Genomic DNA, 72,089 nt, shown 5'->3' on the forward strand with positions numbered 1-72,089 from the left:
TCTCTAAGGAGTTACACTTAGAATCAGGTAGGGAGAGTTAGAAGGAGCCCTAACACTTCAAGTTGTTGATTGTACTTTTCTTCATTACACATGCTAGTCAATAAGCATTTATTTAGTGCATACTATGTGCCATACACTATAATAATCCCTGGGAATACAAGGAAAGGCAAAAAGAGTGCCTGTCCTCAAAGAGCTCACATTCTAATTGGGAAGATAATATGTATATCCTAGGTACATGCAAGATATGAACAAAGTAGATGGAAGTTAATCTTCATGGGGAAGGTGGGTACCTGGGGGTACAGTGTGGGTTAGAAGTGTCACATGGAAAGGCAACCTCTTTATCAGAGACTGGGGGAGAGGAGAGCTGATGTTAGAGATGATATGAAGTGAGGTTGAGATGTGAAGAAACTGGGAGAAGAGGCAGCATGTGATAAATAGTCTCAGTTTCTTCAGCAAAGAGTCAAGGTTTCATTTAGCCTCTGGTACCTGATGAGCACTGGGTTCCAGACATTGTGGGCATCTTTCCAACTGCTCTATTATACTTTCTACTCACCAGCAGGATCAGATACTCTTCAAAGATTCTTCCCCCAACCCCTATCCCAGATAAGTTAATTCAGCCTTGGAGATGGCCATGGGAACACAGCTGTTCTAGCTACTGATTAGAACATGAATAAACCAATTATACTTTAACCCTCTATAATCAGCCAGGTCCCAGACAGGAGCCTTAACCCATCCAATCTCCAGCCCTTGACCAGGACCAGACTCTACCCAGGCCAGGTATCTTATTATTTGTCCTTATTATTTATCCTGCCCTCTCTTTCTGCCACTACCTTCTACCACATTCCAGCTCTAACTCAGGGGATAATAATTAAATCAAGCCAACCTAACCATCGTGGGATGGGAATCATTTGCCAATGATTTCTCTCAGAATCCCAGTAATTCACAGTAGTAGAGTCCCTGGACAAAAGCTTCCTTCCTTGCTAACATCACTCCCTACTTCTCACACCTATCTATATCAATCCTACTTCTCCCTTATTCCAATTCTAATCTACCTTCTGAAACCTCCACTAACTTTCCATAAACATGTGACCCTTCATAAGCATAGCCAAGAAAATGATATAAAGACTAGAAATTTGAATGAAAAGGTCAACAAGTATAAAACAAAGCCAAAAAGAATGTTGAAATCCCAAAGAAGAGGTATGAGAAGTCACCTCCCCACTCCCACCCCATTCCTTTTGCATAGGTGGATTATCCATGGATGTGGAATGCTATATATATATTGTAAGATTTTTTTTCATCTCTCGCTCTCTCTCTCTCTCTCTCTCTCTCTCTCTCTCTCTCTTTCCCCTTTTCTCTCTTTAAATTTATGGGAAAAGGATGGCTGTCAGGAAAAGGGATGGGAAAGGATATATAGGGAAACAAATTTAACAAAAGAAAAGATATCAATAAAAATGTATCAAAACAAACTTTACTATCAGAATTCTTCTCTCAAGCTTCTTTCATTTTCTTGCAATCATAGAAATGTAGTTACCACCAGGTGTCACATTACCCCTAGCTAACACCCTCCAATGCTGCTTTCATGCTTCCTGGTACACACTGAGCCATGAGGAATAAATATACTCATTGTTGTTTCCTGCCACTCCCTGGCCTTCTTTGTCACTCAGTAGCCTTTCCTACAGTGAGGCTAACTCCATTCAGACACAGTCTCATCCTTTTCAGATCCTAGTGTTTTCTATTTACTGGCCCTCAGGTCATTCTCTCTCCTTTCTCATGGAGTTCAGTATCTGACTCATAGTCTTCCTCTCTATCCCAATTCCTCTCCTTATACAAGGTGACTTCGATTTACAAGTTGATAACTCAAAATCTTTGCTTCCAAGTTCATCAATCTCCCAAATTCCCACTATGTGTAATTTCACTGAATTACATTCAGAGAGGGTCATGCCTTTCTGTGTTGGATGCAACATCCTAAGAGTACAAGGTACTGTCCCCCTTGGGACCTCAGTCCCACACACATACAAGCTAGTGGGGGTTCCCCCCTTAAAAAAGCAATGAAACTGTCCTCAATATATAATTGGTTCAGGGGAGTAAGGCTCCAGCCATTGAGGTAGCTGCCGTAAATGTCCTTCTTCCACTGTGACCCAGAGAAATTAAGTAACTTGCCCATGATCACAGCTAATAAATGGCATAGGTGGGATCTAAAGCTATGATTTCTTGACTCCAAGTGCAGTGATGCTCTATCCTTTGCATAATACTGTAATTCAGAGATGGTGTTTAGCAAGGCATGAACAGTGACAGGACAAGAGAGAAAGGGATCAAAGTGTAGATGATAGTGGAGAGTTTATCCCTTCTGCTTGCCAAGGCCAACCCTTCTACATGTGATCCCACCTCATACTTCTATAACAGCTTGCCTCCACTTTCCTCCTCTTTCTATCTCTGTGTCTCTTTGTCTCTGTCACAATCTAGAAGCTGACACAGAGAAAGTGAATGTAGACTGTGTTTGTTGACCTAAATAAGATGAACATTGACCAGAGTGAGGGTCAGTACTGATTATTAGAAAGCGCAAATCTTTATATCTGCACAAGCATGGAAGCACTCAGTTGATGTTTTCATGAGATATATTTCCCTATGTCAATGTAAATTTTAAATGAAAACAGGCAATACAACAAAATGGAGGTCTTTAATAAGAGGCAAGGAAGTTGCAACTCAGGATGTTACACAGAAAGTGCTGGGGTACCCCAGGAGGGGCTGGAAATGGGGTTATTATAGGGCACTAAGGCAGTGGGAATGGCTAGGCTACAGGTTGGAGGGGTTAGGCATCTCTCAGTTTCACCAGGTAAGTTGTTTCGCATAACAAGCAAAAGTCCATAAAGAAAGCTTGAGAATCATCAGCATATAGACAGTGATTAAATCTATGGATCACCAAGTGAAGTAGTATAGAGGGAGAAGAGAAGAGGGCCCAGGATAGAACCCTGAGGGACACCTGTGGTTAGAGGGCATGATCTGGAAGATCTGCAGAGGAAACAGAGAAGGAGCAGTGAGAGAGGAAGGAGGAGAACCAGGAGAGAGTGGTGTCCTGAAAACCAAAAGAGAAAAGAGTATCAAGGAGGAAAGCATGATCAGCAATGTCAAAGGCTGCAGAGAGGTCAAGGAGAATGAGGATTGAGAAAAAGCCATTAGATCTGGCAATTAAGAGATCAAAAATAACTTTGGAGAGAGCAGTTTTGGTGGAATGATAAAATCAGAAACCAGATTGTAAAAGGTTTAAGGAGAGAATAAAAGGAGAGAAAGTGGAGGCAGCTACTTTCGATGGCTTTTCTGATGGATTTAGTGACAAAGGGCAGAAGAGATAAAGGATGATAGTTAGCAGGGGTGGAAGGATCAAATGAGGTTTTTTTCAGGATGGGAGAAACATGGGTATGTTTGTATATAGTAAGGAATGAGCCAGTAGACAGATATATTGAGAATAAGTGAAAAGGTGTTGATGAGATAGAAGGCAATCTGTTGGAAGAGACAAGATGGAATAGGATCTCTTAAATAAGTGGAGAGATTAGCTTTGGTAAGGAGTAAGGCCACGTAAGACAGGGATGAAGGAGGAGATAGTTGTAGAAGGCATGTGAGTGTTAGGAGAAGAGAAAGAGGTAAGAAGAGGGAGCTCGTGGTGAATGACCTCAATTTTTTTCTATAAAACAGGAGGCAAGGTTCTGTGAGGATTAAAACTGTCCAACTTACAATAAAAGAGACTGAGGCAGAGCTCTGAGCCAATGGTACTTTATTAAAGGGTCCATGGTCCACTCTAATGAAGAGGACCTCAGATCTTCCTCACCATCTGAGATGCCCCCTTCTTTCAGGGCATTATTTTTATAATGCTTGATACCAGATTTGATACATGAACACTCTAAACAGCCTACACAAAATACGAAATCTCATTAGTTGATAGACTTTGCTTCATGGGCCAAAAATGATGCATCAGCTAGAAATGGTATGTCAGCAGTGCAGTCTCAGGTTAGGCAAAGCATGGGGCACCTCCACTGACTAAGCGGTCACAAGATGGTCACTTGATCATGTTGAACAAGAGTGGTCCAGAGGTACACAAATAAGTTGGGGGACATTCCATGGTAATTGAATCACCTCAGCCATGCTGGACTTGGTCACCATAACAAGTTAAAACAAGGGTATAGGGCTTCTAATTAGCTTCTTATGATTAAGCAAGTGAACTTACAACCTGCAGTTCACAGCTCTGGGGCCTAATATATAGAACATATAATCACTATCCCTATGGAATCATATCAAACTGATTAACACTAATTAGAATAGAGTAGGGGTCCAAATGAATCATTTCTCACAGTTCTCACCTGAGAGGGTGGGGGAAAGGGGAGCCATGGAAAGTGTAAGGAGGGATGAAAAGGTTTGGAAGAGCTGTTGGGGAGAGTGGGATAGTGAGTTGATAAGGGAATATAGTAGGATTGCCTAGCAGCAGTGAGGGCCTAATTGAAGTGGTATAGCATAAATTTGTAGTCAACTCACTCAGAACAGTTGCATGATTTCTTTGTCTTTATTCAGTAGCACGTGTGTAGGAGTAAAGATGGCAAATGATATAAGTGATCCAAGACTGAGTCTTGGCTGGACAGAATCAGAGAAATGATAAGGGGGCTAGGGATAGATGAAAGGAAGATAGTGTAGATTTGACTTGGTTCACCAAAGGGTCAAGATGGGGAACAGAGGAAAGAGTGGTTAGTGCAGTTGAGATAACAGGCCAAAAGAGAGGAGAGAATTGAGGGGTCAAAGGATTGGAGGTCATGGTGTGGAGTGTGAAGGGAATTATGATTTTCATATTAATTGATATGATATGTGTAATGAATATAGTAATAGATGTAGTTCTCAGAATTGTCTCTTCCAGTTTGAGTCAGACTTACAATATAGCTTGAAATGATCAATCAAACCTTGACAATGTTCACAATCACTGCATTCTTGTGCCTGTGTAGCTTAAGCGAAGTAAATCAAAATATAAGATTCAAGAGAAGTATAAAAAGGTAAACAGGAAAGGGAAATCATAAGGCACTTAATAAATTTAAACTGTTTTTATTCCTACATGGGAAGATAATGTTTTGTAACTCATAAGACCTTTCTCATTATTAGGATAGTTAGAAGGCATATATATATATATATATATATAGACAGAGGGTACAGGTATGAGTTGAATATGAAGGAATGATATCTAAAAAAATAAAATTTAGGGGTGAGAGAGGAATATACTGGGAGAAAGAGAAAGGGAAAGGTAGAATGGGGTAAATTATCTCACATAAGAGAGGCAAGAAAAAGCTTAGGTGAGGGGGAGTGAGTAAACCTTACTCTCATCAGAATTGGTCTCAAAGATGGAATAACATACACACTCAATTGGGTATAGAAATCTATCTTACCCTACAGGAAAGTAGGAGGGGAAGGGGATAAGAGAAGGAAAGGGGTGTGTGATAGAAGGGAGGTGAGATTGGGGGAGGGGTAGTCAGAGGCAAAATACTTTTGAGGAGGGGCAGGGTGAAAGGAGAGTGAGAATAGAATAAATAGGGCTAGGAATAGGAGGGAGGGAAATAGTTAGCAATAGTAGCTGTAGAAAAAATTTTGAAGAAAGTTTCTCTGATAAAGGCCTCATTTCTCAAACATATGGAGAACTGAGTCAAATTTATAAAAATGGGAGCCATTCCCCAATTGATAAATGGTTAAACGATATCAGTTTTCAGATGAAGTAATCAAAGCTATCTATAGCCATATTAAAATACTCTAACTCATTATTGATTGGAGAAGTGCAAATTAAAACAATTCTGAAGTACTACCTCACACCTATTAGACTGATTAATAGGACAGAAAAAGTAAATGACAAATGTTGGAGGAGATGTGGTAAATATAAAACTTTAATTTACTGTTGGTAGAGTTGTGAACTGATTCAGCTATTCTGTAGAGCAATTTGGAACTCTGCCCAAAGGGCTATAAAACCATGCATAACTTTTGACCTAGCAATACCACTACTAGGTCTTATCCCAAAAGAGATTAAAAAAAACCAGAAAAGAAAAGGACGTATATGAACAAAAATATTTTTAGCAGCTCTTTTCTGGGGGTAAAGGATTGGAAACTGAGGGGATGCCCATCAATTGGGGAATGGCTGAACATGTTGTGGTGTATGATTGTGATGGAATATTATTTTACTATAAGAAAGATGAGCAGGATGCTCTCAGAAAAAACCTGGAAAGACTTGCATGGACTGATGCAAAGTGAAATGTGCTGTGTACAAAGTAACAGCAGTATTGCAAGATTGTAATATTGTAACTATAAATGACTTAGCTCTTCTCAGCAACATAATGATCCAAGACAACTCTGAAGGACTTACGATGAAAACTGCTCTTGATCCCTACAGAAAGAACTGATTGTATCTAAATACAGATTGAGGCATACTTTTTTTAACTTTCTTTATTTTTCTTAAGGTTTCATTTATTTATTTATCTATCTATTTATTTGTTGGTCTATGTTTTCTTTCACAACATGACTATTACGCATATGTTTTACATGACTACACATGTATAACCTATATTGAATTGCTTGCCTTCGAGGCGGGGGAAGGGAGAGAATTTGGAATTCAAAGTTTTAAAAATGAATGCTAAAATTATTTTTACATGTAACTGGGGAAAAATAAAATACTAAATTAAAAAAGGGAAATCTCTCTCTCTCTCTCTCTCTCTCTCTCTCTCACACACACACACACACACACACACACACACACACACACACACAGAGTAAAGTGAATCAAAGACTGGAGAACCTGTTCCCATCACAGAATTCTGGTCCTGTGACCCACCAAATAAAGACCCCCAAAGACCTGAGCCATATTGCTCCCACAGGACTCCAGAATTGTTGCATTGTCTTCTACTTGTGGGCTTGTCATGGGAAACCACTCTGGCCCTAGGGAAAAATCATTTGCAATCCACCTCTACCCCCTTCCCATTTGTGATTTATGTATAAAATCTCTGCCTTTACTTCAGCAAGGTGGAATTCTGATCAGGAGAATTCTCGATTTGCAAATCTATTCCTCATAATGAAACTAATTAACTTTGTCTCTGGCCTGCTGTTTTGTCATTCTCAGGTGGTTAGAGATTGGCTTAGTAAAATCCTGTTTATAGGAGAAAATTAGAGAAAACCTAAGGGAGAGGTGAAAAACCAATAGATAATGGTCAGATATGGGGATTTTTGAATTCTTGAATGTGGAGGTGGCACATTTCTGGTAAGATCAAGGATATGACCATCTTTGGTTGTGGCAGAGAAACTTTTGTCAAATGCCTACCTACACGGCAGCAAAGCATTTTAATATTTACAATATTTCCTATGCTCTAGTACAGGGAGAGTTATAGATCAAAAAGAGAGGCAGCCTTGGAGGCAGTAAGACGTGGGCTCAAGTTCTGCCTCTGACACATACTAACCTCCAAAGGTTCCAAGCAACTTTAAGACTAAAGGCAAATTACTAGCATGCATCTGATCTGATCAGGGAGTTCCTTTGTATTACCTACACCAACAAAATCATAGGTCTATACAAATAATTTCAGTGGCTGTAATAGCAGTAGTAGTAGCAGCAGCAGCAGAAGTAGTAGTAGTAGTAGCAGAAGAAGCAGAAGAAGAAGAAGAAGAAGAAGAAGAAGAAGAAGAAGAAGAAGAAGAAGAAGGAGAAGAAGAAGGAGGAAGAGAAGGAGGAGGAGGAGGAGGAGGAGGAGGAGAAGAAGAAGAAGAAGAAGAAGAAGAAGAAGAAGAAGAAGAAGAAGAAGAAGAAGAAGAAGAAGAAGAAGAAGAAGAAGAAGGAGAAGAAGAAATGTTTATGGTAGCAATAGGAACTCTATGATCTGTCTCAGGGGTGGGGAACCTGTGGCCTTGAGGCCACATGTGGCCTTCTAGGTCCTTGGATGCAGCCTTTTGACTAGGTCCAAGTTTTACAGAACAAATCCTTTTATTATGGGAATTTGTTCTCTGCAGTTTGGGTTCAGTCAAAGGGCTGCACTTGAAGCCCTAGAGGGCCACGTGTGGCCTTGAGGCCACAGATTCCCCACCCCTGATCTGGCTTTTAGGAATTCTCTCCAAAAGGAAATGAGTTAGTCTGGAAGAATTTGGTCTGTATCAACCCCTGCTGGAATCAGGGACAGTCTAAACTCCTGGTGATTATTGATTCCCCCTTCTAAGTGAGTATAGTGCCAACAATAGTGGAATAGGAATCAGGACACCTAGTTTCTACTCCCAACCCTCACCAGCTACAGGTTTGGCTTTGGCCAAAGAAACAGTTTGCTTTCTCAGTGTCAATGTCCTTATCTGTAAAATCAGAGCCTAGAACTCTATGGCTTCTTAGGCCCCTTCCACTGCTAATCTAAGATCTTTAGACTGAAGGAAACCAGGGAAGGCAGTAGGTAAATATAAGGAGGGGGAATGTTCCAGGCATGGAGAATAGTCAGAGAAAATGCCAAACTAAAGTGTTTTTTCATGTCTAAAACTAATACTGATGCCAATCCTGCCTTTGAGTTTCAATGCCATTCTCCAGGGCTTACTTTAATTTTCAGAAATTTCCTGTGTGAAACTGATAAAGCGGAAACCTTGTGGCCAATGCTCTTCTCACAGAATGTTAATAAAAGAGTCTTAATCTTTCTGGACGCCTGAGCTTTCACTTCCTCACAGGACCTTGTCTCCTCCACCCATAGCAAAGACTTCCCCACAGGTCTCAGGACCTTCCTTCCCAGAGCAGGTATGTAGCATTGATGTTGATTCCTTTCCAGTGTAACTCAGGAAACCAAATATGATACTTCCAACTAGCCGCATTTTATGTAAATATTACCAGAAAAGTAATTTCCCACCTTTCTGAAGTTTCTGAACTAGCTTGCCATTGTCTGATTAGATTTCTAATGTCAGAGAATTATTTTGCATCTTTCTGGGTCTTGAAACATGTAGTGTGCATTCAATAATAATGATATTTATGATAATAGCAATGATGATGATGATAATGACTGGCGTTTATGAGGGCCTTCAGGCTTACAAAGTACTTTCCGTATGTGAGGCACCTGCTATACATATATGACCTCATCTGCTCCTTCACAAGAGTTCTGTGGGGAAAAAGACTTATTTATCTGACCTTAAGCAAGTCATTCAAACTTCCCTGGGCTTCAGTTTACTAGTAAATTAAGTGAACGGGTTGGATCATATGGCCTCTAGAGTCCTGCTCTAAATCTATGCTCCTAGAAAATAATTTAATACTATATGAACACACACACACACACATTTCTGTTGAGAGATACAACACAGGCCCTGCTCTCATTTAGCTTACAACCCTAATGAGGATTGTGATGGGGGGAGGGTAGGTTCCCTTTTTTCCTTTTCTTGACAGGAATACTGTGACTTTAGAATAAGCTTCCATTTAAGTAACAATCTAATGGAAAGTAGTCTCTAACTCTTATATTTTACTTTCCTTTACTCCAGATTTTGGTCAAGGACACCCAAAAGACAAGATCCTCCCTATCTTGGACCCCTGAAGCCAGTGACAGAGTAACACATTGGGAAGTCTCTCTCCCTACTGACCACAGAACATAAGAAACCGCACCCTGGGGTAACGACTGACCATTGTCTAACTATGATCTTATGAGTCTATGGGATTCCTGTATACTAGAAATAGCTGTGGGAAAATGGCTTATATTCGAAAGCCTATTTGCCACACCACACAAGATCTCTTTTTATGAACCAACTGATGCTTCTTCCTATCTGGGCTTATAAATAATAATAATAACATTAATATGGTATTAAGTTTGTAAAACTCTTTAAATGTCTTAATTTATTTGATCCTCACAACAACTCTAGGGAAGTAGGTGCTATTATTATCTCCTAGATGAAGAAACTGAGCCTAAGGTATCAAGTGACAAGTTAATACAGCTATTCAGTGCACGGGGCAGGATTGGCATTCGGGTCTTCTTGACTACGAGTCCCATGCTCTATCCACTGTACCACCTGGCTGCCTAATCGATGGAAAAAATAAAGACTTCTTACTGTTTTGCTCCCTAAGTTGAAAACTATGCTTTTCTTTCTGTGATAGTTGAAGGGCGAGAACATAAATGGCTTTGATAAGGGGGAAAATGAGATGAGTGCATAGGAGATGTAAGGGGAAAGTGTTATCAGAAACTGGAGTTGGGAAAGCTCACATTCACCAGGGGAAAAGAATCAAAGAAAGAGCTTCATAGAAGAGGTGACATCTGAACAGGGCCTGGAAAAAAGGGGGGTGGGGAAGAGACTTCAATAGAGAGTTGGAGGGATGTCAAGGGAAATTATACTCAAGGCATGGGGGAGTATGAAGCAAAAAAAAAACCATATACAAGCATGGGGTTATGAATATTAACCCAGTTTGCCTGGAAAATAAAATACGTGAAGATAAATTTCGAGAGATTGGAACCAAGTTGTGGAAGGTCTGGCATGCCAGGATCAGGAGTTTATATTTTTTTGGTAGTCAGTATGGAGCCCCTTGAAGTTTTCTGAGAAAAAAGAAAAAAGAGTCACAGGAGCACAATGACACATTAAGAAGATTGATAGTCAGCTAGGTGGTGCAGTAGATAGAGCTCTGGGCCTAGGGTCAGGAAGACCTGAGTTCAAATCCAGCCTCAGACACTTATTAACTGTGTGACTCTGGGCAAGTCACTTCATCCTGTTTGCCTCAGTTCCTCATCTGTAAAATAAGCTGGAGAAGGAAATGGCAAACTACTCCAGTATCTTCTCCAAGAAAACCCCAAATGGGGCCACAAAGAATTGGACATGACTGAAATGACTAAACAACAACAAAAAATTGATATGACAAAGTTTAACTAAAAAGATAGGTTGGTCTTGGTCTTGTCTACCAATATTTTCGTTACAAACAAACCCTATTGAATTCAATAGGATAATTGCATTTGTTTTCAAGATCCTCCATGAGGTATAAGAGACATTTTGTGGTGTTGCTAAATCAGGCTTGGGAGTTCATTAGATTTTGTACATTATGACATGAATTTTGCCTCATCTTCTGTGTCATCTGCTCTTTCCTTCCCTTACACAGAGTTCCCTTGTGGCAAGATCTTAAGTGTCTCATTGTTTTGGATTCAAAGCAATCAAAGAAATGAAGTGTATCTTCATTTGATTTTCTCGGTGGTTCCCTTTGGAGTGAGGATGTTTTCTTCTTGAATTTGTGATCTGTGATATAAATGGATGATGGGGGTCAGCCGTGATCAACGCTGTCATTTCAACTTTGGTAAATATTTTCAATATAAAGGCATGATTCTGGCTTATTGAAATGTGGGTGACATGTGGATGAGTCGAGGGTAGGGGATGACATGGACAGAATTGAATGTAAGGAAGACCCTTTACCAACTGAGTAGAAGGTGGGTTGGAGAGCGGAAAGACACGAGGCACAGAAGCCAGTTGAAAGGCTACCGCAATGATTCAGGTGAGAGATGATAAGTGTCTGTGGTATGGTGTGACTGTGTGAATGGAGGGAAGGATGCAAGAGATACTGTGAAGGTAGAATTGGCCAGATTTGACAATAGATTGGGTACGTAGTGTGAGTGATAGTGAGGAGTCAAAGATGGCACCAGAGTTGCAAACTTGGGTGCCTGGGAGGATGGTAATGTCCTGGATACTAATGAGGTAGTTCAGAAGAGGGGTTGATTTTATTCAGTGAGTGTGCGTGTGTGTGTGTGTGTGTGTGTGTGTGTGTGTGTGTGTGGTGGGGTGTTGTGGATAATGATAACTGTTTTTGACTTGTTGAGTTTGAGGTTGCCTACATCAAATCTGAGATGTCTAATAGGTAGTTAGTGATATGGGACTAGAGCTCAGGAGAAAGAACAGGCCTGTTATAGATGTGAGTATCACCTGCACCAAGATGATACGAGAATAGAGAGTAGTAGCTCCCAAGAGAAAAGAGAAGAGGACCCAGGACAGGGCCTCTACAAGAATGGCGACAATCTGAGTGGAGAAATGGGGATGTGTATAAGAGGTGTTACAAAGGGGGCACACACAAGAGATATTATCAAGGTAAAAGTGACAATATTTGGCTTGTTGGAATATGTTGGGGGAAGTGCAGGTGGCACTGAGGTTGTGAGCCTAGAAGAGGGGTTGTACTGAACAATAATGGGAAAATTGGGAAGAAGGTATAGTTTGGGGGAAAATCTAAAGATTTTTGAGGGGGGACATGTTGTTTGAGATAGCAATTTGGAAACTGAGCTCAGATGAGAGACTAGGGCTGAATATATAGATCTGGGAATCATCTGTGTAGATAATTGAATTCATGGGATCTGATGAAATAACTAAGTGGGGAACTATAGAGGGGGAAGAGAAAAGGGCCTAGGACAGCCTTTTAGGTGACACCTAAATTTGGTATGCTTGAATTTTTACTTAGGAATGGTCAGATAGGAGGAGAATCAGGAAAGAACAGAGTTATTAAAACCTAGAGAGAGGGGATTATTTAGGAGGAGAATAATCAATACTATCAAATGCTATAGAGATTTCAAGAAGTAAGTGGATTGAGAAAAGGCCAGAGATTGCTGGTAACTTTGAAGACACCTGTTTTAGCTGAATGATGAGGTCAGAAGCCACATTTCAGAGCAAATGAGAGGAGAGTAAGCGGAGGCTCCAAGTGTGAAGAGTATTAATAGTCTACAAAAAGGCATGCTTACTTATTATATTGAGTTATTTAATGAGATGGATCCTCATTAATAACTTGGCAGATATCTATGGTCCACTTGAAAGAATTAGTTAGTACTTAAATATAAGGTGTTCTAAGAACATTAGATGTAATAGAATAAAATATTAGGTAGTGAAAGTTAGTAGAACAGATTAGCAGTTGTGAGTTATTGTTACTACAACTGCTTTTCTCATTAATGATATGTTTTACTCTATGAAAACATCCAAATGTTGAGGATAATGATGCCGTTATTATACATAGATACCTAATGAACCAACCAAATTATTCTTACTACCTTGTAATTCCTATAAAATAAATGAGATGGCTTACCAGCAATCAAACAGTTAAGTTTATCCCAAATAGACATTTCTGTTGTTATACTAACCTTTTATTCATGAGTGTGTGTTCCAAGTTGGTTGGTTGGTTTGATGTTGTGAGAAACGATTCATTTGGACCTCTACTCCATTCCAATCAGTATTCATCAGTTCAGTATGATTCCATAAGAAGTAATGATTATTAGCAATTATTAGTGATATGCTCATCTAGTCATCCAGTAATTGTACAAGAACAAACATGTATTTAATACATATTTTACATAAATCATATAGGAATAATTAGATAAGATAGGTTCTCATAGTAGGCCTTTATAATACTCCACTGATCATCACTTGTTTACCAGTTATGAAGCTCACTTGCACAACCACAAGAATGCTGACAAAGGTGTATCCGTCCTTATTTGCTCAAATACCATGTCCAAGCCCAGCATGGATGGGAAACTTTGGCATGATATGGAAGTCCCCCAATTTGTGATTATTATATCTCCTTCCCATCTGTACTATCTCTTCTTGACCAACATGAGGAGGAACCCATCCATAACTTAGTCAGCAGAGACATTTCATGCTTTGCCCAACCCATGGCACCGCCCCCCACCCCGGCTGATACATCATTTTTGGCCCTCAAGAGGAAGGTCTAACAGCCAGTGAGAGTTAATATTTTACTTTGCCTCTTCTGAGTATCTAGGTATCAGACCCTATAAAAATAAGACCTTGGAGACCAGGGGACATGTAAGATCATGAGGAAAGTCTGAGGTCCACTTCATGAGAGGGACCTAGGTCCCTTTAGTAAAGTGTTATTGGCTCAGAGCTCTGCCTTAATTTCTCTTATTGTAATTTGGGTATTTGGGGCCCCATATTTGTCCTACATTCTCAAAGAGGACCAAAATGACATCACTATGTTGGGATCAAGGTATAGGGTATGTCCAACTGTGGCTGCTCAGACAAGTACAAGCTCAGAAGGCTCTACCACACATCAGGGTTAATGAATCACCTTTCCAATTGGCTATATGAGTACTAGCCCTGTCACTTCACCAGGTGAATATCATATTGAAATAGCCAAAGTTATAAGGTAGTATAGTGGAAATTTGTGGTGAACTTTTCATTGGTTTCATGACATGAAATATGAATTTTTGTATTTAAAAGACTTCCTGAAAAAAGTTCTGAGAGGGATTGTATATTAGAGACTAATATCAAAGGAAACCTAAGGATGTTGGCAAGTTGAATTAAATAATAAACTCATGTTAGGACAGAAGAGACTAATTCTTACAATGTCCTCAAATTATTTCCAGAAACAAGTGAGCAGCAGGATTCCAAATCTACAGTAGCTTCCCATTATCCTTTTACAAAAAGACAAAAAGGAAGCCTCACACAAATGAGGAGCAAATATACAGCAAGTGATAAGTTCTGGACCTTACATGTTCTCTCAAATAGGCCTACATACTGAGACAAATGCTTCTTTCCAACCAACCATATTATTTTAACACTAGATTCATAAGTAAGTCTTTGTTAATTGCCTGCCTGTTGTCCTTAAGCATGAAATAAGCTCTGAAAAAATGGTGGGAAACAGAATGTTATTAGGACAAACAACTGGGCAGATTAGAGAGGCTTTCTTTGATATTAGAATGAAATGGAATTTTTAATTGAAGCAGGTGGCACAGAAATAGCTGATAACTCATCAAAACTCATAAAGAAAAAGTGAGTCAATTTCTTCTCATGTTCAGTGGGTTCTGATGTATAGGTCCTAAATTAATGCCCTTAATCCCAAGGCTTCCTACTCCCTTTAGCCTTTCTTTTGCTCAGTGTCTCATTTTTCTTTTGGCAGAATCTTCACTTTTTCTCCGTCGATTCATTGCAGTGGCCATGGGAATAAGGTTTTTTGTGATGCTGGCCATGTTAGTCACCATATTCTTTCACTGTAAGTAATGGCAGAGAAAGCTGAATCATGCTAATGTTATGCACTAAGCATTCACTTTCCTTTATATCACTCGATGACAAATAAATGAATAAGTGAGGTTGAAATATGTTGCTAATAATTATGAATTTTTATCATTGAATGAACAACACTTAAAATAAACTTTAATACACACATACATACATACATACATGCACATGCATAGAGGCAAGGAGTATAGTGACATATTTAGACAATAGACCATTAGATAGGATTGAGGTGAAAGAAAATGAAGGAGAATTTTTTTTAAATTGTGTCTATCATTTTAATATAGATAGGATGGTTTGTCCATCAGCACAGATTTTTAACACTAAAAGGCTTTGAGATGGATTCAAGTAATCTTGATAAGAGGTAGGTTGATGCTATACCATTATGTTCACTTAAAACACTTAGCTAATGTTACTAAATATGCCAAAAACATAAACTAAGAATGTGGCTAAAAGTTAAAGCAAATGTAGCTATTAAGATATAGTAAATGATCATTTCAGCCAGCTGAACACTGAAAAGTCAGTTCGGCATAGTAAAAAGGGCATTGGACTGGAGTTTAGGAAGATCTGGGTTCAAAAACCATCTCTGAAATGTACTAGCAAGTCATTTAAGTCATCAAAACCTCAGTATTCTCATTAGCTATAAAATGGGGTAATAATACCCAAGGTGCCACCTGTTGCCAAGTTGAATCAATTCTACCTTTACAACATCTCTTGTATATTCCCCCTTCTCTCCTCTGATGCTATCACCATTCTGATATGGGCCCTCATCACCTCATACCTGGGCTACTGCTAAAGCCTGCTGCTTGGTCTCCCTGTCTTAAGTCATTCTGCATTCCAGTTCATCTTCTGCTCAACTATCAAAGGGATTTCTCTGGTCTGACCAATTCACCCTCCTGTTAAAAAAAATCCAGTGATTCCCTGTTACTTCAAGGATCAAATATAAAATCTTATGCTTGGCTTATAAACCCCTACATAATCTGCCCCCTCTACATTTCCAGTTTTCTTATAATTTACTTTCCTCTCCCCCACAATCCTCACATCCTCGGAGATCGAGTGACATTGGCTTCTTTGCCATTGTTCCTCACAGGAGGCACTCCATCCCCTCTCTGTGCATATTCGCTGATTATCTGTTCCCTATACCAGGTAGAGGGTATGCCTCCCTCCTCATCTCTGCTTCTTGGTTTCCTGGCTCAAAGCGAATGTAAATAGTAACTGTTTTTCTTTTGGCCAGCCACCTTAAGGGTCTTCCCCTCCCAGTTTGATTTTTTTTTATTAAAAGGGCCATCCTTTGATTCACTTCTTAAAGAGCCTATTCACTGAATGGGTGTTGTCTCACTCAAAGTGAGCACTTCAAAAGACCTTAGCTTAAAAAGGCCACCATCCTGGGCCATCTCCAGTTGCTCTGATCAATATGTGGCCACTAGACCCAGACAGCTCTGGAGGAGAAAGTGAGGCTGGTGACTCTGCACAGCCCTTCCTCACTCACATCAAAGTCAATCACAAGTAATGTCATCACCTCCCTGGTATCATGGTCCTCTTTGAGAACGAAAGACAAACCACATACACACAAGCTTCTTTCAAGTCTCAGCTAAAATCCCGCCTTCTGCAAAAAAAACCTTTCCTGATGATCCCCCTTAATGCTAGTGCCTTCTCTTTGAGATCATCTTTAACTTATCTTGTATACAACTCGTTTGCACATAGTTGTTTACACGCTATCTTTCCCGTTAGAAAGTAAGCTAATTGAGGGCAGAGACTATTTTGTTTGACACATGGGAAGTGCTTTAAAAATACTTGTTGACTTTTCCCCTCCCCCTCTCTCGCTGGCTCCGCCCTCGACGGGAGCGGAGCGAGCCTACTCTCCTGGCTTGGGGGTCAGCGGGGGACGGGGCCGCTGCTGCTACCTCCACCGCGAGCAGCAGCCGGAAACATGGTGGGCCGGAGTGGCGCGATCGCTGCCGGCGTGTGTGGGGCCCTCTTCATCGGCTACTGTATTTACTTCGACCGCAAGAGACGGAGCGACCCCAACTTCAAGAACAGGCTCCGAGAGCGAAGAAAGAAACAGAAGCTTGCTAAAGAGAGAGCTGGGCTTTCCAAGTTACCTGACCTTAAAGATGCAGAAGCTGTTCAGAAGTTCTTTCTTGAAGAAATACAGCTTGGTGAGGAATTACTAGCCCAAGGTGAATATGAAAAGGGCGTTGACCACTTGACAAATGCCATTGCTGTGTGTGGACAGCCACAGCAGTTGTTGCAAGTTTTACAGCAAACTCTTCCATCACCAGTGTTCCAGATGCTTCTGACTAAGCTGCCAACAATTAGCCAGAGAATTGTGAGTGTACAGAGCTTGGCCGAAGATGATGTGGAATGAGAAACATGTCAACATAATAAAATCTTAATAAAAAATTTTTAAATAAAAAAAAAATACTTGTTTACTTGACTTGAAGCAGGGTTTGGGTGAGGTTTACAGTTTTACATTTTTTTCTTTACATCTTTAAGGTTTTAGGTTTATGTCTTTACTGGATCTAAAGCCCTTTGAAGTACTATACAGAAGCCACATATTATTATTACCCTAAAGAATGCTGTATTCTATTTAAGATGTGGCATTTAAAAAATAACAATGGGCACGATGCTCCAAGCTTGGCTCTTTTTTACTCACTAATTTTTTGTGATGGTTGGAGGGGGGCGGGCAGAGGGAGAGAGAAGGAATTATCTTTTGCTGTATAATCAACTTATTTTGATATACTTTATTTGAGCAGGTCATTGGCATCTTATAATAATATATATCTTAGAAATAATGCAAATAAAGTGAAACCCATTCGTAGGCAAAGCAACCTAGTAATGTTTTGTGTCATTCTGGTTTATAAATTACAAGCACAGTTTTTGGCACCGGTAGCTCAATATGAGCATTTTTGTTTTTGTTATCAAAGCATCATATATTGTTTACGCTCTGGAATAAATATATATAGATAGATGAACAATAATCATAAAAAGTATAGCTTAACAGTAACTTGAAATATGCTAAAAACAAAATAAGAAGATGGGTGGTGTGAGTTTGGTATTATTCATATGAGTAAGATAATTAAAAAATGGTGATGGTGACGGTTGATGACATAGCAGGATTCCTAATAATCATGGTTCTTTCTATAACAGTTTCCCACCCAAAGGCTCCAAGCAACACAACTGGTAAGTGGAAACTGTGTATAGTTTCATGAGCCAATAATTTAGAATAATTGAGAATGTAGACATGCTATGTAAGATAATTAAAAAATGATGATGGTGACGGTTGACGACATAGCAGGATTCCTAATAATCATGGTTCTTTCTATAACAGTTTCCAACCCAAAGGCTCCAAGCAACACAATTGGTAAGTGGAAACTATGTATAGTTTCATGAGCCAATAATTTAGAATATTTGAGAATGTAGACATGCTATGTAAGATAATTAAAAAATGATGATGGTGATGGTTGATGACATAGAACGATTCCTAATAATCATGGTTCTTTCTATAACAGCTTCCCACCCAAAGGCTCCAAGCAACACAAATGGTAAGTGGAAACTATGTATAGTTTCATGAGCCAATAATTTAGAATAACTGAGAATGTAAACATGCTATGGGGCTAAGTGAAGAAGCAGAAGGTCATATTTTCAGCTTTCTCCTAGCTATTGGTTACATCTTTTACCTGTTATGAGATCAAAAAGGGGAAAATATCAGGTCAATCTGGATCATTTCTAGCAGGTCCAGTTAAGGGCACTTGTGTAGATGTATGAACATGCTGGGATAGATGTAGTGATTTTTGTGTGTAATTTTAAAATTCTACATAAAGAAAGATATTCAATTGAAAATGTCATGTAAATGCTGTGGGATTTTCTAGGATTGATAAAATACACTCTCTTTCTAGGATTTTACTGTGGCCCATGTCCTAAGAATTGGGTTTGTCACAAAAATATCTGCTATCTGTTTTCTAATGAAAGCAAAAGTTGGAATCAGAGTCGAGCTTCCTGCCTATCTCACAATTCCAGTCTCCTTAAGATATATAGCAAGGAGGACCAGGTTAGATGTTTGCTTAAATTTCCCCTCCTGAAAGTATACATATGTACTCCACACATATAGTACCCCAATCCTACCAAGAAGGTGGGGGGGGTGTTTTCTCTTCTCTTCTTTGGGTCCAGCTTGCTCATTATAATTATATCATATATATAATTATGTTTCTATTTTATTCCACATTTTAGTTGTAATATATAATTATAATTCTATATTGCATGTTATAATTTTATATATAAGCATTTTTTCATTGTTGTTCTTTCCAATTACATTGTTGAAGTCATGTACATTGTTTTTCTGTTTCTGCTTATTTTACTCTGTAACACCAAAAATCTTTCCATTTTTCTCTGAATTCTTGCTATTTATTTCTATGGCTTAGCAATTTTCCATTACCTTCATATACCACAGTTGGTTTGCCAGCTCTTCAAATGATGGGCATCTACTTCTTTCCAGTTCTTTGCTACTAGAAAAAAGTGCTGCTATAAATATTTTAGTGTATATGGGTCATTTCTTTTTACCTATGTCCTCCTTGAAGTCAAAAAGTATGGACATTAAAGTCACTTTATAAGCACAAATCTAAATTGTTTTCCATAATAGGTGGACCAATTTACTGCTCCATTATTAGTGTTTATTAGTATGCCTGTCATTCTATGACTTTCAGTATTGACTATATCAATCTTTTGTCAACTTTGCCAATTTTCTAGGTATGAGGGTTTCTTTGCTTTGCATTTATCTTGGTAATAACTTGGAGCAATCTTTCTCATTTAATAATTATAAAATTTTCTTTTGAGAACTGTGTGTTCCTATCCTTTGATCACTTTTACATTGTCAAGTGTCTCTTGTTCTTATACATTTGTATTATTTCTCTACATGTGTGTATATCAGGCTTTTATAAGAAACATTTGATGCAAGAATTTCCCCTCAATTTTCAGCTTCTTTTGTTTATCCTAGTTGCATTAATTTTGTTCATATACATGCTTTTCAATTACGTGTAATAAACTTACATATTTCAGTTTTATGATCAAATTGTTCTTCTTATGGCTTGTTTCAAATTTTCTTCCATCTAGTGGATAGCATAATAGTTTAAAAATATTAACTCCCAAATGATAATTCTGACTCTGAGTAAATGTAATCTAGGTATGCTGATACTGCTTCTATGAAAATTCAATTAAACTATGTCAAACTATTAAGTTAAATCATTTGGAGGTGCCACAGAATATTTATGTAGCTATTTTATTTTGTTGCAATTGCATAGAATTTTCCCCAGGAAATATAACTGATGGAAGTATATGTTTTTATTTTTATCTACCCATATGGTATTTTTTATGGCCACAATTGTCCTATGATTTAGTTTTACTCAGTACAGAGAAGCAATTTGGTCTTGTTATTTCTATTTGAAAAGAAAGAGACCAGGGGCCTGTGGTATTTTTGTTGGACATTTTATTCCCTTTACCATATAATACAATGATCACACACACACACACACACACACACACACACACACGCACAGGGCTAGGGGGGAGAGAGAGAGAGAGAGAGAGAGAGAGAGAGAGAGAGAGAGAGAGAGAGAGAGAGAAATAAGAAGACATTTTTAATATAATTGACTGAGTAGGGATTTAGACAAAATGGGCATCAGATTGCATAACCACTAGTACTGGCAGAAAAGAATTAACAATGGGTTTATCTGTGATAATCATGTTGTAAGAAAATGCAGTTCATGGATTTTGGTTTTTCTGGCTTGTTTTAAACAGGATTTCCTCACACTCATAAAAGCATACCATTGGATGGGACTAGTACAATCTACACCCAGTGGTTTCTGGATGTGGGAAGATGGTTCACCTCTCTTTCATGACCTGTAAGTCCCTAACATATTGAAACATACTGAAGCATATTAAAGAGTCACCTAGGTAGCAGATAGGGCACTGGACTTGGAGTCAGGAAGTGTGACCCATGGCAAGTCACTTCTCCTCTCTCATCTGTAAATATAATCAAATCATCTGCAAAATGGAGATTATAAATAGTAGCCCCTATCCCTGCGGTTGCTTTGAGGATCAAATGAGAATATAGCTGAAGAATTTTGCTAACCTTAAAGCTCTACTCAGGAATTCTTATCTTGGGGTCTGTGAACTTGTTTTAAAAAATATTTTGGTTACTGGTTTTTAATATAATTGGCTTCATTTGTAATCTTTTGCACCTTATTTTATATACTTAGAAACATGATTCTGAGAAGTCCATAGGCTTCACCAGATTGCCAAAGGGGTCCATGATGCAAAAAGTCCTAGAACCCATGTTGTATATAAAATTAGATATTATTATTATTGTCTCTTTTCAACTCTGCGGGTTTGTGGGTTTTTTTTTTAGTTAGTATTATCAGCATCTTTGTCATTATTATCTTTTCCTCCTCACACTGGAATGCTGATAGAGCCAGAGAAAAAAAGAGGAGTCTTGAAGCCAAAGACGAAAGAGGGAAGGCAAAAACTTCACCCCAATTATCGTTAACCTCATAACAGCATTTATATAGAACTTTAAGATTTGCAAAGTATTGTACAAGTTACCTCATTTAACCCTCAATAGCCTTGTGAGGTGTTATTATAACTCATTTTGTTACTAGTCTTATTTTAACAGATGAAGAAATTAAGATTAAAGGAAGATAAGTGTCTTGCCCAGGACCAAATAACTAAGTGGCTGTGGTGGGATTTGAACTCAGGTCTACTGTAACCCCAAGTATTACTTGCTTACTTATCCACTGTGCCACCTAGCTTCCACCATGACTCTTGGAGTTTAAAGAACATCCTCATCTCCTTAAAATTTATGTAAATTGTTTAAGTCTTTTCTATTTCTTGGTCACTCAACAGGTCATTCTTAAGACAGCAGGGACCCTTGCTTACAAACTGCTGACAACCAAAGATCATATACTAGTCATATCAGTGTTAGGAAAACATGACTGGAGAAACAGACCTAATCAGTTCATTGTTCTTTAAGCTCAAGGAGCAATAACAAATTCACCATGATTTACAATCTCCGTCTATTCTCTGTTCCTTTCTTCTAGTATAAATAACATGGACTTACTTTCTAGCCAGGGAATGCTTTCAAAGTTTCCTCTTCTGGTTTATTTAAAGTTGGTTTATATTTCCCATTTCAGCAGTAAAATCATCCTACACTGGTTTTCTGGCCTTTACACTTATTACCATCTCATCCAAATAAATAAATTAATAATACTTTCCCAAGACCTATGTCTAATTGGTACAACTATTGTTTACTCTCTTCAACTGTATCCTTTATCTTTTTTCAATGGGTACTACCACCCCATCTCACTCAGTGCCTCAGGAGTTTGGACTTACCAATGTTTCCACAGTTGGCCCTGGAATGACTTCCTTCCCCATGGTGTGAACATGAGTAGCAGAGAGCTCTTCTGTATACCTCCATAAAGTTCTCCACTCTGGAGTCTCACTACCTCCTATACAACGAGAAATATGGACATGGAGGGAGGGAAATAGATATATGTGCCTGTATGTGTATATATGTATGTGTATGTGTGTGTATGTATACGTGTGTGTATGTGTATGTATATACAGATATCCATCCAAATGCACCTAAAGCAGGTACCTGGCACATAGTAAGCACTTAATGCTTGTTGACCTAAAATTATGTTTCTTTCTACTTGGTTTTGATTGTATTTTAATAGCAGGTTACTAGCTTAGTTTTTAAATTTATCTTCCCACCTTCTTAGGGGGAACAACTAGCCAGAATGTAGACCTCTCATCTTGTTTAATTTTAGAGCAACAGCATCACTATTGAGTATCTTGAGTATTTCATTCCTTACTTTCTGGACCAATAGTTAACACCATTTACAATACATAGAAAGTACTCCAAAATTTCTAGCAAGATCATATAAAACCATTTGCAATGAGATAATCAGAATGGGGGTTAGGAGAGTAAGATTCTATTTTCTATTAAGTCAAGTCCAAAAGTATTTATTGAAAAGACTATTTTGTCCCTAGGATTATGCTCTTAGCATTATGTGGAATCATAAGATCATAAATGGAGACAACCTTAGAGGTCATCTAATCCTGCTTCCTATAAGCAAATAAGGACCCAGAGAAGTAATAGTAATGCCCAAGTTCATTCCTTTGAAGTTCCCTGGCCTCCAGTTCATGTATTTGCAAACAAATATTTGTATGCAAATGCACATTTATTGCTGTGTTTTCTTGAGATAACTCTTGGGTTTCTTTTGTTTGCTTTGCCAAGGAGAAGGTCTTTTCCCTGGTCACTGAGGCAAACATTGCCAGGATTTACAGGCGATTTGATTTTCCTCTTTAATCAGCAGGCATAAATATAATGAATACTATCTCTCTCTCCCCCGCCCCTCTCCCTCTCTCCCTCTCCCTCTCCTTCTCCCTCTCCTTCTCCCTCTCTCTCTCTCTCTCTAGACTTTCTTTGATTCCAGTGCAAAAAGGAAACTGTGCTGTGTATGGCTCCAGCTTCAAAGGCTATGTAGAGAACTGTTCAAGCCCAAATACTTACATATGTATGCAGAAGGTAATTCAGTCTAATTTTTATTACTAGAACACATGGAATTAAGACAATGGAAAGACAACACTATTCTCCGTGAAGATATTTTTTTAACAGCGATCATCAGGATCTCTCAACCCCTAACTTCAAAACTTCTCAAAGTCCTCTTCTCCAGGTGCAGGAAAAAACTTATTCCTCAATTTGTGATGCAGAATGCCAAGAGGTGATGGCTAAAGATATGAACAGATGCAAATAAAGGTCATCATAAGACCCAAAGGGAAAATTCTGGCTACTGCACAATGTGAGGTCGTTGCTCCTCACCCTAATCCCATTCTCTTAGAAAATAGCCTGTGTCAACTTATAGCAGGGGTTTTTAATCTTGTGTGTGTTCTGGACCCTTTTGGCAGTCTAGTGAAACATTTGGAGTTCTCAAAATGATGTTTTTAAATGTGTGAAATAAAACACATAAGAATGCAAAGGAAACCAATTATATTATTATAATATGTATTATATATAATGAATGTATTATATATTACTATAAACCAATATGTATTATATTGAAATAGTTATAAAAATATTGAATACTTCTTCATAATTTTTTATATCCATTCCTTCTAGGGTAACAGATCATTCTTTTCCACCTTATAATTCTACTTGGGGTACATATAGATATTATCTGTCTGCCTAAAAGAGAGGAATGGGGATACAGAGTGAACTGACCAAGAAACTTCAATATATACAGAAGGTGATAGCAATGACGATTCATGAAAGATGAACATGAAAGCCTGATAAGGTCCTATAAAGTGGTGTCAAGAACACTAAAGATTAGAATGAACTCAGACTGGTGAGAAGAGCTAAAAATCATAAAAAGAGGTCTATTTAGCTGTCTTGGGGAGAAAAAGAGGATCAAAGAAAGAATTGGAGCGCTGCTTGGAATGAATGAGACAATGGCTGAGAACAGAAAGAAGAGCTGCTTTACTTCATATTTAGCTACTGTTTTCTTTGCCAAGGAGTGTTGCCAGCACTTATGGGGTTTCCCGGTACCTACCTCTCTGTGCTCTGTACCCAGCCATGCAGTTGTGTGTCTGCCTTTTATTTTTACGATTGCCCAAGTTTTCAGTAAAGGAAGGAAGCTCTTCAATATTTACATTCACTGGCTCCCACTCCAGCTACTCTAGGGAAAGTGGCTAGTTGGAGTTGCTAATTATGCAAATGATGATTGGTTTGAAGTCTAGGGTTTTATTCAGCAAGGAAGAAAGTAAAAAAAAAATTATCCAAAGAAAAACATTAATCAGGCATGAAATAGGGTATTTTTTTTTCAAACAGAAAGAAGAGGAGTGAAGAATATACAAACTATAGGCTAGTGAGTTTTGCTTTGATCATTGGGAAATTTCTAGAATGGATTATCAAAGAAATTGTTATTGAGAATCTAGGAGTATCTATTAGGTATTATAAGAGGCCAGTATAGTTTAATTTGGAATAGTTGATATCCTAATACATTGTTAGTAGAGCTGTGTATTGGCATAACTATTTTAGAAAACAATTTAGAATTTTCAAATAAAGTGACTACCATGTCTGTACCTTTTGAACCAGAGACTCCATTAGTGAACTTATACCCTAAGGAAGCCATTAATAAGATGGTCCTCATATACACATAAACTTTTGTAGCAGTGTCTTTGTGATGTCAAAGAATTAGAAACAAAGTAAATATTCATTGATTGGGAAATGACTAAACAAATCCTGGCACATGAATATGATGGCATATTACTGTGTTATAAGAAATGGTGAATGTGATGAATACAGAGAAATATGGAAAGATCTTCCTGAGGTGATGCAGAGTGAAGTAAGCAGAACCAAGAAAATAGTATATATAGTAATTACAATATAAATGGAAAAATAAACACACAAAAGATAAAAAATAAATTATAAAAGCAAAATTATAAGGATTAAGCATGACTTATATGAAGATACATGAGAGGACAACTCTATTCATCCCTTCATGGAAGTGGGAGGTCCACAGGTATTGGACATTTGCAACGCATATGTTTTCTGACTTTCTCAATGTATTGTTCAGCTGTGCTGATTTTTTCTTTTTAAAAAAAATGCTATTTATTATATAGGATGGCTCTGAAAAGGACAGGGTGAGGGATAATGGAGAAAACCATGATAATGTAAAAAGTAAATGACATCAATAAGAATGTATTTTAAATAAAGAGTAGGTGATGACAAATTAGGTTTAAACCAACATCTCATACTATATACGTCATTATATTCAAAATGGATTTGACCTGATAAAAATATTAGGAGTGAACCAGATCAGGATCTCTTAACCAAAGAAAGGATGGAAGAGTCCTGAAAGACAGAAATAGATCCTTTAGATGACATAAAAGTGAAGGAATTTTAAACAAATAAAACCAATTCCACTAGGGTAAGTAGGAAAGCTGTTGACTGGGGAAATATCATTGCATAACATATCTTTGATAAGGGTCAGAAAGCATTTATTGAACACCTACTGTGTGCTACACACTGGGCTAAGTGCTAATGTTAAAGATATATAGGGAAATAGTCAATAGTCAATTCTCCAAAGGATAAATGATCAAAAGGTATAAACAAATAGTTCCCCCCAAAAAATCAGAAACTATTAAGAACTACACAAAAGATTACTCCAAATAGCAAATAGTGAGAAAATTCAAATCAAAACTATTCTGGGTTTTCATTTCACACTCAGAAAATTAACAAAAATGACAAAACAAAGAAATAATCAACATTGAAGGGATCACGGAAAGACAAGCCACTAGAACACTGTTGGTGGAGCTATGAATTAGTCTAACAATTTTGTAAAGTAATGAGTCACACTAAGCCAATAAGTAATTTGCCCACACCTTTTGACCTAGAGATTCTATTGGTAGCAGAATGTATGGTAGCAGCATTTTGTAGAGTAGCAAAGAACTAAAAATAAGTAGATCCTCAAAGATTGTGGAATGGCTAAACATATTGGGGAACAAGAATGAATGGATGAATAAAAGTAAAAGCATTTATTAAGCACTTACTATGTGCAAAAGTACTAAGGATACAAACATTAACAAGGATGATAGCACTTGTTCTTAAGAAGTTTACATTCTAATGAAAGAGATAACACATACAAAGAAGTTAGAAAGGAGGTAGGGAATGTGAAGGGAAATCCATGCCCAGTGACATGGTTTGGGAATGGCTAGGAAGTAACATGGAGGCTTAGTTCGGAGGGCAGGGAACCAAGAACCTAGAGTCCTGTACACAGAGTTTGGGATCTTTTGGGATGAGGAGGAAGAGAATAACCTAAATATATGAATGTAATGTAATATTATGGCATTATAATGATGAATACAGAGAATCATGGGAATGATTATGATTGGATGCAAAGTGAAGTAAATATAACCAAGAAAACAATAGTCATGATGACCTTAAAAAGAAATTCAAAATCAGAAACTTAATGATGTAATTATAATGAGTAAGCTTGTCCCTGAAAAAATGAAAAAAAAACCTACTTGCCTCCCTTTTTGGCAAAGGTGGGGGATTGTAGATGTGAAACATTGTTCTATCAGACTCCATTTACACACTTAGTTTTGTTGCACTGCTTAACCTCCATCCTTTTTGTTTTTTACTTTTTTATTCTTTGCTAAAAAGAATTGCTCTAGTATTGAGTAAGAAATATAGAGGTTGATCAATGGAACACATTAAGTAGAAAATATACAGAAGCAAATAAGCACAGTAATCTAGTGTGTGATAAACCCAAAGATTCTAGTTATTAGGGCAAGAACTCACTATTTGATAAAAACTGCCGGGAAAACTAGAAAGTAGTCTGGCACAAATTAGGCATAGACCAATAGCTCACATCATATACCAAGATAAGCTCAAATGGGAACATGATTTAGTTACAATGGGTAATATCATAAGCAAATTAATGGAGCATGGAAGAAATTACCTGTCAGATCTATTGATAGAAGAATTCATGACCAAACAAGAGATAAAAAAGTTCATAGGAAATAAAATAGGTAATTTTGTTTACATAAAATTTAAAAGTTTTTGTACAAGCAAAACCAATGCAACTAAAGGAAAAATAATCTTTGCATCATGTTTCTCTGCTAAAGGTGTACAAATAAGACACATTCCCCAATTAATAAATAGTCAAGGGGCATGGATAGGGAGTTTTCAGAGGAGAAGATCAAAGTTATCTATAGTCATGTGAAAAAACGCTCTAAATCACTAACAATTAAAAAAAAATCTAAATTAAAGCAACCCTGAGGTACCATCTCACATCCCTCAGGTTAGCTAAAATGATGAAAAACTAAAAGGATAAATTCTGGAGGGGATGCGGAAAAAATAGGTATGCTAACATACTGTTGCTGAGGTTGTAAACTAATCTAGCCACTGCGGAGAGCAATATAGAATCCCCAAACTATTAAACTATGCATATTTTGATAATGCAATAATACTATTAGGTTTATACCCCAAATAGATCAAACAAAAAGGAAAACTATCCACATGTACACAAATATTTGTTGAAGCTCTGCGGTGGCAAAGAATTGGAAGCTGATGGGATGCCCATCAATTAGGAAATGTCTGAACAAGTTATGATACATTATTGTGATGGAACACTATTGTGCTGTAAGAAATGATGAAAGCGATAGTTTCAGAAAAACCTGGAAAACTTATATGAACTGATGCAAAGTGAAGTGAGCAGAATTAGGAAGACAATTTAATAAGGGAAATATAAAGATAAGCAACTGTGAAAGACTTAGTAACTCTGATCAACAGAATGACCTACCATAGTTCTAAAATACTCATGAAGAAAAAATGCTGTCCACCTCCAGATGGAGAGCTGATGGACTCAGAGTGCAGATTGAAGCATATTTTTTCCTTTCATCTTCTTTCCCCCTAGAACATGGCTAATGCAGAAATTTGTTTGTATGACTATACACATGTGTAAAAGGTTCTGTATTTCTTGCCTTCTCAATGGGTGGGGGAGGGAGAGAATCTGAACTTAAAGGAAAGTTGAAGGGAAAAAAAGAGAAGAGTTCTCTGTCAAGGAATATATTTGTAATGTAAAATTTGGCTATGTAAAGACAAGAGATTAACAAATATAAAAGGTAGCCCATCCCAAACTAAACTTATTTACTCTTTAGAAATAGACAAACACATGTAAGTGTGTGTTTATAGAAGTTTATTCCTATACTTTCTAATTTCTAATATAGAGTGATAAATACTATATAAGTGTATACATATATGCATATGTATATACACACATATATATGTATACATAGACATGCATATATGCTGCTTTTTATTTAATGTATTGCTAAAATCTATGTAAAACTATATATAGTTTTATATATATTCTTGTGGAAAAGATGGAAAGTTATAGACTAATGACATACAATTAAATGGATTCAGAACTGATTGAATGGCTGAGCTCAAAGACCAATTATGAATCATTCACTGTGAATTTGGAAGGAGGTCTCCAGAAGCATGGCCTGGGGATCTATTGGGTCTATGCTACTTAACATTAAAAAAAAAAATCAATGACTTGGCTAAAGGCATAGCTAACATGCTCTTCTAACTGTGAAAGGACCTAAAAATATAAGGGAAAAACTAACAAATTGGAGGACAGTCAGAATCCAAAATGATCTTCAGAAGCTCTCAGAGCTTTGGGCTGAATCTAATAAGGAGAAATAAAATAAAGATAAATGTAAAGGCTCACACTTGGTAGAAAAAAATATCAATTTCCCAAGTACAAAATATGGGAAGCATGGTTAGATAGCAGCTTATTTGAAAAGGATTTGGGAGAGGGGAGGATTCTGGGAAGATGGTGGAAAATTCCAAGCTCTCAAGATTTTCCTCCACAAAAGAGTTAAAATAGCACCTTAGGGCAAACAAAGTGGGTGGAGACAAAGAAGAATAGGGGCACAACTGGGGTCTTCCTGGGACAATTTGAGAAGATCGACAGAAAAATCCCAGGACTAGGTTTGGTCCTTGCCAGGAGTAAACACTTCCAGGCTAGGTTCCATTTCAACAACAAGCAGCAAGCCCTGGGGTTAGTTGGTTCGAGAGGTTGCCTCAGCCCTAGCCACAGGAACGTTTCACCCTGGGATTGTGAGGGGAGTTGGGCTTTTGAGCCCAGGAAAATTGAGGGAACCTCTGCCGATGAAAGCCAGACCCAGCAGTGCTGTGAAGAGTCGTGGGGGTGGGAAGGAACCAGCACATGCCCTGTGAGTGCAGGAATAGTGCGGCAGAAGACCCCTGGCTGTGGACACTTACAGGAGGTTGGAGGTTTGGCTTTGATTCCAGGCTAGAGTCAGGAGAACTGAAGGTCTGGGGCAAGAGACACCATTTCCCATACCCCAGGGCTAGAGGTGATTACGAATACCAAACTATTACCACAAAAAATGCACAGCAAAGTAGAAAAACTCTAACCATAGAAAGCTATTATGGGAATAGATATGACCAGGGTTCATCTTCAGAGAAGGATATTGAAGAAAAGAAACCCCCAAACAGTAATATCAGATGGTCACCTGCCCAAAAAGAATTTATAGAAGATCTTTAAAAAGACTTTAAAAATCAAATGACAGAGATGGAGGAAAAACTCAAAAAAGAATAAGAATAATCCAAGAAAAACAAGAAGGTTATGAAAGGAAAGTCAACCAATTAGAAAAGGAGATCCAGAATCTTAAGGAGGAAAATGTCACCTTGAAAATTAGAATTGGGCAAAGTGAAGCCAGTGAAATTATAAGAGATCAAGAAATAATTAAACAAAATATGAATAATAAAAAAAAAGAGAAAGTGAAATGTCTTATGTGAGAAATGGTGGAAGCAGTTTTGTTTCCACAAAGTTGAAAGTATCTCTCTCCTCCCCACTAGCTTTAGCAGAATGTGAGTCAGGTGTCTGATTATAACTAATTCTAATCAGAGCTGTGATCTAGCAGAGATCAGGCTTCTGGTCAGGTGAAAGGTTAGAGGCTTATATGCATGCTTAAATGAGCCATTTGAGGAGGGCATGACATATGCAGTCAGGGGATTGCATCTGGCCAATGAAGAGCCTGGCGGGAGATTCAAATTGGGAATCAATGAAAGGACTATCGTCCATCTGAGCCCTTATACTCCCCTTACTCTGTTCAGGGGACATACCCATTTATTCAGAATGAATAAATGTAAAATATAATTAAAACATTCCTGGCTTCCCAATGAGTATTGTTTATTCCTAGACAATGTGACTATATTTATAACATCTTATAAGAAAATCAACAGATTTGGAGAATAGATCCAGAAAAGAAAATATAAAAATAATTGGACTAACTGAAAGTTATGATCAAAAAAAATCTTGATGCAATAATACAAGAAATAATTAAAGAAAATTGTCCTGAAGTATTGGAACAAGGCAGGGAAGTAGAAACAGAAAAAATCCATCGAACACCACTTCAACGAGATCCTATGGGGAAAACTCATAGAAATATCATAGTCAAATTCAGAAACCCCCAGCTCAAGGTCAAAATATTAAAAGCATCAAGATTAAAACAATTTAAATATGATGGTGCCGCAATTAGAATTACACAAGACCTAGCAGCAAAGACATTAAAGGACTGCAGGTCTTGGAATATAATATATCGAAGGGCAAGAGAACTGGGGCTCCTGCCAAAAATATCATACCCGGCAAAGTTAAGTATCATCATGAATGAAAAAAAAATGGACATTTGATAAACTCTCAGACTTTCAAGACTTTGTTAAAAAAAAAAATCCTGAACTTAATAGAAGATTTAACATACAAAAACCAAGAGAAACATAAGGTACATACCAAAGACTGATTATAAGAGATTCATAAGGACAGATTGTTTACCTGTTACATATGTAAAATGTATGTCTAAGATTCTTATTAATAATTGGCAAGCTCATAAGAAAGACTGGGGTAAACGTGACTAAAATGAATTTAAAAAGTAAAACAATTTAGGAATACCTAAAAAGAGTAATTATTTTATACAAATGAGGTGCAGGAGGAAGAATGGATATAGAGGAATTAGATGGGGGAGGAGGTCTAGTAGTTCTGGTAACCTACTTTCATTGGGAATGGGTTTAAGAGGGAACAATACATAGAAGAATATAAAAGTCTTCTAAATTTAGAAGAAATAAAATGGTAGGGGCATAAGAAGTGGGGAGAGGACAAGGGAGGGACTTTTAGAGGGGAGACTGAGGGAATAGGTAAAAGGGGGCACAGAAGGGTGTTTAGATTTATGGGAATGGGAGGATAGGAGAGGGATCCTTGGAGGAAGGCAGTTAAGTAATAGGAGGACAAGGTAGTGGGTAGAAGCAAAGTAGAGGAGTCAGGAGGAATAGGAAACAAGAGATATACACAAGCATAAAAAACAAAGGTCAGGAGTAGAGTATATTTAGGAAAGTATATGTCTATATATGTATGTATATATCTATAGCTATAGAGAAACATATCTCAACTTTATTGTAGCCTTCTGGTGGGGAGTGGGGAGAGGGAAAAAAGAAGAAAGTAAAAGTACACAGGAGAGAACAAAAGAAAACTTACAAGGAAGCAAAGAAAAGATGGACAATTCTCAACACAATATATGTAATTTATCATACAGGCTTTCTTGAAATGAAAATTTGATGTTACATATTTTGAATCCTCTCTTACGCTCTACTATGCACATGACATGCTTTTTTATTTAAGTATCAATATCTAAGTTTATGATATCTTTTGTTTCTTTTCTCTATTCTGTATTTGTGTTCTGGCCCTTCAGTCTAAAATAAAATTAAAAAAAGAAAAGGATTTGGGATTTTAGTGGGCAGAAGCTCAGTATGAGTCAGTAGTACAATATAGTAGCCCCCCAAACTAAGAGAGATCTGGCTTCTGGGAATAACGAAGTTTTATTGCCTCTGTGCTCTACCTTTGTCAGACCACAGCTGGAGTACTGAGTCCAATTCTAGGCAAAAAAGTATATTGATAACCTGAAGGAGAAAGTCTAGGATAATGAAAGGTATTTTGTGCCATATTCGAATCAGTTGAAGGAGCTGGTGGTATTTATCTTGGATACTATAAACATCTTTGGTACCTGTGTTCAGATACACCAATTCAGAGACATCTTTGACTCTCCATTGTCCTTTGTCTCTATTGTTGCCAACAGGCAATCATTCACAAAGTCCTATTGACTCTTTCTCCCCCAGATCTGTCATATTTATGCCTTCCTTACCATTTCTAATGTCATTAATCTTGTTCAACCCCTTATTATTTTGCAGAATCACAGGACTGGAAAGTTGGAAGCATCTTCAATGGCAGCTATTCCTATCCATTCGTGAAGGAAACTCCTCTATGACATGGCCGACAAGTGATTGGCTCCTTCAATCAGTCCTCATATGACTTGGTTTCAGGGACTTTCACTCTCCATGCTGGTCTCCTCTTAACAACCTCTAGCTTTTATTGCCTCCCTTTTCCTGAAGATATACCTATCATCTTGAGTAGAAGCAGCTAGTAGCACATTGGATAAAGCACTGTGACTAGAGTCAGGAAAACCCTTCAAATTTGGCCTCAGACACTTACTAGCTGGGTGACCCTGGGCAAATCACTTAACCTGTATGCCTAAGCTTCCTTATGGGCATAATAATAGAACCAGGCAGGGCTGTTATGAGGATGAAGAAATATATTTATAAAGCACTTAGCACGCAGTGCTTGGTCTGTAGTAGGTGCTTAAGAAATGTTTATTTACTTCCTTTCTATTATGATAGCCAATAAAACAGTTCCTCTACCTTCAGTCTCTTTCCCACCCATTTATCCTATATTCCACCCGAAGATTTGTAAAGTATAGTTTTCATTGCATCACTTCATAGGTTATATACCAAGATCAGATCCTGGATATACTCCAGGAATGCAGGGTTATTGTGATATAAAGTATAAATACCATAGATAAAATTAACAATAAAAATACATAATTATATCAATAGGTGCTGGAAAGGTTTTGCCAAAATCAATACCTATTTCTGTTAAAAAAATTAGAAAGCATAGGAATAAATAGACTTCTTAATATAGTAAGTAGGATCTACATAAAACTATGAGCAAACATTATATAGAGAAAGGTCTTTCCAATAAGATCATCAAGGTTACCCATTATTCCACTACTTATTGACATGGTACCAGAAATTCTAGCTGTTGCAGTATGTCAAGAAAAATAAATTAAGAGAACAAACAGATACCTCATTCAAAGAACTTGCTAAGAACTAAGAATTTTTTTGAGGATTTGAAGATTATTATCTCACATCTGTAAAGAATTATCCTGCTGTTGTTAAACCACTGAATGATTTTACTCATAATTGAAGAGAACCAGAAGCAGAAAGGCAAGCCAAGCCAAATTGCTTTAAACTGTATGAGTCCCCTTGGAGATCATTAAAAAGACTTTCAAACATGAACAAAAGCTTTCAAGGCTTAGTCGACTTCCCTGCATTTCCACCAGTGCTGTCCTTTGTAGATCCAAGCAAGATTTTTTTTCTGTATAAGTATGCTAGCTTTGAGAGTTTGGGAGTGGTGTTATTCCAAGAGAATGATAGTCACCAGAAACTTATTGTACAAGACCTAGTGACAATGGCACTTGCTGTCTCAGACACAAATTAGACTTCTTGGCTTTGAAATAGGCTGTCACTGAAAAGTTCAGGGATTATGTATATGGAACTAAATTTAAGAAGTGATGGACAACAAGTTTGTTGAGATATCTTGACCATCAGCAAGTTATATGCTGTGTGCTAAGATGGGTAGCAGCAGACTTGTTTCAGTTAGTCTGTGGGAGGTGGCCGGGTCGAGACACAGGCCTTCCCCAGTGGCAAGTTCCTGTGAAGACACTTAAAGCGATGAACGGGTTCGGCGTCGGGATGGTGGCCGCGGTGGCAACTCTGCCGCCGTTGAAGACCAGCAGCCACAAAAACCTCGATAAGATTGATATGTCTCTGGATGATGTCATCAAATTGAATAAGAAGGAAGAAAGAAAGCAGAATTTTCCAAAATTAAATAGAAGACTTAAACAGACTGGTGCCCATCAATTCAGGATGAGAGTAGCCAGATGGGGACTTCAACAGCAGACTGGTTTTGGTAAAAATGGTTTGGGCCGAAGAGGAAGAATGGGTCCTGGAAAGAGACGTTCATATGGAGTTATCACTGGCCTGGCAGCTCAGAAAGCAAATGGAATTCGTAAAGGAGTCAGCCCTATCAACCGATCACCTCTACGTGAGAAGAACATGCAGCGATATTATCCAATGTTAAAAAGGAAGACAAACCTTCAGAGGCAAAATGACATGCAGAGGAAACCAATCCCAGTTCTCAGGAGGCCTAACCAGTTAAGCAGAAGGAATAATGTTCCAGTCAATTTAGCCAGGAATGGGACCAAATTAAATCAACAAAAACACACATGCCAGGCAACCTTTCTTTTCAGAAGAGGCCTCAAGGTTCAGGCCCAGACGCACCCAGAACAACTATTAGACAAACCAACAGCAAAGAGAACTCGTCAATGGCGAACTTCTACCACAAATGGAGGGATTTTGACCGTATCTATTGACAATCCTGGAGCAATTCATCCTTCAGTAGGTCAGAGACCCCGTTTAACTCATACTCCTATACCATCATTTCTGATGAAAAGGGATCACCCTGAAGAGAAGAAGATTCCTAAAGGTGTTCCCTTACAATTCGACATAAACAGTGTTGGAAAACAGACTGGGATGACTTTGAATGAGCGATCTGGAATCCTGAAGGAACAAAGAATTGCTCTCGTTCAGAACAAAGGAAGTCGCTTTGTGACTATGGGATAGATCCTCTGTCAAAGGGACATTTGAGTGACAACTACTTGTTTGAAAAGTTGAGTTGACAGAAGAAAGTGTGTCCCAGAAATTCCATGGAACTTTGTTTCGATACTCTTACTGCTTTTACTTTGGAGTAGTATTTTTTTTAAATGTATGAAGTAATCCCCTGAGAGAACACCAGAGAAATCCTGATCTATTCTTAAAGGTGTCCTTTTCGGTCTGACCGAAAATTCTACGTGGACTTAATTGGATGATAAATGGGTAGCATTCTTCTTTGGTTCTTCATGCAACATATGTGCAACAGACCTGTAGAAGTTAGTTATATTTGTGATAGTGCTATTTAGTATCTTTTCTTTACCCATCCAGATTACATAGACATGTCCATTGTTAACTCTTTTTAAAGAGGTGTGAGTCTGTATCATTCTATTTCTTTTCTGATTGGCATTTGACATGGAATGGATTTCATCAGCAGGGGTACAAGGAAGTCCATCAGGAAATTCAGAATTTCATTGTTTGCATGTGTGTACCTGAAACTTATTTTCTTCTCAATTGAAGGTTTTTTAGGCCATAGGTCCATAATAGAAGGTAAATTTCCCAGTATACCTTTTTACTTTTCTAGAATAAATCTGTAGTGACTGTATTTTAGCAAGAGATTTGACTCCAGGCATTAGTCTCAATGTGTTTAAGGGCTGTAAATGCATGTTTGCATAATTCCCTATAGTGACCTTGGGGGAGAATATCTACTATAAAAATCTCACTTTTAAGTTTTTATCAAATGAAGGAAATGAAAAAGGAAATAATTCATGGAATGGCTAGTCAAAGAAGTGAATGATGGGACTTGAAGCATCACATCTAGGTCATATAAGAATTGCCTAGACTGGCCATAGGCCTGGGACATGTACCCATGACCAGGTGTTCAAATCATTTTAAAATAGTTGGCATAAATTGAATCTGCCTTGTTAGAAATCTCAGCAGTAAAGTTAGCATCCTAAAGTATTGAGCTCCCCCATCTGGGATATTAAATTTTACATTCATTAAACACACTGGAAAAAATGTCAAAAGTGACCCCTTAAAAAAACCATTTTGTAAACTTTAATTTGTCAAATAGAAAAAAAAAGAAGAGATAGTAAGCAGATGGTGAGCTGTCGCCTTGCTTTATACTTGTGACCAACTTCATGTTAATAGAGTGATGTTGAGACTCAGAAATGGTAATTTTATTCAGGTTTTAAGGGGTCTGTTGTGCCAAGAATGTGCTTGAGGAATTCTTAGATAGTTGTGTACCATGAGTAGTATGTTGCCAAAATACAGAGGGAACATTTCATCTCCAGGTCTTGTCATTTCTAAACCTGACTTTTTTTGATGTGCCACATCATTTTATTTAAATGAATGATAGGAATTTTAGATCACATTGACTTTTGATTTTATTTTCCTATAAAAAGAAAAATTCCTCCATCCCATCTCCTCAGTTTGTCCTCTCCCTATCTCTTGCGCCTTCTGGGTTTTATCTTGATCTCTTAAGAAGCTAGTGATAGAAAGCTGTCAATACCATTTATGTGCATATACCAAAGAAGTCAAGTCTGAATGAGAGTAACTTCCTGGTCTATACTGATAAAGAATTATAAGGAGTTAGCCATGGAATCCAAAAGTAAATTAAAATTGCTCTTAGGGCATTTCTGTTTCTAATAGAGACCAGGGACCCATTTCAAATCATTTTCAAAGATACAAAGCTTGTAGTCAATCCAAGAATAATGGGATTTAAACTGAGGGTGATCCAGCTCGATTGATGATTTTAAAAAAGAAATAACCAAAATCTGAATACAAGTTTGCTACCATAATCTTTTGTGGAAAAAGATTGAAAAGGGAGTAAAAATTATTTTTGTTTTCCTATTGCATTAGTCTTGGAAATGATTCTACAAAAGTAATGTAAGTGATGTTTTATTTTGAAATCCCTTATTGAATGTTGGCATTAAGTACATCAAGCAACAGGACTGGTTTTGGTTTCTCAAGCTTCTTGTCTTAATGCTTCCATAACATTATTCAACCTAAAGTTTTCTTTTTAAAAATACAAATTTGCATTAGCTACAACCAAGTTGGAATTCTTGAGTATTGACTTTTAACAAACTATGACATTACAGAGGATAGTGGAGCTGGGAATATAATTAAATGATATTTGATATTAACTATAAAATCACTTAGGAAGGCAGAGAGTTGAGGATACCTTAGGACAGTTCATTTTAAAGGTATAATTCAGTGACATTTCTTATATGATTATAAATTGTTTCCCAGAGCAGTTGAATCAATTCACAATTCTACCAGAAGTGAATTAGGTTACTTATCTCCCCACAAGCCCTTCAACATTGAATTTTTTTTTACTATCTTTGCTAATATCATGAGTGTGAAGCTATTGTTCAGCATTATTTCAATTTGTATTTTGCTGATTATCAGTGCCTTTGAATACTTTTCCAAATAGTTTTGAATGAAATGTGAGTCATTTGTCAATACTACCTTGTTTTTTATCTTGTGTTACTTTTCATAGTCTTTTTATTAGACATCTGTTCTTGTGATTGGTCATCCACAGATAAGTGAGGCAAAGGCTTAATGATACAAAGTTTACAAAAATTGCTGTTTGTTAGAAGGTACGAATTCCCAGCTATATTGTCATTGGATTGTAGCCTGTCTGGATGCTGAGCCATCGCCAGCTGACCTATTCTTGTCACTGGATTCTGATGACTCTGGAGGAGAAAGTGGGACTGATGACTCTGCCTCACTTATATCCAATTAACTTGCAAGTCAAGAAATCACCTTCCTAATGTCATTGGTCCTCTTTGAGAATGAAGGATGAACAACAGCAGCAAGCTGCTGGATGTCACACATAACCTTTACTTCTTCCCTAAGTATGACTGTAGCCTTGGGATCACATGATGTAGTAGCAATTAGATTTGAAGATCTTTCCCACCCATTAATGGGCCATGTGACCTGCTTAAATCACAAGAAGCCTAAGACATATGTGGTGGGAGGAGCTTTATGACAGGAAAAGGAAGTTATGTCACAGGAAATGCTGAGAGAGAAAGATGTTATGGCTGCTAATGGCTGCCCTCGTGATTGTTAGAGCTGAACAGGCTGACTTAACTGGACTGTGAGCTTGTTTTGGGGAAGATCCCAGTAAGGGATCAGAGAGGTTTTGGGATGGTAAGTCTCCAGGCTGTGATATGGTGTTTTAAGTTCCTTGCTGTTATGATAAAGTGGACTGACTGGCTGCGGGAGCTGAACATTTGGTTATGGGATATGGTTTTCTGGTGTCTGAATAAATGTTATACTTCTTTTACCTTCTTTATGGAGAGTCTCTCATACTTTGCGATATAAAACTACATGGGCATATTCATGATTATCATTGATGTTGTGTTTATTGCCTTACTGTTTCACATGACTGTTAGGACAGAACATCTACATTCACATTAGTTTTCCCTAGATATCAGTGTATGTTGAATTCACATACTGCTGCTACCCATCTTTTTTTTTTGAAACCTGCAACATTTTATTTTTAAAAAAAATAAACAGCTTCAGAATAGTTCCAAATGTAGTAACTTTTCCAAAAAATACCAAAAAGTACATTGTAAAGCACCTTCTCATTAAATACAAACTTTCTTTTCATGATGCATTGCATCAATGTTTTGCATCGATCTTGATGCAGAAAGAATTTTACATTGCATCCTGGAAAATAGAAATTGTATACACTGGAGCAGGATGACTAACACCAATTAACTTCTTAAACTCCAATAGAGGGACTTTATTCCCCTTAACAAAACTGACCATTTTTTATCAAGTGGATCAAGTGGACTACACTGAGGGAGATGGCTTCCCCTTCACATGATGGGATCTGAGACCCCTAATTTCAAACTCTTGCCTTCCAATGAGAAATAAAAATTGTGATCTCTGGAGATAAAAGCAGCTTTGGTCTTGAAAAAGGACAAATGAATAGAAACAGATGATCTGCCTAGCTTGACTAGAAATTGTAGGCATGACCTTATGCAGGTTTTTTTGAGTATTTGCTCTTGACCCTCTAATCCCAACCCCCTTTTCTTTTTTCCGTTTCCATTTATCCATGAGTTAGGAGCAATCTGAATTATCTATCTTGAAAACCTAATTTGTAGAAGGTGCTGTGCTAGGTGCTGGAAATACAATGATAAACCAAAAAATAATCAAAAAATGGGAAGATGTGAAATACAGCAAAGAGAAAAAGGAAGCAAAAAAATAATATACATAATAATACATATAAAGAATATACACAATAAGCACAATAAATAAAAACAATAGAGGGCTACAAGAAAAGCAAGGGACAGTGTTGGCACTGCTTTTTTAAAAAAGAGAAGAAATTATACATGCAGTAATTGTATTTATTAGCTATGCTGCTGTTACCCACAGCTCACAGAGTCCACATGACTTACTAATCATGAAAAAGCAGGTAATCTCAGTGTTGCTCACTTTCAAAATGATGCTAAAAAGAATTGTACACTAAGAACCAGTACCTTTTAGATTTATTTCAGAGTAAATTTGATATTGTTCACAAATTCTGAGGGTTTTTTAAGGAATCTTTTAAGGAGGAGAAGATGAATTCTATCAAAAGGATGAGCCAACTACCCTGGCTGTCTGGAGATCTGAATCTTGACTTTTTCCTTGTACAGTTCAGATTGAAGAAAGTAAAATCTGTTTAGCAATCCCACCAATCTGCCAGAAATCTTTCCTACCTCTTGGGAGAATGTAATAGAAGTAATGGGTTACTACAGGGGTGGGGAACTGTGGCCTTATGGCCACATGTGGCCCTCTAGGTCCTCAAGTGCAGCCCAGAGGGTCACATGTAGCTTCGAGGTTGCAGGCTCCCCTGGATTACTATTTTATGTTTTAAATATTTGTCAATGCATGCTTGTGAGTCTCTTGTTCTCTGAGTATTTCTTTTGTAGTGGAGGCAATACATAGCTGTCCTGTACCTGACAACTACTACTTTGTATAGTAAATATATTTCTAAAAGGGATCTCATTAATTCTTTTTTGGAAGATTCTACACATGAGCCAAACCTAAGTATTGTTTAAAAATACTCTTCAGGAATAAGTTCAGGTCAGGGAGGCATAATGAAACAGAGAACATGATAAAGACCTGATTTCTCTTTTTTAGAAATCAGGCACTCTCAGGAATGAACTCAGGTTTTGTGAGTCCAAAGCAAGAGTCCCTTGAGGGAGATGGATGACTGTGGATCACAGGTAATACATATACATATAGGCATATGTATATGTATGTGTGTATGTATATTGTGTGACTTTATCGGTGTAGGCATTATCTCCAGTTATACAGATTTTCATAATTTCATGCTTTAGATGTTTTCAAGAATTTCTAAGTTCAAAAAATTAATTACCTAATGATGTACTTGCTTATAACAAATTTAACTAGACTGTTTCTCAAACGAAAGACAAAAAGCCTGTTATCAAGCTAATATTTAAGTCTATTCATCTTGTGGGGACTTACCCTAGCTTGCCTGGTACTAGAGTAAACATGGAGAACCCAGAATCAACTTTCATGCCACAATGAAGCATTGAAATTTTAAAAATACATATTTTTAATACTAGAAAATTCTGTTCTTTTGCCTTTGTGAAGTCTTGTCTGGAAGCTCTAACTTCCATACTGATTTCTTCCTTTAATTATTTTATTGAAAACCTAAACTGCACTGGAAGCCTAGAATTGTTCTATGGCCATTTCTGCTTCTCTCTTGTCATTGAAGTATTTTTCCTATCATCTGGGATTGTCCCATCATTTTCTTTTAATTCATAGTGTTTATTCTCTGTATTGGAATTTTTAAATTATTTACTCATTCATTTTAGTATTCCTGCTGCTTTTTCCTTTGAGTTTTTTTTATTCATGATGAATTCCTTTCCAAAGCACTATTTGTCTGTTGTTCATTTACTTTATTTGCATATTTCTTGCTAATTTTTTAGGTGGTAGCATGCGTGCATGCGTGTGTGTGTGTGTGTGTGTGTGTGTGTGTGTGTGTTTGTCCTTCATTCTCAAAGAGGACCATCAGGAAAATGATGACATGACTTGCAGTTGACTTTGATTTGAGGGAGGGATGGCTGTGCAAGGTCACCAGCCTCTCTTTCTCCTCCAGAGCCATCTCGATCCAGTGGCCTGGTATTCACCAGGAACAATGGAGATGGCCCAGGAAGACCCTGGCCCTTTCAGGCTAAGGTCTTTTCATCTTTTTGGGTTCTCACTTTTGAGTGAGGCAATGCTCATTCAATGAATAGGCCTCTTTAAGAAGTGAATTTTTGGGAGGCAATCAGGATTAAGTGACTTGCCCAGGGTCACACAGCTAGTAAGTGTCAAGTATCTGAGGCCGAATTTGAACTCAGGTCCTCCTGACTCTAGCATCAGTGCTCTATCCACTTCTCCATGTAGCTGCCCCTAGGTGGTAGCGACAGAGTTTTGGGAGCCAGGTTTAGACATTAATTCAAACTTGACCATATTTCTTTCTTTCTTTCTTTTTGTTGGGGGGAAAGCAAGGCAATTGGAGTTAAGTGACTTGCCCAAGGTCACACAGTTAGTAAGCGTCAAGTTTTTGAGGCCAGATTTGAACTCAGCTCTTCCTGACTCCGGGGCCAGTGTTCTATTCACTGTGCCACTAGCTGCCCCAAGGCCATATTTCTACAAGTCGTTATCTAGATCTTAGCAAAACATTTGACAAAGACTGTCAAGCAATCTCTGTGGGCAAGATGGAAAGATGTGGATTGAACAGTTGGAAATTAAGAGTTGCTATTATGGCCAGATTCAGTTCAATGTCAACTAGGAAGGAAGTTTCTAGGGGATAGTACTTCTGGAATACATGCATAACCTTTTGCTGCTAAATGCATTTATCAATGACTTGGATAAAGGCATAGATGGTTTGTCTATCAAATATGCAAATGACACAAAGCTTGGAAGAACAGCTAGCGGTCATTGAATGACAGTCAGGGTCCCAAAATGCCTCAATTAGCTAGTACATTGGTCCAAATCTAACAAGATTAAACTTAATAAGCATAAATGTGTTATCTTTCAATTAAGTTCAAGAATCAATTCATAAGTTCAGGTCGGGGAGAAGTGGTGAGAAAAAAAAGTTCATTTGGCTAAAATCCAGGGGAGATTTAGAGGAATATAATCTTAATATGAGTAAACATTGTGCTCTAGCAGTCTCCAAAAGCTAATCTATTAGACTTAATTAAGAGAGGCTAAGTGTCTAGTACTAGGGAGGTAATAGTACCATTGTCCAATGTCCTAGTCAGATTACAATTGGGAATATCATGTTTAGTTACAGGATATATATTTTAAGAACTTATGGTAAGCCAAGGAATATCCAAAGGATATTAAGTATCACAAGTGATTCTGAGTTTATGTCATATGATAATCTGTTGTTTAGCCTGAAGAAAACTTAGGGGTAAAGGAGATCATTATAGCTGCCTTCAAGTATTTAAAGATTTGTTCTGTGGAAGAGGTATGGTACTTGAGTTTGGCACTAGAGGACAGAAGGGGCAGCAAGGTTTAGACTTAATTTTTTGAAAAGAAAAATATAATAATTATATCCAAGGAAATGGGAATTGAGCTGAGTGTTCAGTGAGAAAGGACATGGACCTGAGGATAGATCAGAGAAGAGGGTATTCCAGATGGCAGCTAGTACATGAAAGAAAAGAATGAGTAAAATTGCCTGAAATGAGTCATATTGCCTGAAATAAAGGGAGTAGGAAATGATATGACAGTTTAAGAAATTAGAAATAAGCTCCATTACTATAATACCCAAATTATAGACTATCCATTACTATACTTTTTTTAAAAAAAATTATTTATTTTATTCTGAATTTGAGAAATAAAACAAGCATTTCCATAAATAGAATACAAAAAAAGATGATTGTACATGAAGATGCAAATCTATTATGTATGACTTACTATTCCTTTTAAGTATATGATAAAGTTATCATGTAACTTTCTTTTTTTCCCTTTTTTTCTTCCCTCCCCCACTCCTCCTGCCCAGCTCCAGAGCTAACACCTTCTTCCATATGTCCTTTGTAGGGTATTTATAGCAGTCAAAAATGCCCCCAATACCCCCAAGCATCCCAAATTTGGGTATTTATAGTAGTCAAAGTGACTTATTCACTCAAAGTGTTTCTTAAAACAGTATTGTTGTCATATACAACGTCCTCTTGGTTCTGCTTTTTATGTTCTTCATTATTTTGTGCAAGTCTATCCATGTTTTTTCTAAAATTATCAAGCTCATCATTTCTTACAGACTTCTTCGGGGGTGGGGGGTGGAGGATGGGGGGTAGGGAGGAAATAAAGAATAGAGAAACAGGACTGTAATTTCATTAGTTTACAGAATTTCTTGGTTTGGAAACTACCAGAAACTCTTATGTAGCTTGTAGTCTTAGAGAGTTGCTTAGCTGAAGGAGAGGTTGAGTGATTTGCTCATGGTCACAGAGCTAGAATATGTGAACAGCTATCTTTCTAAAACATTTTTTTCAGTGAATACATTCAGAGTACACATTGCCCTTCTTCCCACACAGAACCTTATCCAATTTAATCCTTTAGGGATGAGTGAACCACAGCTTACTGACATTTCACTCCCCTCTAAGAAAAGAAAAGCAGGAAAAATCAGTATAATTTCACCAAAGAAAAGGGAACATTTAGGTCAAGCACCATCCCTAATGACTCCAATGTCTCTGTATCTTATTTCAAACAAGGAGTGATAAAGAAGAGTCTTTTCTTGGTGTTACCAAGACTCATGACAGTTGTGACATAGGAAGAATGATATTTTTCCACATTAGTAATTTCTCTCTAGAGATAAATGAACAAGCAGTTACTCAGAACTGAACTTTTCCAATGCCTCTCAGAACTAGTCCCAAAGTCCAGAATGCAATAAAGGTGTAGCATTTCCTTAATAACTGAGCCCTGGCATTTCACTGTTGTGAGCCAAGCTAGTTGATAAATTCAATGTTTTCTTTTTCACTTGGTTGGCTTTTATGACTCAGAAATGATGTCATGTTAATCATTTGTCTGAAATATCAGGAAACCAGAGAAAAGGAGAATAAGGGAAAATAGAGAAAATCAGTACTAAGGAACAAAATAAATTTTAATATCAGAATCCTCAGAGAGGGAAGGCAAGGAAGAAGGAAAAAAGTGGCTTTAAAGAAAGAAAATAAAATTTAAAAAACATAATTTGCTATGAGGCAAAGCTATTTGCAGCTTCAGTATGGCAACTATCATTTTCATCTTCTCCTGTTGGATATTTTAATTAATGGGAATCTCTTTTCTTCTTCTTATGAAGCAGAATATCTAGGTGAGTGATTCTTGAATCTTGGGTCCTAATGCTACCACATTTTCTTACATATGTTTCCTGCCCAATAAGGTCAAATCTTTTCCTCTATCTGCCTTTTTTGCTCAGTTTCTCTTTTCCTTTCTGTAGAGAATGCATCCTTCCAGTGTTAAGTCATTGCTGGGACAAAGGGATCTGTTTTCTGGTCTTGTTCATAATATGAGTAGTAATGTATGTCTTCTTTGCAAACTAAGTAATTATGGAAAAAATTAAAGATCAGCTCAAGTATAATATTTGGAATATTTGGCAATACTGTCAATTGGCTTACTGCTGGGTCACTTATTAAGCACCTACTATGTGTCAGGAATTGTGTTAAATGCTAGGAATACAAAAAAAGTCAAGATATTAACATGTATATATATATTAATTATTGAATCTCATTAGCATAAGTCATTGAGTCAATAAATCATGCACTATCATAATTTCAGATTCAACTTTCAAAGAAGAATATCAATCCACTTCTTTATTAATTTGCTCAAAAGGTAGTGTCATCACTTTGCATCTCAATTCTCCAGCTAGAGAATTTTAGATGCAAAAATCACAGAGTCACAGAACTATAAGGTACCCATGGAATTAGTACTTCAGAGTATTCCTGGCTCATGTATTCACTAGTAGTACTCCGACAATTTTTTTCAGAAGGAAAATGACTTATTCTTTAGTGAATAACCCATGGAAAATGAAAATTGAGTAAATAAACTGTCATCATTTCCTGGCCCTTCATATCCCAATGCTTTAGGAAATCTCAGTTTCACTGTGTTGTATATAGAAATTAAAGTTAAGTGGTCCTGGAAATTCTCTTTCAGAAAGCTCCATTTTAGGGAATGCAAGTTATTTCTAGATACTGCTTGAATACCTCAATAAAAAATTAACAATTCAAACAATTACCCAAAATTTTGACTTATGTATTTGGATAAACATTTTCTGACATGTGAACTAAATATTAGGATGTTTGATTGAATTCTTCACTTTTCAACCAGTTGATCTGACCTAATATAAACATAAACATAGACATTTTAAAAATTATTCTGAGATCTTGTTGCAACAGTTCAGCTAGCAGCTGTTGTGGGGGTGAAAGACCAACACAAGCCCAACAACAAGAATGCTGCAAGCACAAGTTCTTTTAATCTGCTTTACTAAAGAAATTAATGTTAAGGGGTTAACAATCTCAGTTTAATCTAACATACAAATATCATTCACTTAGTTCAGGGGAAACAGCCAGCACCCTGAACTTCAGAGCAAATGCAGACAAATTACAAACATCAACAGACAGATCTTGTCTGATTCAAATCTCAATGCATAGTTACCAGGGTTTAACAAAGTCCCAACATCTGGGTTTACAAGCTGGAGGGCTCTTAACTACAGCTGCTCAGAGTCTCCACATCAACACACCTTCAAGAGTGAGATCCCCAAGCGAATAGCTCTGTTTTCTCTTTTTATACACTCTTTAGCCATCATCAGAAGTCATCTGAATGACCAGAACTCAGGCTCCTACTATTGACTCTGGTCTTAGCAACTCCTCTTAGCAACTCTGCCACATAGGCTTAGCACCTAGTAGACAGGGGTTTGGGCCTGGGGCTTTGCACCTAGTAAGGCTCAATCAAAGACACTTAATCATTCTAAAACAGTTAAAAAGTCCCAACTTAATTGCCAATACAGATCTTTAAGAAAGGAAAAGTTGCATGTGCATATGTAGTGAAGCAATGAGTAGGGGGAACCTAGGGAAGCATAGACCTCAAGTCCACTCCACACAAAAGTATAAATAATGTCTTCTTTTTCTCTAGGATGTCATTGCCACCCTTATTCTAAAGATGAGTTGTCATATAGCATTATATGCTCCCTTTTTTCTATTGAACATAAAATCTGGAAGCAAAGTCTCTTGACCTGTTCCTTTAAAAATTCCAGCCTAGTTTACATAGAAAATGAGGAAAAGTTGCTAAAATGTTTATAGCAACTGTTAATTCCCATTTACATAGCTCCTAAAGTTTGCCATGCACATCATTTGCCATGATAACTCTTCAGTGAAGGTACTGCACATATTATTCACATCCATTTTTTACTGGCGAGAGGTGAGACTCAAAGAGATTAAGTGATCGTTCCAGACATGTGAACCCAGGCCTCTGCTGATTCCAAATCTAGCACTCTGTCTACTGCCTCATACTTCTCCATCTTTTCCCCCTCCTTTTCTTTTGATAGGTAGTATGACATCATGCACTTGGAATAAAAATCAGTTCTTCTGTCTCTTCTAAGACAAATGTAATTTTAATTTTCACTAAGAATTTCTACTTCTCCTTGATGTCATTATGTTCTGGAAAAAGTAGAGTAGGGAATTGATAATTGTTTATTTATGTGTCCAAATAAAAATTTCTGAAAATGTTTGCACTTCATATATAGACTGGATTCTCTTATAATGGAAGTAATGGATCTTGGCAATGGAAAGCTAGCTCTTCTGCCTTCCAAAATCTCTAAGTTTATGGCATAGTAAGGCCCCCTTTGTCCTATATGAGTGTATTTTTGATTCTGCACCATAAAGAAATTACCTAATGTAAACAGGAACGGAAGGGACTAGAAGCTGGAACTTAACGATGATGGGACCATGAGGAGCAAGTCAGCATATCCAACCCAATATTGCTACCTTTCCCTGGCCAAAAACAAAACAAAATATAAGAGAGGATGTCATTCCCATGGAAACCATTTTCAGGTTCCACCCTACCTCATACACAAACCCTCCAAACTAATGGTAAACATTCCCAACTATGCTTTTATCTTCACTCTTTCCTAAGAATTCCTATAGCACACATTGTTGATGATATTTATTTGGTACTTAGGGTGTACCATTTTTCTATCATATTTGTATTTTTAAGTCATAGTCTTTGATGAGGGGGACAACATCTCCAATCTCTTTATACCCATAGCACCTAGCACATAGTACATGCTCATTAAATATTAGTTGAAGATGATGATGGCCAAAGAGCAGGTTAACTTCCCAAGATAGTTTAGGATCATCGTCCTAATAAAGGCTAAATTGTGCTACCATTTGTGGGGGTGGGGGAGGAAGTGCTTTGAAAATAATTTACTGCCCTTCACATCTTGCAATGGAAAAGACCTAACAACCATGTAAAACCAAGTGTTGATTCCATAATTGGAAAGTCTTTAGAGTAATTGTTATTAATTGAACTCTCCACTCCTCAATTCATCTCTTGTGTGAAGTGTGTTGTAATAGCAGGATCACTCTTTATTCTGGGTAATGAACAGAATCCTAGCATCTACATATGATTCCTCTGCATCCTAGTTTGTCTGGTTTTCCACTTGCTTCCTGGTCATTGCCTCCTTCTGTGCACACATGGAAGATATGATGTTATGACCTGCCCTCTCAGCATCTTCATTCATTGCTTTATATCTTACCCTCAGCTCGTGGTTCCTAAATGTTCCTCAGAGACTCATAGAATATCTAGAACACCATGACCCCACCTAGAGAATCCAGAAATTACTGCTGATTGTTGTGATAATGAATTTGGATACATGAGTCCTAGATTCATGCCCAGGCTAATCCAATCCAGTCTAACAAGTATTGGTTGCAGCAGAAAGATGTCATAAAGAAACTACATGTCTCAGAACTCTCTGGACTTCAATTCTGGTTTCTGTATCATAGGAATAAAGACATTTGTTTCTAATAGGCCTGATAACTTCTTCCTTTGAAGGGCTATATTTCTAGCCACACATCAAACTTCCCTAACACCATCGATATTCTTTCCTTCTCTCTTTACAGGGTCTCAAAAACTGAAAATGAAAATGACAGAAGCTGTCCTATATTTAAGAATTTAAGGCTCTACTAATGATTGCACAGACTTAAATAAATATATCTGTAAGCAGATAGATTACTAACACCTATTGAAACACTAGAAATTATAAGTTTATAGCATTTTTATTTGGGTCCTTGTCCATTCTTTTTTTGACCTTATATGCATCATGTTGCCTACGGTTGAACTGAGAGTTTTGAAACCTTGCCTATGATCTTAGGAAGATATCTATAGAGCGTGTTGACAAAATTGAAGCTAGAGAATAAAAACAAGGCTTACTGTCTTCGTGGGATATTCACCAGCCAACTAGAGGTCTCCCTAAGTCATAATTGAAACATAATATTCAGGATAATAAAAATCTTATTACTTATACAAACCATATGGGCTTTTTATAGCACACCAACACTACTCTCCCTTTTTTGCTGAAAACCCAGTAGGAATGATTTAAAAAAAAGATAATTAATGATTCCTCACTTTTTAAAAAAATTTATTTATTTAGTTTTCAACATTCATTTCCACAAGATTTTGAGTTACAAATTTTCTCCCCATCTCTCCCCTACCGCCACCCCAAGATGGGATGAATTCTGATTGCCCCTTCCCCCAGTCTGCCCTCCCTTCTATCACACCCCCCTTGTCCCCTTCCCCCTTACTTTCTTGTAGGGCAAGATAAATTTCTGTACCCCATTGCCTGCATATCTTTCCCTGTATATATTTCCCAGTTGCATGTAAAAACAATGTTTAACATTTGTTTTTAAAACTTTGAGTTCCACATTCTCTCCCTTCTTCTCTCCCCACCCACACTCACTGAGAAGGCAAACAATTCAATATAGGTTATACATGTGTAGTTATGCAAAACATTTCCATAATAGTCATATTGTGAAAGACTAACTATATTTCCCTCCATTCTATCCCGCCCCCCATTTATTCTATTTTTTCCTTTGACCCTGTCCCTCTTCAAAAGCGTTTGCTTCTACCACCTCCCCCAATCAGCCCCCACTTCTATCATCCCTCCCCACTTGTCACCTTCCCCCCCACCTTTCCTACAGGGTAAGGTACCTAATTGAGTGTGCACGTTATTCTTTCCTTAAGCCAAATCTGATGAGAGTAAGGTTGACTGATTCCCTTCACCTCCCCCCTCTTCCTCTCCATTGTAACAGCTTTTTATTGTCTCCTTTATGTGAGACAATTTACCCTATTCTATCTCTCCCTTTCTCCTTCTCCCAATATATTCCTCATTCACCCCTTAATTTTATTTTTCAGATATCATCCCTTCATATTCAACTCACCCTGTGCCCTCTGTCTATATATACACATATATATTCCCTTCAACTACCCTAATACTGAGAAAGGTCTCATGAGTTACAAATATCATCTTTCCATGTAAGAATGTAAACAGTTCAACTTTAATAAGTCCCTTATGATTTCTTTTTCCTGTTTGCCTTCTCACGCTTTTCTTGATTCTTGTATTTGAAAGTCAAATTTTCTGTTCAGCTCTGGTTTTTTCATCAAGAATGCCTGTGAGTACTCCATTTCATTGAATATCAATATTTCCCCTGAAGTATTATACTCAGTTTTGCTGGGTGAGTGATTCTTGGTTTTAATCCTAGCTCCTTTGACCTGCAGAACATCATATTCGATCCCTTAATGTAGAAGCTGCTTGATCTTGTATTATCCTGATTGTGTTTCCACAATATTTGTATTGTTTCTTTCTGGCTGCTTGCAATATTTTCTCCTTGACCTGGGAACTCTGAATTTGACTACAATATTCCTAGGAGTTTTCCTTTTGGGATCTTTTTCAACAGGCAATCGATGGATTCTTTCAATTTCTATTTTACGCTCTGGTTCTAGAATATCAGGGCAATTTTCCTTGATAATTCCTTGAAAGACAATGTCTAGGCTCTTTTTCTGATCATGGCTTTCAAATAGTCCAATAATTTTTAAATTATCTCTTCTGGATCTAATTTCCAGGTCAGTTGTTTTTCCAATGAGATATTTCACTCTGTCTCCTATTTTTTCATTCTTTTGGTTCTGTTTTATAATTTCTTGATTTCTCATAAAGTCATTAGCTTCCATTTGCTCCATTCTAATTTTTAAGGAATTATTTTCTTCAGTGAGCTTTTGGATCTCCTTTTCCAATTGGCCAATTCTGCTTTTTAAGGCATTCTTCTCCTCATTGGCTATTTGGACCTCTTTTGCCATTTAGGTTAGTCTATTTTTTAAGGTTCATTATTTTGGGGGGTTTCCTTTAGCAAGCTGTTGACTCGTTTTTCATGATTTTCTTGCATCATTCTCATTTCTCTTCCCAATTTTTCCTCTACTTCTCTTACTTGATTTTTAAACTCTCTTTTGAGCTCTTCCATGGCCTGTGACCAATTCATATTTTTCTTGGAGGCTTTGGATGGTGAGACGAGCTTATCCTTTAAGGGAAAGAGAGAAGCACACTTGACTTTTATGCTATTGTTCTGTGGGAGTGGAAGACCATTTTATATCCTTTTAACTTCAAAGTTGGTTCTTTCCTAGTAAATTGTTTGGGCTTTTATTATTATTATTTGTCTTATTACATTTTAACCATCAAGCTTGAGTCATTGAACTACCCTGGCTTAGACTTGCCTCAGAATATTTGGCCTAGAGGCAAGGATTATTTTGCAATGGCCTCATGATTAAATTTATTTTTTTTAAGAAAGGGAAAGTAGTTGGGCAAGAAAGGGAGTCTAGGATGAGGGGATGGCCAAATACAAGAAGCTGATGATTTCCATTAACTAAAATCTTCTTCTGGGCTTATGGAGAACTCTTTCCATGGAATTAAAAGAAAGTTTCTATTCATCTTGTGAAATTAGTGAGATGAATGTCTTATAGAAAAAATGAAAAAGTAAGTTTGGCATGGCTATGACTAACACCTCTGGAGAGGCTAGATTGGTCAAAAATAAATTCCTCACTTATTCGGTGTAAGGTGTATGATTCCCATGTGAGTTGTGTGGGTCTATATGACCTAGTTACACAAATAGACAAGAGGCTTGGTGATAAATAAATTCATATAAATAATATAAATAAAACATATATGTGTGTACATGTGCATGTGTGTATGTATATGTATGTATGTCTGAAATCCCCAATGTTTCCTGTAGAGGACAGTGAGGAAGGAGATGACATTTTTTTTAAAGGGATGGGTTTATCTAAATGCAAATTGAAATATACTTTTTTCACATTCTTTATGTTTCTTGCTTTTTTTTATCTTTTGCAACATAGCTAATATGGAATGTTTTGCATGACTTCACATGTGTAATTGATATCTTATTGTTCATCTCAATGGGTGTGGGAGATAGGGAGAGAATTTGGAACTCAAAATTTCTTAAAAATGAATATTAAAACTAATAAATAAAAATAGAGATGGGTTTAGTGAATTGGATTTATGTATCTTCTTCATAGCTCACTACTCCTTATGATTAGGAAGGAAGAAAGGAAATGAATAGATTTATATAGCACCTACTATGTGTCAGGCACTATGGTAAGCACTTTTTACAAATATTATTTCATTTGATCAGTCTGCTCCAGGTGTCTGCCTTTTGGGTGGAGTCTCATCTGAATGATGCCAGATATTTCCTGCCTTAAAGAGAGAATAAGAAGGGGTCAAGAGCCTGGCTTCTCTTGTCCCCTCTGAGAAAAGAGCACCAGACTAGAATTATATCTGTTTGCTTCCCCAAATATTCTGATCTATTGGAATGATTCTTTTTCAGAGTTAAAACCTAGTAGCTTCTTTGGCCATTATCCCTTAAAAGATGGTGGGTACCTCAAGTGTATATCCACTAGGTTGGCCCTTTCCTATAAAACACTAGTTATACAAATAGTGTATAGCAACTGAACCCATTTATCCAAGCAGAGATCAAATAGAAATTAGAGAAGTTATGCAGATAACATTTTGTTGTTCAGTCATTCAGCCATGTCTGACTCTTCATGACCTCATGGACCATCGCTCACCAGGCCCTCTTATCCTCCACTATCTTAAAGTCTGTCCAAGTCCATGCTCATTGTTTCCATGATATCATCTCTCCATCTCCTTCTCTGACATACCCTTTTCCTTTTGCCTTCAGTCTTTCTCAACATCAGGGTCTTTTCCAATGAGTCCTGTCTTTTTATTATGTGGCCAAAGTATTTGAGCTTCAGATTCAATATTTGACTTTCTAGTGAATAGCATGAAATAATTTCTTTAAGTATTGACTGATTAGATCTCTTTGCTGTCCAAGAGACTTTCAAAAGTCTTATCCAATACCACAAATTGAAAGCATCGATTATGCAGTGCTCAGCTTTCTTTGTAATCCAACTCTCACAGCCATACTTTGCTACTGGAAAAACCATAGCTTTGACTATATGGACCTTTGTCAGTAAGGTGATGTCTCTGCTTTTTAGTATGCTATCCAGATTTGTCATAGCTTTCCTTCCAAAGAGCAAATATGCATGGCTATAGTCACCAGCTGCAGTGATCTTTGAGCCCAAGAATACAAAATCTGACACTGTTTCCATTTCTTCTCCTTCTATTTGCCAGGAAGTGCTGGGACCAGTTGCCAAGAACTTAGTTTTTTTTTCAATGTTAAGCTTTAAGCCAGCTTTTACTCTTCTCTTTCCCCTTCATTAAGAGGCTTCTTAATTCCTCCTCACTTTCTGCCATCAGGATGTACCTCATCTACATATCTGAGATTGTTGATATTTCTCCTGGCAACCTTAATTCCAGCTTTTAAGTCATCCAGCCTGGCATTTCACATGATATACTCTGCATGTAAGCTAAATAAATTAGGTGACAATACATAGTCTTATCATACTTCTTGTCCAATTTTTAAGCCAATCAGTTGTTCCATTTTCAGTTTTAACTGTTGCTTCTTGGCCTGTATACAAGTTCCTCAGGAGACAAGTAAGATGATCTGGCACTTCCATCTCTTTGAGGACTTGCCACATTTTGTTGTGATCCACACAGTCAAAGGCTTTAGTGTAGTTAATGAAGCAGAATATGATTTTTCTGGAGCTCCCTTGCTTTCCTCATAATGCTGCTAATGTTAGCAATTTGATCTCTAGTTCCTCTGCCTCATTGAACACCATCCTGCTTTTCTGGTAATTCTCAGTTCACATATTGCTGAAGAGCCCAGCTTACAGAATCTTAAGCATAATCTTGCTAGCATGTGAAATAAGCTCAGGTGTTTAGTAATTTGAACATTACCTGCACTGGGAATGTCCTTTAGCATTGGGATGTAAGTTGGTCTTTTCCAATCCAGTGGCCACTGTTGAGTTTTCCAAATTTGCTGGCATACTGAGTGCAGCACTTTAACAGCATCATCTTTTAGGGTTTTAAATGGCTCAGCTGGAATTCCATATAACATACCACAAAATACGCAAAAGTAAATGAGCTATTTGGTTAAGAGCAAGATTTGATTTGAGTTCGAATAAGAGAAAGACAATCTCACACACAGGGAAATTGCCTTAATTCTTTAGGGAGGCAAACTAGAAATCAAGGATATGTTGAAGAGCTAGCTTCATCTACATGTCTACCTACTAAAGTCTGTCTGTGTCACTCCACATGTCTTGAGTAAGTACTAAGAGGGTCTGGAAGCATATGTGCCTTCTCAAAGTAGAAATGAAGAATGCTTCTCACCTTCCAAGCTTTTACATGAAGTCCACCCCTCATACAGGCTTGCATCTGCACTTTCTCCATCAATCCAGAATGATGTTCTTAGGCAGAATGAAACACGTGGATGCCCTACCCTCACCCAGTTTGGGTGGAGAACATATTATATTAATAATTAGAGAAAATGGTAAATGACCTTTTGATCCTTGAAAACAGGTAAAAGATAAATGAATTTGTACACAATGAATTTTTTACACAAATGAAAGGGACAATGAATAACAGAGGACTAATACACTATAGATGAAAAAAAAAAAACATGGTCTCTGACCCAGAGGTTCAACACTGTTGAATGTAGAACTATAAAAGAGGAAAATAGGAGTAGGTGTCAACATGATTGTGAATTACAGTAGATGTTAAAAGAGCTTACAATAGATGTTAAAAGTACAAAAGATGTTAAAAGACCAATTATCCAATTACTGCCTCAAAGGATTACTTTATAGAACTTGAAAAATATAATAATTAAATTCATTTTGAGGAACAAATGGTCAAGAATTTAAAGGAAAATGATGAAAAAAGCAGGAAAAAAGAGGGTCTGTTAGTATCAGATATTAAGCTATGCAACAAATCAGTAATCATCAAAACAATTTGGTACTGGTTTTTAAAAAGAAAGAGTCTATTTCAGTGGCACCGATGAGGTACAAAATATATTGAAGCAAATGAACCTTGTAGCCTAGTGTCTGATAAACTCAAAGACCCCAGCCACCTGGCTAAGGACTCACTATTTGACAAAAACCACAGAGAAAATTGGAAAGGCACCTGGGAGAAATTAGATTTAGACCAATACTATATACCAAAACAAGCTCCAAACGAACATGACTGAGATATAAAATGTCACATCATAAACAAATTAGAGTCAATTCAAGTCTATGGATAGGAGAAAAGTTCATGGCAAAATAAGGGATGGAAAGAATCACAGATGATAGAACAATAAATTTTGATTGCATAAGATTAAAAAGTTTTGTACAAACAAATCCAATGCAGGTAAGATTAGAAGGGAAACAGTATACTGGGGAAAATATTTGCACCAGGTTTCTCTGATAAAAGTCTCATCTCCAAGGTATATAAAGGTCTGATTCAAATATCTAATAATAAGAGCTATTCCTAATTGATAAATGACCAAAGGATATAAACAGGAAGTTTTCAAGGGAAGAAACTCAAGATATCCATGGCCATGTGGGGAAAAAACTGCTCCCAAACACTAATAATTAGAGAAGTACAAAGAAAACACCTATGAGGTTCTATCTCACATCCATTATATTGGCCAAGTTGACAAAAACGAAAATGGCAACTGTTGGAGGAGACTCAGGAAAAACAAGCACATTTATGAACTATTGTTGAATCTGTGAATTGGTACAGTTATTCCAGAAAGCAATTTGGTATTATATCCAAGAAGTTACTATACTATGCACCCCCTTCGACCCAGCACTAATATTACTAGGCCTGTACCCCAAAGAGATCCAAGAAAGAAGAAAACATTCCATATATAAAAAAAATATTTATAGCAGTTCTTTTTGTAGTATCAAAGAACTGAAAACTAAGGGAGTACCCATAATTTGGGGAATCATTGAACAAAGTAATAAAATACTGTTGTGCTGTAAGAAATGAAAAACAAAAGAGAGCCAGGTGTGGTAGTACATGCCTATAATCCTGGATATTGAAGAACCTAACGATTATGGATTGCTTGAGTTTAGAGATCTGAGCTGCAATAGAATGAAAGACAATCTGATGTCCATACTAAGACAAGCACTAATATTATGAGCCCCCAGGAGTGAGGTTATCTTAGGCCAGATTGAAAAAGGAGCAGGTCAAACTTTTGTGCTAAATCAACAAAGAAGATGGGCCTATGAGTGGAGGTGGGGCAGATGGTGGGGTAAGGGAGGGGAGAGAAACAGGAAGAGGAAGAAATGGAGAAGGAGAAAAGGAGGGGGGAAAGACAAGAAGGAGGGTAGGGGAGGGGGTAGTTTCAGAGAAACTGATACAGAGTGAAGTGAGCAAAACCAGAAGAATAATTTGTACCATTATACTGATATTGAAAAAATGAACAATTTTGAAGGTTTTAAGAACTCTCACAATAAAGAATCCTACCTACCTCTTGACAGAGTAATAAAGTAAATATGGAGAATGAGTCACATTTTTTAAAATGGCCAATATGGGAATTTATTTTGCTTGACTATGCTTATTTGTTACAAAGGTTTTTTCTTTTTCTTTGTTCAATAAGACAGGAAAGGTAGAAGGGGAAAAATGCTCGATAATTGGAAAAAAAAAAGCTAATTTGGCTGACTTGGTCATAATTCAGAATCCCTGGATAGAGGAGCATGGGAGTCTTTATCCAAAGCCCACAGAAGAAGGAGTAACTCCTCTGTAGATGGGGTCAAAATTTAGTACCATCCCTTTGATGGGGTTCCAAATTCAACTATACAGTATCCTCCACCCTTGAATTTCTTGTCTCTTGTTCTCCTGATAATAAACAGTCAATCCTCAACCCTGGGCTGCCCTCCTGAAACAGTCTTCTCTATTGACCCCTCCTCTTGCACCACAAAATGAAGGAAGTCATGCAACTGTGCCAGTTAGATCCATAACAAAATTTGTATTATCTCATTTTAATTGGGCCCTCTCTGAAGCTTTTTATATCATTTCCATTTCTAAATAATTGTCCCCTACTCAATTGAAAGAGCTGTCCCTTGTAACAACAAAGAATTAAAAGAAAAAAAGAATATGTATTGTGTTCCTGTTTCTACTTAACTTTATATCTATTCATATCTTTCTGTGCTTCTCTGTATTCTTTATAATTTCTGTTATAAATGGTGCAGTATTATCCTATTATTCCATTATAGTCATGTACATGACCATGGTCATATATTTAGTCATTCTCTTAATTGTGAAAATTACTTTCCTCTCCAGTTACTTACTATTACTAAAATTATTACTATTAATATTTTGGTCTATATGGGACCTTTCTATTTTTGATCTACATCACATATGCTTAATAATGGGATCTCTGGGTCAAAAGGTGTGGCTATTTTATTTACTTTATCACCAGAATTCCAAATTGTTTTCCAGAATAAATTAATCAAATTCATAGCTCCATCAGCAGGGTATTACTGTGCTTGTCTTTCTGAAGCCCCTCTAATATTGACTATTCCCATCTTTTTTCAACTTTTCCAATGTGCTATGTTTTTTCATTCTTATCAATTAATTGCCTCATTTCTCACGGTTTCAATTTTTTTCCTCTTTCTTCTACTCCCCCCATGTTCAACCCTCTCAGAAGATGGCCTTTTGCTAAGAAAGCCCAAGCCATAATTCATGACTTTCTCATTTCCTCTACTCTACATATAATATCATCTTCACATATTCATTTATTCTCTCTACTGATGCGGAGTAATTGACTCAGTGGCTACTGCTGGGTTAGAGGTTTACAGGGAGGGTAAAAAAAAAAAGGACAAATTCTACCATTCCCTGGTTATTGTTAACTATGATCTGGATAAAAAAAAAGTTGCTTGTAAACTGGCAAAGTGTGTTGAGAAACTTGAAGCAGAGTTCTTCGCTCTTGAGGAAATTCAATGAGAGCAGAGGGCCAGCTTCAGGAGCTGGGAATGTCACAATGGGGAATGGGGAAATGCTGACAGGGCCAGGGCCTAACAGCCCTCAGACAGGAATAGAAAGGGCAAAGGAGGGAAATAAAGACTTTGACCCAAAGGTTTCACAGGAAAATGGGCTGTATCTTGCTGAGATCAGTACTATAAAATGTGAGATTGTAGGAGAATAAGTTTTAATACCTCAGTAAGACAAAAGGAGTGTTTGTCAATTTAGTATAACTGATAATATGGTGAGATTAAGTTTAAATGCCTTAATAAAATAGTGAAGTTGAAACTGCAACCAGATAATTTATTAGAGCAATGCATGATGAGGGAATGTTCCAGTGGAGAAAATGTAGAGACCCTTTGTGCTGTAGAGTTCCATCACTTCGAAGAGTTCTCAGAAGACTTCAGTTTTGCAAAGCCAGTTAAATAGTTAGATGTCCCAGACAGAGATCACATTTTTCCATCTTTTTAGGTGACTAAGATGGGGAGCTATCAGTACCTGGCCCCATAAAGATTATTTTCCATTTCAGCTGATTCCCAATGAGGGTTTTCTAGACTAAAGGAAATTAATTTGATAGATTGAATCTATGTATTACTTCACAGGGTGCATCACCTTATCACCAACCTGAGTCAGAGACAATTAAGGCTTAAACTCAGAATTTCTTTTACTGTCTGATTAGATCTTAGCCTGGGTAAATCTTTGAGAAAGATTCCCCACACTGGTTGGTTTCTGGATGAGGAAGTAGAAGAGGGGGAAAACCTTGGTTCTTATTCAATAATTGGTTTTATGAATTCATCTATTTAAATGAATTAATAAATAATTAATTATAATCTAAATTAAATATTATTAAATAATTAATTATAATATAAATTAAATAATATAATTAATTAATAGATTAAAATAATTGATTTATTAACACAAGAGAGAAATAATCATTTCTTTCACCAATGTGCCTGAGGCCGCGAGACTAGCAATTAGCACTCAGAGATTAACTGGGGATGCAGCATCTTCTGGAGAAAGCCAAGCTTCTGTAAGCACAAGAAAATGAAAAGAATGTAAAAAGAAGAGACTGTGGATGAAGGGAAGTTTCTTAACAGTTGAGCAGTGATTCCAGAGGGCACAAAGAAGAAGAAGAAGAAAAGCAGAAAGGAATTGGGGAGAGGTAGGATTGAACAGTATGAGGCTATAGAGAGAGGTAGCAACGGAAAAGGCTGGTGCTTTTGGTCATTTTGAATAACTGGGTTAGGGGAACAGGTGGTATACCTTTGCTATACATAGCTGCCAGCTGCTTGGCACCCCACTTTGCAGGGTCTTATCATATTAAAGCATATAGTATATATTAACTCTCCAAACACTGAGGAGCTGAGAGTGGTGTGACAAGGAGTGTTAAGTTTGAATTTCCTGTTTCCTAGAAACTAGAACAATTTGCAAATGACATCAGCTCAGCATTTATATCCCAAGATGGTAGGGGTTAAAGTATGCCCAGAAGATATAACACACATTGAATATGCATTTGGCTTGGTGTCAGACTTGGGGCCAAGGCCCTGGTGCTTTTGGAGATCGGTAGGGTGCTTGAGGACCCAGTAAGAGTGGAGCTCGGACACTGCCTGTGGTCCTAGACATTTTGGCTCCAGGCCTGGTATAGGAGGTTGAACCCAGGTGGGAACTAGGTTTTTACCTGATAGCCCACTTCTGACTCTAGCTGTGGCATTAGAGGCCTGGTTGGGGTATCACTTTGCCTGAGGTTTGAATCCTGCTTCTGACAGTCTTGCACTTGTAGAACTTACCTGAAAAGATCAAATAAATAATTACAAAAAAGGGCTTTTTAAACCTTAAAGTACTAGACAGATGTCAGCCCCCTCCCCCCTGCTTCAGTGCACATATAACCGCCTCCCCCACCCCACCCCTTTAGTCTTACTGGATATCCTTCCTCAAATATTTGTTTATGATTTTCCCCAAGGCTCCAGAATCACGAAATCACCTCTTAAGCCCAAATAGTTTTCAATTTCACTCCTGTCATCACATAAGTTTTACATCTGCCTTGCATTTAGCACTGAAGTCACAGCATCCTGTGTATGTGGGCAGCCAAATACCATCTAGAACTTAGTCTCAAGGCTCTGCAATTACTGAGGCAATCCATTTCAGACCAGTTGGAAACATGGGGTTCTGTCCCTTAAAAATAAGCTGTTTTGTGCAATATTAATTCATTGTTGGTGGAATTGTGAACTGATCCAGCCGTTTTAGAGAGCAATCTGGAATTATGCCCAAAGAATTATTAAATTTCCTATATCCTTTGACTCAGCAACACTGCTACTTGGTCTATTTCCAAAGACAATTAGGGAAAAGGGAAAAGAACATATATGTTTTAAAATGTTTAGAGCAGGTCTCTTTGTGGCAGCAAAGGACTGGAAATTGTAGGGATGCCCACCAATTGGAGAATGGCTGAACAAGTTATGGTATATGATTGTAATGGAATACTACTGTGCAAAAGAAATTTCGAGCTCTGAAATTAGAAGGAAGTGAGATGATGTTGAGTCCCAAGACTCAGAAAGGGAGTATGCTTTCCATTGTCTGGTCAACCTCAGTGATTACTAATCTAACTCCAAAAGAAAAAAGCAACCTTGCATCAATTACAAGGTGTTATATGATAATGGTTTTTTTCTTTCTTGGCAATGACCTTTTAAAATGGAAACACATAGTATAATGGTTATGTTTAGCTAAGAATCACAAGAAAGTACAGTAGAGTGTATGAATAATCATTACCTATCATGTATATTGTACTTTTAAATGATAGGAGTTGTCATAAACTAAACAAAAGGTTTTCATCTTGAAAGAATTATTTTTAATCTCAATATGTTGATGGGAGACTTTCGAATGATTTGAATATTTTATTACTTGTAGAAAAATGCATCTATTTTTCCTGACCTGTTTTTATATAATCATAAAAGCTATTTTTGAAAAAGAAATGAACTCAATGATTTTAGAAAAACATGGAAAGACTTGCATGAAATAATAAAGAGCAAAATGAACAGAACCAAGAGAACATTACATACAGTAACAGCAATATCATTTTAAGAACTTTGAGTGAATAAGTTATTTTGACTATTGTAAATACCCAAATTAACTATAAAGGATATGTGAAGAAAGATGCTATCTGCATCCAGAGAAAGAATTGATAAATAAAATTATGTATAGAATAATTTTACATGTATGCATATATATATTTATATGTGTGTGTATATATACATATATATGTGTGTATATATATATGTATATATGTTTATATTTGTGTCTAATGGTAGCCATCTCTAGGGTGGGAGAGATGGGAAGAAAAAAAAGAAATTTACATGATAATTTTGTTGTATATTTGAAAGGAATAGCAAATTGTGTATAGTAGATTTGCAGTTTCACATACAATCATCTTTTTTTGTTGTGTTGTTATGGCAGTGCTTGTTTTATTCCACAAATTAAAAATAAAATAATTTTTTTTTAAATGAGCTAGTACTGCCCTAGGAAGTTCAAGGTCTCCATTCTCCCTCAAAAATGGGCAGATCTGGGTCCCATAAGCATCCCGAATAAGGCAATCAGTGAAGATCATCTGCATTGCATGATTTTTTTGAGTAATAATTCTGGTGGGAAGCTTCATGTGGTTAACAAAATTGCTCATGAAATCTGTACCATCAAAATCTTTTCCTATGCTGACCTGACACCCTATACAAAGATAATAGAGCAACCACATCCACCTACCTTTGCCTTTTATGAATCCCTAAAAAGGTAGACATCCTTGTAAAAGCTAGGCAGTTCTCTGTGAGGCATGGAGAGGATGGGTCACTCTCCCCACCCAGGGAAAAATTGAGAACAAAGATCTTCATAAGAGAAACACTGCTAGGAGTTTGAGTTGCAACTTAACCAAGAAGGGGAAAGATGTGCAAGTTTTGTTGCTTAGGCAAGAAGATCCCCTTCTGACCTCCTACTGTTCTGGGAGTGGCTGCTGGAGGGAAAGGTTAGCCATTGATTGTAACTATACATGGTGATTTTAGGACATCAAGAAATCAGCAGAATGCTGTGACACTTGGGAAGAGGCAGGTGGTAGTCAGAAGCCAACTTGTGGTTTCAGAGTGCTAGAACATGGGAGGGGAGGAAGTGGTTCTGGTAACTGTGAATGTTAGCATCAGAGCAGAGGAAGTAGATGCAGGAGAAGAGGAGGCTGGAAGCCTGTGTGATCTGGCATTTGTCTTGGCTCTTCTTCCTTATACGGACACTGTGGTGAATGCATGGCCATAGGGCTTATGGCTTCTTTACCACAAATAACACATTTTACTACATATGATAACCACGAACAGAATAGAACAAGCGATGAGCAGAACTATATGATCAGTGAGTATAATTTGTCTGAATTATGGACATAGCTGAGTTCGCCTCCATTTTCTTTGTTTGGCAGGGACATTGGAAGAGGGAGGAAGATGGCACTAGTCAATTTGGCACTTAGGTGACAGGAGTGTAGTGATGGGACATTTACTTCCTTTCTTCTAGAGATGTACCCTACAGACTTGCAGCTTTCTGGGCAGCTTTCTCAGAGTTTTTGCACAGATTGTTTGCTAAGGCTTGTGTGAGGACTGCTAAGGTTGAGGTCTTCCGGGCCATGTACCTGGAAGGCATCGGGCGTGGTAGAAAAAGCACTAGATTTCGATCCAGAGGACCTCAGTCCATGTCTTAGTTCTACCAATTTCTATTTCTGCGAATTTGGACAAATTACTTTACTTCTCTGGGTCTCTGATTTCATCTATAAAATAAGGTGGTTGCATTATTATGTAACCTCTCACATCCCAGTTCTATACATATGATACCAAACTAACTCTAAAAAGCTACAATTTCTTCCAATCTCCTTTCTGCTTTGTATAACTATTCTTCCTAGCATTTTTAAGTCAGAATATTCCCATGCAAAGAAATTAAATGATAGAGTTAGGGCTGTAAATTTTCCAAAGTTATCAGCTATATTTCTATTCTCTGGATTTTATGAATATGTATTTCTAGTTTTAAGGTGTCTGATAGCCACTGTTTGAGATGCTTTTACTTAATATTGTTTTTCTTTCTCATAAGGGAGGATTCAGTCTGGGGAAGGAGATCATAGTATTGCTATAATATAAAAACAAAAGACATCAATGAAATGCCTTTAAAAATCAATTATAAAAACCAAAGAGAAAAAAATAGAAAAAATGCAGTAGAATTATCCACACTCATACTTGTGCATAAATGAATAAAATATTCCACTGACTTACCTATTAATGGTAAAGAGGGCAAATCATGAGAAAAATCATACTCTAAGGTATGTATTAAAATGAATATATGATATGAATATTAAAGAATTCCATATTTTCTAAGAATTGCTGGAAAAACAGGAAAATAGTCCAGCAAAAAATTAGATTTAGATGAACATCTTACACCAAATACTATAATAAAATGAACATGCAACCTTGCTCTGGGCTGGGTCTGAATCAGTCCAGTCGCATGGTGGTTTAGGTTCAATACCAGAACAAGATGAGGTACTCACAAGTTATTTGACAGTTAATAAAAAGAGATTTACTTAGCCATGGCAAGAAAAGGACATTCAACAAAGATAGGCACTTCATATTGTAAATACCTCAAGTTGATTCTGCTGAGTGAAGCTCCTGGTCAAACTTGTGAGATTTGCTACTACCCTGCCCTCCTCACTCCCTCACCTCCTTCTCTCTATAGGGAACTGGGGAATTAAGATGAAGAATACCAATAAGTAGAGATAGCTTTCACAAACTGCTATGCATGGAGAAGGGGAGGGGAGGAGAAGAGCAGCAGCAAGCAGAGATGTCTGGGTGTGCTGTCTCCATCCTTAGGGTAGATAGTAGGGGAGGGATGCATCTCTTTACTCCATTTGAACACCACCGGGCTCAAATTTATTATTATTTTTGACACAATGGCAATAGGAGATTGCCCTGTTAACTATAGGACCAACCAAGTTAAGGAATTTTCTAAATTATCTAAGAAAGAATGAAGAGCAGAGAAAGAGGAACAAAGAAAAGGGAAGTAGGAAACCTAATCCTAACAGTACCGTTCCATCAGGAGACTGAAAAATGATGCTGGGATTGTACCAGTCAAACTGGTGTCACAGGACAACAGAAACTCATGTGGTATTCCAGGGCGTGTATGGAAGATTGCAAGGCCACATACATGGAGAAGCAATTCAACCTCTGATGCTATAGACCTGCTGATCTCTTTTTAAAAAAATTATTAATATAATTTTTTAAAATCATCTTAATTTTCCTTTAGGCAGTTAGGTAGCACAGTGGATAGAGCACTGGACCATGGAAGTCAAGAAGACCTGAGTTCAAATCTGGCCTCAAATACTTACTAGCTTTTTGACCCTGAGTAAGTTGCTTAACCCTGTTTGCCTCAGTTTCCTCATCTGTAAAATGAGCTGGAGATAGAAATGGCAAACCACTCTGGTGTGTTTGCCAAGAAAATCCAAATGGGATCATGACGAGTAGGACATGACTGAAATGACTAAACAACAATTATAACAAGTTCTCCCTAGTATCTCTCTCTCTCTCTTTCCTCCTCCTTCCAGAACCACCCCATATAACAAAGAATGATTTTTTAAAGATTTTTTTAATAAGAGAAAAATATTGGGGAAAAAATCCAGTGTTTTTCTAGCAAAGTTTTTTGGGCAGCTCTCAACAGGTCTGTTCTCAAGTGGTCTTAAAACTCAGGGTGTGAGAAATAATCATCTTACCAAAAATTCCACCTGGCCATGAGTGAATTTAGAAAAAAAGATTTTTATTTCACATCATTTCTGAAGGGTGAGTCAGCCTTTAACCTCTTGTGAAAAAGAATCCCTTCACAGGCACAAGCACACTTCAAGATAATTACAAAACTCTTTTTATAATCATCCTGATTTGAATTTCCTGCCTTGAATTCCAGTGCTCAGTATCCCAGGGTTCACTAAGCCCCAGCCCCTGATTACGTCTTCTCGTTTCCACATTTCAATTCCACCCCCACCCTTTCATCCTCATATACTTTATTCTTTATAAAAAGAAATGTCAAGCCAAAAATATTTTTAGTCTCCTCCCTGTATGTCTGTATAGCATGAGATATCTCATGTGTAGCATGAGATATCTCATGTGTAGCATGAGACAACGTTGCTAAGAGAATTGACAAAAGCTGTGAGTTTGAAGATTCAAACCCAGGACATCAATGATAAAAAAAAAAAAATCCCATTATCTAAGATCTCATCTAGGTTAATGGACCTAATTCTCATCCTTTGTGGGTGACAACTGGTCTGGTAGTTCTTTTGATGTACAGGAAAAAGGCCTTCTCAGAACAAAGAAAAGGATGCTGATTAAAAGGGGGCCAACATTCCCCCCCCCCCCACTGCCCTCAACAAGCAGTTCTCTTACATTAGTCACCAGTATGGCTTCAAGTCATGTTTCATATAATTTCTGTGGAAACAAAATTCAATCATCCTTTACAAGGGTTAGAGGAGATGGAGAGAATAAGCATTTATATAGACCGTACTGTGACCATTAACCCTTGAACAGATATCTCCACTGATCAACTGTAAGATAAATGCTATTTTTATCTATTTTGCAAGTGAGAAAACTGAGACAAACAGGGTTAAATGACTTGCCTAGGGTCACACAGCTAAAAGGCTGAGGCTGGATTTAAGCTCAGGTTGACTCCAGGGTCAACACTCTGGCCATTGAATGATCTGGCTGCCTGATATTGTTATACAGACAGTGCTGGATACAGTTTTGCCAGATGCATATGTAGTCTCTGGTACATTGTTTTTATTAGCCACTGTTCTGTTTGACTCATCATCCCTACGTACTTTCTAAAGTCTGGATGCTGCTTGGCTGTAGTTTCCATCACCTATGATTTCTAGATCATCTGAAATCCTTGACTATCTCAGAACAGTTGCTACCATACTTTCTTTTTTTAAAACAAAGTCCATTGGCTTCAATTTTTTAAAACAAAATTGATATCTACTTTTTTAATCACTTACATTTTTAATGTAAATCTCTCAGCCTTCCAAGTCTAAGACTTTTTCAAGATCTCTTTAGAAAGGGCAGAAGTTCTTATATGGGAACCAGCAAAAACCAACCTTCAGGTTCTTCTGTTCCTTATGCAGGGGTTCTTAATCTGGGACTTGATTTGATTTTGTATTTCAATATCATTGGTTTCCAGTATATTTCGTGCATTTAAAAACATTGTTCTGAAAAGGGGATCATAAGGTTCCCCAGACTGCCTGAGGGTTCCATGATTAAAAAAAAAAAACAGCTGCATAGATTCTTTGCTACTGAAGATTCCCTTCTCCCTAGCAAGACTTGAGCTTAGTCTTGCTTTGCACTCCATTTCTCAGTCTTGGGGCTTAGTTCTCCCAGCAGGAAACCTTGCCCTAGTTAATGGCACACATTCCATAATTTAATCTCTGAAGATTAGACAGGTTACTTGTCCAGTAACTATGAGACGGCTCCACAAGAACATATTGGCAAATATTCAACAACCAGCTCTCTGGAAGAAAAAAATGTGCCACTATACACTTTTAAGCTTAATCTGCTTTATTAACATTTCTCCATTACTTTCTTAAGTCTATCAACAATCAACAAAACAATAAATTAAGCTCTGATTTGTAACATTTGTCTATTTTTGAGGTGTAAATGTCCACACTGAAAATTTAACAAGCTATTCTCCTCACTGGCTCAGGCTGTTGGGGTTCCCAAATTTTCAACCTTAAGTCTATTTTGTTTTCTCTCATTAGATGAGTCAGTGAGGAAAAGCCACAAAAGTAACCTTGTATAAGTCATTTAACCTTCCTAGAACTCAATTTCCTCATATGGAATAATAAAGATGATGATATCGTTAAGGTTTTGCAAGGTATTTTACAAATACCTCATTTTGTCCTTAGCCCTGCTACAAGGAAAATTCTATACGCGTGCCTTCACCCTGATTAAAGAGGTAAAACTCAGGGTGAGAAAATTAAAAAAGAATTTTTTAAAAAAAAACCATCAAGGCAGAAATGCTTTGGTGGCCTGGCCACAAGGGTCCAGCCCCTGGAACTCAAACCCCAATGCTTTTAAAGATAAGTCTTTGTAATAAGATTAAGTCAATTCTGATATGTCTGTGTCTCCAAAAGGGGATGAGGCATTGCATCTCAGTTTCTCCCTAAATATTCTGATTGACTCACATTTCAAATGAGGAGATGGATTAGTTAGCATGCATGGCAGCTGTTGTTGTGTACTCTATGTACTTATAAGGAGGTGGTTGTTGTTGATTTGTCCAGTCCCGACAACTCTTTGTGACCCCATGGTCCATAGCACATCAGGTCCTTCTATTATAATCTCCTGAAGTCTGTCCAAATTTGTATATGTTGTTTCCACGACAACATCTATCCATCTCATCCTCTGCCACCCCTTTCTCCTTTTTTCTTCAATCTTTCCCAACGTCAGGGTCTTTTCCAATGAGTTCTGTCTTATCATTATGTGACCAAAGTATTTAAATTTCAGCTTCAGTATCTGACCTTCCAGTGAACAGTTTGGATTAATTTCCTTAAGTGTTGACTAATTTGATGTCCTTGCTGTCCTTTCAGAAGTCTTCTCCAGCACCACAATTTGAAAACATCAGTTCTATAGCACTCAGCTTTCCTTATAGTCCAACTCTCACAGCCATAGATGGAAAAACCATAGTTTTGACTATATAGACCTTTGTCAACAATTTTGCTTATTATTATGCTATCCAGATTTGCCCTAGATTTCCTTCCAATGAGCACACACCTCTTAATTCCATGGTTGCAGTCACCATCTGCAGTGATCTTTGAGAACAAGAAAATAAAATCTGACACTGCTTCCATTTCTTCTTCATCTATTTGCCAGGAAGTGATGTAACCAGTTGCCAAATTTTAGTTGTTTTGTTTTTTAACGTTAAACTTCAAGCCAGCTCTCTCACACTTCCTTTTCACCTGCATCTAGAGCCCTCTTAATTCTTATTCACTTTCTCATAAGGAGGTGAGATCAAAGTACATGCAGCAGTCTTGTTGACAGCCCTCCCAACAGACTGATTAACCAGCCAAACTGGAAACTGTGGGGGTTGCTACATAAATTTCAATCACCATATTATTATGAGGCAAACAGGGGTTAAGCGATTTGCCCAGGGTCACCCATCGAGTAAGTGTCTGGGATTAGATTTGACTTCAGGAAGATTTGTCTTTCTATCCACTGCACCACTGAGCTAGTACTAAATGGCTTCTGAAGACCCTTCCAGCTTTAAAGCTATGATTTTAAACCCAGAGGGCAAAGTCTATTTTTCTGTTACTCGGTGTTTTGATATTCAGTGTGAATGTATATTTAAAACTTTCTTTTCAGTTTAACTGAAAATGTTTCTAAAACAAATCTTTTTCTCTAATCTAAAATCCTTTCTAAAATTTTCTCTTTAGGAAAAGGCAAAAAGTAAACAAACAAACAAAAACTCTAAAGTCCCAGGGATATGGATTTTTTTTACAATTATGCAAAACATTTCCATATTAGTCATTATACACAAGAAGACTGAAATAAAAGAAAAAAAAATAAAATAAAGTGAAAAAATAGCACGCTCCAGTCTGTATTCAATCAATATCAGTTCTTTCTCTGAGGGCAGAGAGTATGCTTCATCATTAGTCCTTTGGGATTGTTTTGGATTATTATATTACTGAGAATAGCTAAGTCATTCACAATTCATCAAACAGTATTGCTACTACTGTGTACAACATTCTCCTGGGTCTGTTCACTTTACTATGCGGCAGTTCATGTAAATCTCTCCAGGTTTTTCTGAAATCATTGTGCTTGTCATTTCTTAATAGCACAATAATATTCCATTAGAATCATATACCATAGCTTGTTTAACCATCCCCCAATTGATGGGCCTCCCTTTGATTTCCGATTCTTAGCCAACACAAAAAGAGCTGCTATAAATATTTTTGTAAAATAGGTCCTTTTCTCTCTCTTTTTTTGGGGGGTGTGCGGTGGTATCTTTGGAAGATAGACCTAGCAAAGGTATTATTGAATCAAAGAGTATGCACAGTTTTATAGCCCTCTGAGCATAGTTCCAAATTGTTTTCCAAAATAGTTGGATCAGTTCACAACTCCACCAATGGTGTATTACTGTCCCGGTTTTCCCACATCCTCTCCAACATTTATCACTTTCCTTTTTTGTCATATTAACCAATCTGAGAGGTATGAGGTGGTGCCTCAGACTTGCTTTAATTTGCATTTCTCTGATCAATAATGATTTAGAATATTTTTCCATAGGACTATCGATAGCTTTCATTTCTTTGTCTGAAAACTTTTTGTTCGTATCCTTTGACCATTTGGGGAATGACTTGCATTTTTATTAATTTGACTCAGTTTTCTATATATTTGAGAAATGAAGCCTTTATTAGAGATACTTGTTGCAAAATCCCTGCCCCCTGCCCAGTTTTCTGCTTTCCTGATAATTTTGGTTGTAATGGTTTTATGTAAAAACTTTTAATTTTATATAATCAAAATTATTTATTTTACATTTTGTAATGTTCTCTTTATCTTCTTTGGTCCTAAACTCTTCTTTTATCCATAAATCTGACAGATGAACCATTCCATGCTCTCTTAATTTGCTTATGGTGTCACCTTTTATGAGTAAATCATGTACCCATTTTGAACTTATCTTTGTGGGGTGAGATGTTGGTCTATACATAGTTTCTTCCATACTGTTTTCCAGTTTTCCAAGTAGTTTTTGTCAAAGAATGAGTTTTTGTTCAAAAAGCTTGGATCTTTGGGTTTATCATATACTAAATTACCATGGTCATTTACTATAATGTAATGTAATGTAACCTAATCTATTCCACTGATCTACCAGTCTATTTCCTGGTCAGTAGCAGATTGTTTTGATAATTACTGCTTTATGATACAGTTTGAGATCTGGTATGTCTTCCATTGATTCTCTTGATATCCTCAAGCTTTTGTTCTTCCAGATGAATTGTATTGATTTTTCTAGCTCTATAAAATAATTCTTTTTGATATTTGATTGGTATGCCACTGAATAAACAAATTTAGGTAGTACTGTCATTTTTATTATATTGGCTCAGCCTACCCATGAACAATTAATATTTTTCCAATTGTTTAGATCTGACTTTATTTGTGTGAAAAGTGTTTTATAGTTGTGTTCATATAGTTCTTGGGTTTTTCTTGGCAGGTAGATTCCCAAGTATTTTATATTGTCCACAGGTATTTTAAGTGGAATTTCTCTTTCTATCTTGATGTTGGACTTTGTTGGTAATATAGAGAAATGCTGATAATTTATATAGGTTTGTTTTGTATCCTGCAACTTTGCTAAAGTTGTTAAAAATTTCAAGTAGCTTTTTAGTTGATTCTCTAGGATTTTCTAAGTATAACATCATATCATCTGTAAGAGTGATGGTTTTGTTTCCTCATTGACTAGTCTAATTCCTTTAATTTCTTTTTCTTCTCTAATGGCTACAGCTAACATTTATAGTACAATATTAAATAATGGAGATGATAATGGGTATCCTTGCTTTACCCTCGATTGTATTGGGAAGGCTTCTAGCTTATCCCCATTACAGATAATGCTTGCTGATGGTTTAAGATAAATATTACTGTAACAACAATGTTGCTTCCCAGTACTGTGGCTGTGTAAGACCAACAACACCAGCACACAGAAGGGCTACTAGCACAGGTTCATTGATCCACTTTTCTAAGGAAAGCAACTTTAAGGGGTTTACAATCTCACTTTAATCAAACATACATATATCATTCACTTAGTTCCAGGGGAAAAGCCAGCACCCTGAACTTCAGAGAAAATACAGACAGAAATTACAAACAGAGAAAACATCAATAGACAGGCTTCTAGCTGTCTAACCAAAACTGTACATCCATAGTTACCAGAGAGAGAAAAACACCAACATCTGGATTTTCAAAGCTGGGGGCTCCTTAATGGCTACCCAGAGTCTCCATACCAACACTCTTCCAATGGGTGAGCCCCACCCAAGCAAAATGCTAACCTCAGAGTATATACGCCCTTTTTCAGGATCAGAGTGCTTCACACCTCTTGAGGGCTTCACACCTCTCACGTGTATCATACCTCTCGAGGGTTTCACACCCCTTGAGGGTTTCACACCTCTCATGACCTAACTAGCAAAAGGGTATGGGCCTTCCTACAAACACAGGCAAGACTCAGTCAAAGGCACTTGATTGCCCCAGTGGTGAGAAGCACTCCAAAACAAAAGACAACAAAAAGTCCCACTTTGCCTACCCTTATAATTACATATTATTTTAATGTAAGCTTCATTTATCCCTGTGGTCTCTAATGTCTTTAATAGGAATGGATGCTGTATTTTGTCAAAGGTTTTTTTCAGCATCCATTGAGACAATCATATGATTTCTGCTGGTTTTGTTATTGATATAGTCAAATTATGCCAATATTTTTCCTAATATTGAACCAGTCCTGCATTCCTGGTATAAATGCCACCTGGTCATAGTGTGTGCTCCTTGCAATATATTGCTGTAATATCTTTGCTGGTATTTTATTTAAAATTTTCTGCTCCGATATTCATTAGGAATATTGGTCTATAATTTTCTTTCTCTGTTTTGGCTCTTTCTGGATTGGGTATCGGCACCATATTTGTGTCATAAAAGGAATTTGGCAGGACTTTTTCATCAAATGGCTTATACAGCATTGGAATTAATTGTTCTTTAAATGTTTAGTGGAATTCATTTGTGAAGCAGTCCTGAGGATTTTTTAACAAGTTCATTGATAGGTTGTTCAATTTCTTTTTCTAAGATTGGGTTATTTAAGTGTTTTATTTCTTCTTCTGTTAAGCTGAGTAAATCATATTTCTGTAGATATTCATCCATTTCATTTAGATTGCAAAATTTATTGGCATATAATTGGTCAAAATAACTCCTAGCAATTGTTTTAACTTCTTCTTCATTGGTAGCGTGTTTGTCCCTTTCATTTCTGATGCTAGTAATTCGATTTTCTTCTTTCCTTTTTTAAATCAAATTATCCAATGGTTTATCTATTTTATTGTTTCCCACCCCCCCCCCCCATTTGGTATAAAATTGGGAATTTTAAATTTGTTCTTTTTCAAGTTTTTTTTTTGTTGCATATCCAATTCGCTGATCTCTTTTTCTATTTTGTTAATGCAAGCAATTAGAGATATACATTTTCCCCTATGTACTACTTTAGCTGCATCTCATAAGTTTGTTGTCTCACTATTGTCATTATCTTTAATGAGATTTTTTTTGT

The 72,089-nt window shown here is 37.2% G+C and overlaps 3 protein-coding genes across 3 annotated transcripts; all 3 read left to right on the forward strand.

Annotated features, from left to right (window-relative positions):
- Nucleotides 1-8,648: 8,648 nt before the first annotated feature.
- On the forward strand, nt 8,649-25,125 carry KLRK1 (killer cell lectin like receptor K1). Its single transcript, XM_036760242.1, has 11 exons — nt 8,649-8,764; nt 9,493-9,619; nt 11,087-11,278; nt 14,867-14,959; nt 18,133-18,165; nt 18,314-18,346; nt 18,495-18,527; nt 18,882-19,033; nt 20,776-20,879; nt 23,455-23,563; nt 24,155-25,125. Exons 3-11 carry the CDS (start codon nt 11,236-11,238, stop codon nt 24,182-24,184), a joined length of 630 nt encoding a protein of 209 aa, XP_036616137.1. The 5' UTR covers nt 8,649-8,764; nt 9,493-9,619; nt 11,087-11,235; the 3' UTR covers nt 24,185-25,125.
- Nucleotides 16,799-17,397, forward strand: LOC118850675 (mitochondrial import receptor subunit TOM20 homolog). The gene has a single exon (XM_036760243.1). The coding sequence runs from the start codon at nt 16,913-16,915 to the stop codon at nt 17,348-17,350; it is 438 nt and encodes a 145-aa protein (XP_036616138.1). The 5' UTR covers nt 16,799-16,912; the 3' UTR covers nt 17,351-17,397.
- Nucleotides 25,126-34,408: 9,283 nt separating the features above from the next.
- LOC118851796 (UAP56-interacting factor-like) lies at nt 34,409-35,359 on the forward strand. Its single transcript, XM_036761339.1, has one exon. It carries the CDS (start codon nt 34,409-34,411, stop codon nt 35,357-35,359), a length of 951 nt encoding a protein of 316 aa, XP_036617234.1.
- Nucleotides 35,360-72,089: the final 36,730 nt, after the last annotated feature.

The sequence above is a fragment of the Trichosurus vulpecula genome, chromosome 5 (assembly GCF_011100635.1).
Source record: "Trichosurus vulpecula isolate mTriVul1 chromosome 5, mTriVul1.pri, whole genome shotgun sequence".
Classification (NCBI taxonomy): domain Eukaryota; kingdom Metazoa; phylum Chordata; class Mammalia; order Diprotodontia; family Phalangeridae; genus Trichosurus; species Trichosurus vulpecula.

What these genes read in the sequence shown, in the direction of transcription:
- KLRK1 (XM_036760242.1), top strand. Translation starts at nt 11,236, where the DNA reads ATGATGGGGGTCAGCCGTGATCAACGCTGTCATTTCAACTTTG. An exon ending in TATATAGCAAGGAGGACCAG is followed by an intron (nt 19,034 to 20,775) that starts GTTAGATGTTTG and finishes TGTTTTAAACAG; the next exon opens with GATTTCCTCACACTCATAAA. An exon ending in TCACCTCTCTTTCATGACCT is followed by an intron (nt 20,880 to 23,454) that starts GTAAGTCCCTAA and finishes CTCTCTCTCTAG; the next exon opens with ACTTTCTTTGATTCCAGTGC.
- LOC118850675 (XM_036760243.1), top strand. Translation starts at nt 16,913, where the DNA reads ATGGTGGGCCGGAGTGGCGCGATCGCTGCCGGCGTGTGTGGGGCCCTC.
- LOC118851796 (XM_036761339.1), top strand. Translation starts at nt 34,409, where the DNA reads ATGAACGGGTTCGGCGTCGGGATGGTGGCCGCGGTGGCAACTCTGCCG.